We start from the raw sequence: 64,427 nt of genomic DNA on the forward strand, positions 1-64,427 counted from the left end.
GTCACATTAGGTGATGAGAATGAAAACGGAGGACCACAATTTTTAACATGCTCGGGGCGGAGAAGATTACACATCCAGAAAGGATCTGGCCGCTTCGCAGAGACCACGAGTCTCATTATCCCCCAAGAATCTCAGCTTGCTCACGAACAAATGACGGCCGATGATACTTGAAGATGGAGTCTGCAGTCCACAGGACCCCAACCCCGGACGCCTCAACATGCGGCCACCAGCGCCGCAGGGCCCCACGCCGTGCTCCTTGCTGCTCGGCCTTCTGGCAGGGCTAGGGGAGACGCTTGCGCATTCCTCTCTCCTCAGCTCCTCCCGCCCTCCCTTCGCTAGAGCTTCGCATTTCGAGTGCTGGATCTTTTTGTCCCCTACTGCGTGCCGTGGCAGTTTCCGAGCGGAAGTGGTGACTGTGAGAGAAGAAGATGGCGGCTACTGTGGTGGCGCCGCCTGGTGTGGTGGCCGGTCGGCCCAACAAGCGCAGCGGCAGCGGGCCGGCAGGCGGTGGCAGCGGCGGCGGCGGCGGTGGGGCAGCCAGAGGGGCGGAGGAGGAACCGCCGCCGCCCCTACAAGCAGTTCTGGTGGCCGACAGCTTCAACCGCCGCTTCTTCCCCATCTCCAAGGACCAGCCTCGGGTGAGCGCCGCGCGCGAAAGCTGCCAGAGGGCCCGGAGGTGGCGGCGCTAGAGCAAGTTATCTTTTCGGCTGCCTAGTGAGGCGCGCTCTGGAAGGACTTGTGTCCACTGTCTTTCCCAGAAATCGGGTTTATCTGGTTAGGAGGAAGGCGGAGAGACCGTCTAAAGCCCTGAAGACTGCCTGACCAAGTGAGTGGCTGGCAGATTTGGGCACTCTCCACCTCAGGTTTGGGAGGCCTGCAGGGGCTAATGAAGAAGCACTGCTTGTGAGAAGCCTTCACACGGGGATTCAGTGTATCAAGAGGAGGCTGCGCCGCTCTTATGTAGAGGAAAGAGAAGTTCTTAGGTGAAAGGGACTGTCACCTCCTTTTGCCTCCAAAAGGGAGGTCACGTGCCTAAAAAAAGAGCAGGCTGGTCTGATTGCATAGTAACAGCTGTTTTGTGCTTTTTTTCTTTTCAGGTTTTAGTGACAGCTAGTACTATCTGTCAAAAGGAGAACCGAACGGGTTCAGTGGCTGGTTGCCCGCATCCCCGGTATTGTCTAGACACTGGGGAACTGGACTGAGCTAGTCCTAGGCATTGCTGGGTCATTCAGCAGTCCCCAGTTCAAAGAAAAGGACTTGCATTCAGTTCAGGAAAAACCTCTTTGACTCCCCACTCCCTCTAAATAGTCTAATGGCTGTTTATTTTGTATAGTTGATTGGGATGGCTAGTCCCTGACTCTTAGAAAGGGGTCAAGGAAGGAAATTTTATGGGAAAAAAAGCATTAGCGGCACTTAAGCTTCTGGAGATGTAATTGATTTCTATATTATCCTTTGTCAGGGGTAGTCTGCTGTTCTATACCAGCTCTGTGTCTGATGCTAAGCAAGTAGATTCCATTCCTACTATATCCAAATTGCAACCCATTAGACTCTGATATTTAGAGTATGCCATGAACATCAAAGGCGGCAGCCTGAATAGTTTTAAATAGGAAAGATAAAGTAAAACTAGTGTTTGAAAATACTGATAGAGGAGTGAAAATTGTGGTTGAAATGGGGGAAAGAATGATACTCAGAGGACCCTCATGACTTTTTTTCATCTCCTACCCTCAGGTCCTCTTGCCCCTGGCCAATGTGGCGCTAATTGACTACACTCTGGAATTTCTGACTGCCACAGGTGTACAGGAAACCTTTGTCTTTTGTTGCTGGAAGGCTCCCCAAATCAAGGAACATTTATTGTAAGGTTCTGCAACTTTTCTTTCAATGTTTCACCATTTTTTCCCAGTGTCCTTAGGATGGGTATAACTAAATAAGAGGAGATTATGAGGGAGAAAAATGTGTCTGTTTGGATCCCATCATAAGGTCTAAGGGCATTCTCTTCACTTAAGAGGTGAGCAGCTGAAGCTGTGACAAAGATTAAAGAATAGCATTTGGATTTTTTCTGAGTCTCACTTACAAAGTTTGGACCCAACGGGTTTTGCTTTTTATTTAGTGGCTCCAATATGCAAGTTACAAGAGTAATATCTTTGTTTTTCCACTGAGCTTCTAAATATTGAGCTCTTCCTCATCTTTGTATTCCTGGTGCCTAGCTTAGTACCACGCACATAGTAAACACTTAACAAATGTTTAGCGAAGTGTTTTTGAAAAAGAGTGAATCTCAGGATTTATGGAAGCTTAGGAAATAAAGACTAGGATGTTAGCATGGTCTCCATCAAACAGCTCCTAAATTTGGTATGAGCTTTAGAAGGAGAAAAGTGGCATGAAATGTGTGTTCCCAGGATACTTTGTATAACCTAAGTCTCAGCGGGATTTTTAGTTCAAATCCATGTTTAGGGACAGGGGTCAGGGTATGGAGAGGAAATAGCCATGTTTCTCTAACCCGTAAAACAAGACTAGTGACAGACTATGCTGAAACCATTAATTATAGTTCATAAACCTCTTTGAAGTCAAGGACGCTGACAGGAACCCCAAAAAAGCCATAGCAAAGGAGTGTGAATGTTGAATGGGGAGAAAAAATAGGGAAGCTCTGCATGATCTTTATGCTTGGTTTACTCATCCCCCTCACCTCCCTTCCTTTAGGAAATCCAAGTGGTGCCGCCCTACATCCCTCAACGTGGTTCGAATAATTACATCAGAGCTATATAGATCACTGGGGGATATTCTCCGTGATGTTGATGCTAAGGCCTTGGTGCGCTCTGACTTCCTTCTGGTGTATGGGGATGTCATATCAAACATCAATATTACCAGAGCCCTGGAAGAACACAGGTCAGGATGGGAAAATGGTAGAGATGAGGTTTGGGACCAGCAGAGCCCTAAGACTGCTTTTTTGCAACTCGTCTCCCTCCTATCCTTTACAGGTTAAGGCGGAAGCTGGAAAAAAATGTATCTGTCATGACAATGATCTTCAAGGAGTCATCCCCCAGCCACCCAACTCGTTGCCATGAGGACAATGTAGTAGTGGCTGTGGATAGTGCCACAAACCGGGTGCTCCATTTCCAGAAGACCCAAGGCCTCCGACGTTTTTCTTTTCCTCTGGTGTGTGGGTATCTGGGGTCCTTGAGGTGGGAAAGTGACAGGCTTCAGCAGGAGAGATGAGTTAAAGTCCTTATAGGGGCTTCCCTGGTGGCGCAGTGGTTAAGAATCCACCTGCCAATACAGGGGACACGGGTTTGAGCCCTGGTCCAGGAAGATCCCACATGTCACGAAGCAACTAAGCCCGTGCACCTCAACTACTGAGCCTGCACTCTAGAGCCCATGAGCCACAACTACTGAGCCCACGTGCTGCAGCTACTGAAGCCCGCACGCCTAGACCCTGTGCTCCACAACAAGAGAAGCCACCACAATGAGAAGCCTGCGCACTGCAACAAAGAGTAGCCCCTGCTTGCCACAAGAGAAAGCCTGCACGCAGCAATGAAGACCCAACGCAGCCAAAAAGAAAATAAATTTATTAAAAATAATAATAACAAAGTCCTTGTAACTTCTCCCCACAGAGCTTGTTCCAGGGCAGTGGAGATGGAGTGGAGATTCGCTATGATTTACTTGATTGTCATATCAGCATCTGCTCTCCTCAGGTGAGCTCCTCAGGGCCAAGGCTGCACATCTGAAGAGTAGAACTCTGAGGGTGTATTATCACCCCCTTAAAAGGCCAGGGTATATTTCTTCTCCTTCTTTCTCTTATCTACAGCAAATAGGTGCTATCATCTTGACCCCAGTATCTCATTGGCAGACTTTTTTGGGATTCTGGCCCATATCCTGCTGTCATAGTGTCTGATAGGTCTCTGGGGGGCTTGTGTTTGCTTCCAGAGAATAGTGCTTAACTTTGGCCCCCTCTGACTTCCCCACACAGGTGGCTCAACTCTTTACAGACAACTTCGACTACCAAACTCGAGATGACTTTGTGCGAGGCCTGTTAGTAAATGAGGAGGTAAGAAAAGTCTCCCAATGCCTCTTTAGAAGAAGGCTGTGATTTTATCTCAATGCTGATAAATTTGGTCCCCCTTTTTTTTTCTCTCTCCATTTGCTTTTTTTTTTTTTTTTTTTTTTTTTTTTTTTCCGGTATGCGGGCCTCTCACTGTTGTGGCCTCTCCCGTTGCGGAGCACAGGCTCCGGATGCGCAGGCTCAGCGGCCATGGCTCACGGGCCCAGCCGCTCCGCGGCATATGGGATCCTCCCGGACCGGGGCACGAACCCGTATCCCCTGCATCGGCAGGCGGACTCTCAACCACTGCGCCACCAGGGAGGCCCGCTCCATTTGCTTTTTTATTCTGCCCATTTTTAGGGCACAATAGACCCTACTGACACACAAAAGCAAAAGATTCATTTGTGGTTTTTGGCAGATCCCCAGTACCATCTGACCACCAGTGACGTGCTAAAAACATCTCAAGATCAACAGATTAATTGCTAAAAACACGAACATCCACCATTACACATAATGTGAAAGTTTGTTTTCCCTTGGGCAGGGTTGGGGGAGTTTTGGTCCCCTTTTATGTTTTGTTAAACCTTAGGAGAAAGGAAAAGAGCTGGAGAGGAGAGGGAAGCAGTATACAGAGGAAAGTCTCAGGCCGCTTGGCTGTGCCAGTGAGAGGCAGTAGGAAACTTCAGAAAGTTAGAATAGAATTATACCTGGGATGTTCTTTCTCTCTCGCTTGCTTGGGTGACCTCTCTTTTTTTCTCCTCATTCAGATCTTAGGAAACCAGATCCACATGCATGTGACAACTAAGGAATATGGTGCCCGGGTCTCCAACCTACACATGTATGCTGCTATCTGCGCTGATGTCATCCGCCGATGGGTCTACCCTCTCACCCCAGAGGCGAACTTCACTGACAGCACAACCCAAAGCTGCACTCACTCCCGACACAACATCTACCGAGGGCCTGAGGTCAGCCTGGGTCATGGCAGCATACTGGAGGAAAATGTGCTCCTGGGCTCTGGCACTGTCATTGGCAGCAATTGCTCCATCACCAACAGTGTCATTGGCCCCGGCTGTCACATTGGTGAGTACAGGTGGGGAGGCCAAGCTGGCCATCCTAGGAGCAGGAACTTGGGGGAACCCTATGTTTCCAGAAAAGGATACAGAGGGATAGTCCCAGAGAATAAGGAGCTAGAGTGGCTGCCTTAATAAAGGAAGAAATAGGGATGTAAAAACAGTGATACTTTAATTTGTGGCCTGTGAGCCTGTTATTGGGTGACTCTTCACATTCCAGGGTACCCTATATTCACATTCAGGACCAACTGGATAATTAACATGCAATAATAACATCTGTTTAGTGCATTGCAGTTTACAAAGGGCTTCTGCATACATTATTAAAAACCTTGTGAGGTAGGTATTCTTTATAGATAAGTTTGTAGATAAACAAAAATGCTGTAAGGTTGTCTCACCCAAGGTCATAGCTAATAAGAGGTAGTGCTGGGACTTGAATCTGAGTGTTCTGATTTTAAGTCCAGTGTTCTTTCTACTCTTAGTAACTTGCTTTGGCTATAAGAAAGTGATGCTTCTAATGGAACCACCCCTTTTAAAGAAGAACAATAAGTTTCTAATTCTAAAATGTACAAGAAGAGGTGGAATAATTTGGTTCTACTTTTAGGCATGGATTTAATTCTAATAAGGTTCTTGAGCTCAAGGGGTCCTCAGAAATCTTAAGGGTTCTCAGGTTTTTAAGTCCAGTATATAGTCTGTAATTGTTGTAAACCTGGTGGAGGGTAGTCAGGCGTCTCTGGCCCAAGCTTAGAGAGGGAGAGGGTATTCCTGGTGAATGGGGATGGAGTAGTAGAGCTGGGTGGGAGCTGTGCTGATGTCAGTCAGCCCCATTCTCCACAAACGGCCCTGGTCTGGAACTGGGGCCCTGGGTGACCAGGAATCCTTCCTGTCCTGAGCCAGGTGATAATGTGGTGCTGGACGAGGCCTTCCTATGGCAGGGCGTCCGAGTGGCTGCTGGAGCACAGATCCGTCAGTCTGTGCTCTGTGACAATGCTGAGGTCAAGGAAAAAGTTATCCTGAAGCCACGCTGTGTCCTCACTTCCCAGGTAAGACCTGTTCCACACTGCACATAGGCCCCAAGTTGAGTGGTGGTTATGCTGAGCTAGAAAGGGGCCTTAATGTCCACCCAGTCCAGCCTGAATTGAGAGTCCCAATCCAGTGGTTTCATTTGCCTTCTACTTGGCTTGCTAAAAAAAAGTCACTCTGATTTATCAGAATGTACTTTTCCCCAACACACTAATCAGTCTGTGCCACCCACTCCTTTTTTCTCCTCCAGGTGGTGGTAGGCCCAGATATCACGCTGCCTGAGGGCTCGGTGATCTCTTTGCACCCTCCAGATGCAGAGGATGATGAGGATGATGGTCAGTTCAGTGATGATTCTGGGGCTGACCAAGAAAAGGAGAAAGTGAAGCTGAAAGGTGTGAGGCTCAGCAGGTGTGGGGCATCTATCTGTGTGTCTCTCTGCACCATAGAAAAACCAGTGTTTCCCCCTAAGGGGTTGGTGCTTCTACTGGGCCTTTGCTAAAGATCCGTGCCTTTTCCAGGTTACAATCCAGCAGAAGTCGGAGTTGCAGGCCAGGGCTACCTCTGGAAAACAGCAGACATGAACATGGAGGAAGAGGAGGAACTACGGCAGAATCTGTGGGGTGAGCTAAGCCTTATTCCTGCCACCCACCTTCTAAATCAGATTATTTTGAGGGAGATTGAACACTTCAGAATCAGACTACTTGTTCATTATTTTTGCAGACAGAGCAGATATATTGCTCTCTGTCAATGGCTCTTTCAGTATTTTTCTCTTTTCTCAACCTTCATGGATTCTCAGGGCTCAAAATCAACATGGAAGAAGAAAGCGAAACTGAAAGTGAGCGAAGTATGGATTCCGAAGAGCTAGATAGCCGGGCAGGCTCCCCACAGATGGATGACATCAAAGGTAAGTGGCCAGGGGAGCAGCGTCTGGGACAAAAGAGGAAAACCTCCAGTTTGGTTGGGCATAAAGTCAGAACTGGATGACGTAAAGCATCCTGGAGTGATATTGGCCCATGAACTTATTCTTGCTTTGATTTTAGTGTTCCAGAATGAAGTCCTGGGAACTCTACAGCGGGGCAAGGAGGAGAACGTTTCTTGTGACAATCTAGTCCTAGAGATCAACTCTCTCAAGTAAGAGCAGCTCCTCCTTATTCTCGTCTCCTCGGGGTAATCCCACGCAGGTGTAGGTTCTCTCCTACTTCTTCCCCATATAGGAACCTGTTCCCTCGACATCCCAACTGGACAAGGCCGGTAGCATTTGGAGCAAGGAGAACATTATGTTTTTGCCTCAGCATAGACTTCCTCCTTCCAAAACCCTCTCTTTCCATGTTGTTCCATCTGACTTTCTCTCCCCCAGTGTCCTGCCAAAGTCATAGTCCTACAGTATGCTGAAAAGGGTCAGTGAAGGCCCTGGTGTCACCCCAGTCTCCCCACAGGTACGCCTACAACATAAGCCTGAAGGAGGTGATGCAGGTGCTGAGCCATGTGGTCCTGGAGTTCCCCCTGCAACACACGGATTCCCCACTCGACCCAAACCGCTACTGTGCCCTGCTGATTCCCGTAAGCAAAGATTGGGGCTGGGTACAAGGGGTTGGGTGGAGACAGGTATACATCCTTACTGGGCTTGACTTTAAAGGAAATCAGGAGTAGAAGGTCTTGTGAGATATATGTTACTTGTGGTTCCTTTCTCCTTGCCTCTGGACACAGATTAGGTTCTAGAGCAGGTTTGGCTGGTCCAGGGGAGTCAAGTTAGGTTCAATACTGAGTGGCCTTTGAGACTCCAGTATTCAGACGGTACTAGACCCCAAAGCTATACCCAGAATAGACCTGGACTGTCATACTGTCTGACTGAAAATGATTTGACCCAGAATGAGGTGAACCTTTAGGCTGGAACCAGGTATTCTGTGGGAGCCTGCAGCATCTGACCCCCTTCACCTTCCCTAGGAAATTTCTTTTTCCCCAGTCCTGACTGCCAGCACTCCCAAGTCTCTCTGACATAATTCCACAGGACCTGTATCATCTCCCTCTTGTCTTTTTTTCTTTTTTTAAAAAAAATTTTTTAATTTTTGACCTTTCCATGTAACTTGCAGGATCTCAGTTCCCCAGCCAGGGATTGAACCTGGGCCATGGCAGCGAAAGTGCCGAAATCTAACCACTAGACTACCAGGGAACTCCCCGTCTTGTCTTGAAAGACCCATGTTATCAATATTGATTTTCTTTGCTGTCCAGGTGTAGGTGCATGCTCAGGAATATATTGCAACTTCTCCTTTCTTCCACAGTTGCTCAAGACCTGGAGCCCTGTTTTTAGGAACTACATAAAGCGTGCAGCTGATCATTTGGAAGCATTGGCAGCCATTGAGGACTTCTTCCTGGAGCACGAAGCTCTTAGTACTTCCATGGCCAAGGTGAATACCACGTCAAGCCCCACAGTCCTGCATTTACTTTGAAACGGGCCTTGGTGACCTCCATGGAGACACAAAATAGACTGACATGAATCCGTATGGAGTTTGGTTAACAGCTTCATCCACCCCTAGTGTTGTGCTTATTGCTGGGATAGCACACCTTGGAGCCAAACTAGTAAGGCATCCATTTGGAGGTTGCCCTGGGAATGTGCAAAGCACTACGCAGCAATAGTTCCAGAAGTCAGACCTGTCCCAGTATCAGAGTGAACAGCTCATTCTTACCTGTTTTGGAGGAGGCTGCTCCGTGTGTAGAAGGAGGCTGAGGGCCTGGTAGAGAGGCACTAGATTTTGCCTCCTCTTCCTCTGTTATCCATTATGTCTCACTGAACCCTGCAAGGTCCCTGAGATCTCATCTCCTCTGCTGGCCTTCTGCCCTTCTGCAGGTACTGATGGCTTTCTACCAGCTGGAGATCCTGGCTGAGGAAACAATCCTGAGCTGGTTCAGCCAAAGGGATACAACTGACAAGGGCCGGCAGTTGCGCAAGAACCAGCAGGTAAGTCGGGCTGCCTTCCTGTCACTGCAGTGGTTGCCTGGTTCCCTGGCTCCTGGCCTTAGACTCCAGGTGGTTGGTCCCTGGGACTCTGGTTGTTAGAGCTGTTTATCTGCTAAGGAGAAAAGGAGGGTTATGTGCCCCTCCCTCAGTAGCTCTCCACTCTGCTTCCTTACAGCTGCAGAGGTTCATCCAGTGGCTAAAAGAGGCAGAAGAGGAGTCATCTGAAGATGACTGAAGTCGCACTACCTGCTCCTGTGGGTGTGGTTGATTGCCCTCCTGGTTTCTGGGCCAGGGCGAGTGAGAGGCTAGTTGCAGAAGGATGAGTGACCACCATCTGAGCTGAGACTTAAAGGAGCAGAGGCTGGAACTACAGTATTCTTCCCACCGCCAGCAGCCATGTGCCTCCCATCCTGACTGGGGAGTTGAGATGAGGGAAGTTGGGCTGGATAACAGCTCTGCCTAAGGAGGAGCTAGGCAGGCCCTGCAGTTAGAGGAAGGCCAGAGGAACAGCTTTGTGCTCTGGTTTCCCCTCAGGGAACAGCAGAGAGCAGTTGGCCCTCTCTGTTGCTTGTATTTGTTAATATTAAAAAACAGAGAGGGGTATATGTGGTTTCTCTCCAACTCTGACTGATCAGCAGTTGAAGTAGGTCAACAAAGAGTTCTGAACCTCTGGTGTGGTAGCCTTTCTTAACACCTGGTGGAGAGGGAGAAGAGGGGTGTTATGGCCACTAGGTGGGACTGTGGTGCCTCGCTAGTTGACCATTGCCATGGCCATGGCGGTAGAGGGCCTAGATTCTTTTCCAGACTTTGTGGGCCAATTTGTGGTCCTGGAGTGGTGTGCCTGAACCTAGTTCTGTAGAGAGTCCTAATCCGAACACTTTTCTGTCAGAGGGTGATGATGCCAAGCATATGTAAAGTCCATTAACCACTGCCAGTCTGTCACATGCTTTGTCCATTTGATCCAGTACTACTGTCAGAGAAGCTGGGCTACTTTTCATCTTATAGATAAGGGAATTTGCTCAAGGTCTCATGACTCTTCAGGGGTAAAGCTAAGGACTTGAGCCTCATAATCCAGAATTCTTTTTCCTTCAGCATATTCAGTGTCTCAGTGAAGGGAAATTGCCCCCAGAGGCAAATACAACCCCAAGCCAGCAATGGATATCCTAAGAACAGAGGAAGAACCTGTGAAATGGGCTGTCCCCTAATATTGAGAGTATCTACTGCATGACAGACATTTGTTTTTTATATACATTTATTTATTTATTTATTTATTTATTTTTGGCTGCATCGGGTCTTAGTTGCGGCATGAAGGATTTTTCATTGCAGCGTGCGGGCTTCTCTCTAGTTGTGGCGTGCGGGTTTCTTCTCTCTCTAGTTGTGGTGCGGGCTCCAGAGCACGTGGGCTCTCTACTTGAGGAGCACGGGCTCAGTAGTTGTGGCACACAGGCTTAGTTGCCCCGAGGCATGTGGGATCTTAGTTCCCCGACCAGGGATCGAACCTGCGTCCCCTGCATCGGAAGGCAGATTCTTTACCACTGGACCACCAGGGAAAGTCCCCAGGCATTTTGCTAAATACTTTTCATGTGTTATTTTAGTTAACCTTCACATCAGCCCTGTGAAGTAGGTCTTATCCCCATTTTCAGATGAAGAGCCTGAAGTTCATAGAGGTCCCATAACTGGTAATTGATAGAGCAAGGATTTGTTATTGGACTCTAGAGCTGGAATTTGTCACCTACATTGTCTCCTTTAACCTCAAACGTGAGACAGGCCCTTCTATCTCACCTTTTTGAGCTCTTTGTTGCTTTCCTATAAACCTTACTCTGTTAACACTTAAACTGTGGCAGATGTCTTTGGTAACAAGTGGCCCTCCTGGACATCACAGGTAAAATGGTTGCCTTCATTTCAGTTGGGTGGAGAGGAGTAAGATGAGGAAGGGGATACTGAACTGTACTCGGGTATGAAGGGGCATTACTCAGTATTTCTAAAGAGGGAAAAACAGGCTGGCCAGGGTTTCACTTAATTTACTTTTCTTATTCAGTAAATTTCAGTTTCTCCTTTGTCAAATACAGGACCTAGTGACTAGAGAGCATATGAAGGTTATGGCATGGACCTAATAGGGGCAGTTAAATACAAGCAACTGTAGGGTACCTCTGATTTATACCTGATGGGTGGCAGAGACCAGAAGTGGCCTATAGAACTTTTTAGGAGGAACATATTCCTTCTAGTTGCAGTGATTAGGGAAGGCTTACAGGATTGTGACACTTGAGTGGCCTAAAAAATAGAAAGGGTAGAGGGAACATTATGAGCAAAGCAAAGGGTTTCCATTTAAATATGGCAGATTAAACACATGAGCTTTGGGGACTTCTCTGGTGGTCCAGTGGCTAAGACACCGTGCTTCCACTAAAGGGGGCACGAGTTCGATCCCTGGTCCTGGTAGGGGAACTAAGATCCCTTTTGCTGCGGAGCGGCCAAAAAAAAAAGAAAAAAGAAACTCATGAGCTTTTTACTCCAAAACCACTTTCAAATGCTAACAAAGGAATTCTTCAAAAAAGGCACGTGACTCAATGATAAGGAAAACAGAAGATGACAACATTGAATGAGAGACATCAACATTTTGGGGAAAAAAATAAATGGAAGGGTGAAAGTTGACCTAGCAGAGCAGAATGAGATGGGCTCTACCTGCTGTGGTGGTTATTAGGAAGAAGCAAACCAATGTGCCCTTCTGAACCCAGAAAAGGCTCAGCAGAGGCGGGTAAGGATTGGGGCTGAGAACTGGGGGTGGAATGGAGGAGAGTCAAAGATCTGTATGAAAAAAAGCTCCCCCAGGTCCCCACTTTATCTGATCCAACCAAGTGATTACCCCTACTTCTCCTCTGGAGATTTAGTCTGGAGAAATGGTGGGTAGGAATTTTCAGAGAAATATCTATGAAGGTTTCCTAAACCCAAAGGTCATGAGTTTCTGCACTGACAAGAGCCCATGAGTGCCCAGCATAATGAACAAAGTAACACCACGAAATTTCAGAACCTCAGGGAAAATAAATCTTTAGAACCTCTGGATTCGATAGGAGACATGGTGGGGATGGGATTGAGGGGCTAGATTGAAAAGAGGGAATAAATGAAAGTATATTAGTGGAAGGGCTCTGAATGTCGGCACACACTGGCTTATACCCCCAGGCCAAAACTAACTAAACAATTGCAGACAAAAGGCCTACAGATACTTACAATTTTGTTTCACACACACACAAAAAAGCCATCTTTCCTCTGCTCACCGTACACTGAAGCCTGTTAGTTAATAAGCCTGTGTACATGGACAGAACTTCCAAACAGATTTTTAGTATCTCACTCTTACATGTGAATAGACTGTTAAAGGCCACCAAACATTTGAAGACACTTCCAACATACGAAAGGCGGAGACCAAAACAAACAAAATTGAAACCGAGGAAACTGACAAAGTAGGGAGCTTTTTGAAAACTTCAGGAGGGGAAAAGGCTATAATTCTCTAAACTCAGGGAAAATATTGTGCTATGAATAAAGTGCTATGAAAAGAATTGGAGAACAAAAGAGCTCTTAGAAATTAAAAAACTGTATGAATTTTCTTCTTGTACTGAGAACTGGAGGACTACAGAACCAAATAGGAGGGAAATTATATGTCCATCCTTATTGAATTTTTAATTGTGAATTTTTGAACTCAATAATTTAATTCAATAATTGTGAATTTTTGAATTCAGTAATTCAAATTCAATAATATCAAATTCAATAATTCAACTTATTGAATTTTTAAGTGTGAATATTTTATACAATTGGATAGGGGAAAGTTTGGAAATAATGTTAAAATCTTACAAAAAGGTGAAATCATTTGAAAATGAAATGGATAAAGGAGAAAAAGATAAAAGGATCAATCCAGAAGGTACAACATCTAACAGGAGTTGCAGAAAAAAAGGGAAAATGGTAGTGATGTTATTAAATAATTCAAGAAAATATTGTTGAATTTCTACATGGGTAGGGCTCGCCCAATGCCTAGCACAGTGAATGAGCACCAAGGCACACCACCAAGAAATTTGAGAACCCCAGGGATAAAAACTTCCTGAAGACTTACAAAGAGAAACAAGTGCCTAGGAAAGAGATCAAACTGTTCACTAAATAGCAACACTGGAAGCTAGAAGACAATGGAGTGATGCTTTCAGAATTCTGAAGGAAAATTACTTTCAACTCAGAATCATACTTTCATCTTTTTCAAGTTTCTCCCCAAATTTAAAAATTTTTTTCAAAACAACTTTTTATTGAAGTATAGTTGATTTGCAATGCTGTGTTTCAGGTGTATAGCAAAGTGATTCAGTTTTATATCAATATATACTTTTTTCATATTCTTTTCCATTTTAGTTCCCCCCGCCACAAGTTTTTATTTCCCATGCTTTCAAGGGGAACTACCAAAGGATGTGCTTTACTAAGCAAAGGAGTAAAGTATCCAAGAAACGGATCCAACACAGGAGAGGTAAAGGGAGTTCTGAGAATGATGCAGAGAAGTCCCAGGATGACAGCTGTTCACAGGCTGAGACAGCCAGCAGTGCAGACCAGAGCAATGGAATGGAAGCCCCCAGGAAAGAAAACGGATTATCTAATACATTGGACTGAATGAGTAAAATATGAATTGAAAACCTATTAGAGTATGTGGAAAGATTTAATGATAGGTACACTATAGAAAAAATGAAAAAGCAAGGCAATAATTAATGCTGGGACTTCCTGGTGGCACAGTGGTTAAGAATCCACCTGCATGGGCTTCCCTGGTGGGGCAGTGGTTGAGAGTCTGCCTGCCGATGCAGGGGACGCGGGTTCGTGCCCCGGTCCGGGAAGATCCCACATGCCGCGGAGCGGCTGGGCCCGTGAGCCATGGCCGCTGAGCCTGCGCGTGCGGAGCCTGTGCTCCGCAACGGGAGAGGCCACAACAGTGAGAGGCCCACATACCGCAAAAAAAAAAAAAAAAAAGCACCTGCCAGTGCAGGGACATGGGCTTGAGCCGTGGTCCAGGAAGATCCCACATGCCGCAGAGCAACTAAGCGTGTGCGCCTCAACTACTGAGCCTGAGCTCTAGAGCCCACGAGCCACAGCTACTGAAGCCCACGCGCCTAGAGCCCGTGCTCTGCAACAAGAGAAGCCACTGCAATGAGAAGCCCACACACTGCAACGAAGAGTAGCCCTAGCTCGCAGCAACTAGAGAAAGCCCGCACGCAGCAATGAAGACCCAACAGAGCCAAAAATTAATTTTTTAAAAAAATGGTTATGCCAGGAGGAAAAGTAAAGGAAGCATTTATTCATAGTCTAAATGTCAATACTATATTAGTTTATAAGTAATATAAGTACTATATTATCTTAACCAAAAAATGTGATCTTATCATTTTAAGAGGTTAGGGTGAGGTGGAAGAAAGGTAAATCCATCAATCAAAATTGGAAATCAATAAGTAATGTCTAGAATGCATATATCAAGAAATAATATGAGCTAAAAAAAAGTACACTGGGGTGGGGGTGGGGAGGGAAATGAGACAGGACTGCTGTAAGTTTTCTTATTTGTCTATGCACACATATTACTTTGATGAAATTTTAAAGTAGAGGGAAAGGTATGAAATAAAAATATACAAGGTGTGTGCAGGGGCTGGCAAGTAGGTTGAATTGCTTAAGTCAAAACTTTAGTCAGGATATAATGAAAAAAAGGCTGTAAAGGTAGGTAGAGGTTAGATTATGGAGAGCTTTGAATATCATGCTAAGGATATTTGGAAGGCATTGCGGAATGTGGAGAGGTTTCTGAGTTGAAGAGGTGTCTGAAAGAGGTCCTTCATCTTGAAATGCTAATTTGGCAACAGTATACAAAATGGGGTGGGAGAAGCCCATATTTGTTACTGTGGCCTAAAAGGACCTGTGTGGTCTGGTCCCAGTCTACTTTACAGCCTCATCTTCCACTATCATTGTAGTCACAGTGGCCTTCTTTTTGTTCCTCCAATTTGGCAAGTTTATTCTTGCCTTGGGCCTTTATACTTCGCTGTGCCCTCTGCCTAGAATGCTCTTCCCCCAGACCAGACCTTCTTATAGCTGCTTCCTCATTAGTTCTAGGTCTTAACTCAAATGGAAGAGGCCTTCTCTGACCACCCATATTACTCTTTCCCCTGTTATAGTCCTGGCTTGAGACTTCATGCCCCAGTCTCACACGCATCTTCATTCCTGTACTCATTCTGCATTCAACTCATTTATTAAACCACTGCTTTACACCTAGGTACTGAAGTTATAAGAAGGAATCAACTCGATCTTGTTCTGACCTTAAGGAGTTGTTTGGTAGACTCAGTGATAGCAGCTATGCTTCTCAACAGACCCTAAAAGGCCATGTCGAGGTCCCTTTTCTCCAGCGATACATGGTCAAAACCGCGCCCCCCGTCCCTTCTCAGAAAGCAAAGCGACCCCTACATTACATCCCTCCCCAGCTGCAGAGAAGCAGCCGATCCCCCTTGGGTCCAGAGCCAGGGCCTTGAAGAGTCCGGGAACGCGGGCTGGAGAGAACTGCCCTTCCATCCTTGGGGGCGTAGGCGACCGCCGCCACGCTCCCCTCTGGGCCTGGGACCAGAGAGCAGGAGCTGAGCACCGCCCGGTGGCTGGGCGGGGTGTCTGCGGGGTACGGCCGAGGGCCAGGCCATCTGCCGCGAGGCCAGCGCGGCTCGGCGGCAGCCGGGGGTGGGGCCGCGCCGGGGCGGAGCCGCGCCTGGGTCGGGGGCGGGGAGTGGACCGGGCTGCAGCCAAGACCCGGGAGGGCCGCGGCCACCGGAAGAGTCGCCGTCGCCAGCAGAGCCGGGAGAGTGGGGAGCGGAAGCGGCGGCCGCGACGGCGGCAGGCGGCGCTGGGACCCGGGAGCGGCCGGAGAACAAGGGAGCTGGCGCCGCGGCCGGCCGCGGAGCTGGGCTGAGCCGCTGGGCCGCGCCGACCGCCGCCGCCGGAGAGGCCCGGCCCCGCCGCCCGAGCAGGCAGCGCGCGGGCCGCCGGGCCCGAGGCCGGAGCCATGGGCGAGACCAAGATCATCTACCACCTGGACGGGCAGGAGACGCCGTACCTGGTGAAGCTGCCCCTGCCCGCCGAGCGCGTCACCTTGGCGGACTTTAAGGGCGTTCTGCAGCGACCCAGCTATAAGTTCTTCTTCAAGTCTATGGACGACGATTTCGGGTGAGGATGGCCCCGCCTCGCCTCCGGGGGACCCCGGCCCCTCCGGCTTCTAGGGGCCCACTCGGCCAGTTCGGACTCCCCTTGCTACACTGGCTTCTACCCCTACTCTGGATTCTAGGGGCGACTCGGCCATTTGGTCCCCACTGGCTTTTTCAGAGGCTGGAGTTCCAGCCCCTCTAGGGACTCTCCTTTCCCCTCTTGTGGGGGACCTTGGTCCCCTCGTTTAAGGGGACGTCCAACTCCCTAAGAGCAGTCAGTTCCAGCGCAGTCAAGCCCCCTCACCTCCTCAGAGACCAGCGGCCCACACAGACACACCTTCCCCCCTCCACCCGTTCCAGAGCACAGTTCCCAACCCTCCTCCTGCCAACAGAGCCACCTTTCTAGCAGAGACTTGGGGTGTTTGGCAAGAAGCCTTCGCCTTCTCCATCTTTTCAGCTCCACAACTCAGAGCCATATTTGGAATATGGAGCATCTAAGGGCTATGCTGTGGGACTTTGCACTGGCTGGGGGGTGCTCAGGCTGTAAGCTAAGGCCTGCAGCTCTGATGTTTACTTAGCTGTCTCCCCTGTCCCTTGTGGGCCGTTCGGGATGTTGTCAGGGAGCAGAGCGCCTCACCCCCGCGGAGGACTCCCCACCAGCCCAGGTGCAGAGCCCCTCACAGAACTGGGGCCTCTTAATGGGAGGGCCAGGAAGGGTCTCTTGGTGTTCATCCTCCCCTCCCTGGAGGGGTCTTATCCACCCAGCTGCAGGGCTCTGGACGGGCGGAGTTTGGAAGCAGTGACTTCCCCTTTAAGAGGGGATGGAATGTTGGAGCCGGAAGGTTCTGTAGCAGCTGGCCTGGGAGGGGGAGCCTGGTGGATCCCCTCACCTCCGCCCCCCAACTCCCAGGGGACTGGGGGAGGGGGAGGCCCCCCACACTAGCCTGCCCCTCACTAACTGGGCACTGGGCCTGGAGGCCTGCGGGGAAGGCCTTCCCGGGCCCTTCCCGGCCTAAAGGCCGCCTCTCCAGCCTAGCCTGAGGCCTACGCTGCTCTTTAGAGCTGAGGCCCAGAGCTGAGTGAGGGGAGAAATTCTTCTCCCCCGTGTTCATCAGCCTGGCTTCTCTCCAAGGACCCCGGCCCTCCTGGCTCTGGGACACTAGCACCTTTTCTGTCTTCTGCATGTTTTGCTGTCACACTTCCCCTTGGAACTCAGGGTTTGTTGAGCCCAAGAGCTCATATGTGTGAAAAGTGCTTTGTACAGTGGGAAGTGCTATGTGGCTTCTATTCTTGTTTCTGTTGTTGTTCCTGCCTTGGGGTTGGGTACTCCTAGAGTAGTAATGATTGTCTGGCTTCAGTCCAGAGACAGAGACCCCTGATTGGAAGATGCTGAAGAGGGATCCATCTGCAAGGGGTGGGAGTGAGGTGGGCAGATGCCTTGGTCTGATAAAGGAAGAATGGAGTTAGAAGAGACCAAGATACTGCCTCAGCGGATGGGATAGGGGAAAATCAGCTGCATTTCAGTACTCTGGGGCCACCCTGGGGTCAGGTGCCTTGAGGGACTGGGTTAGACCTGTGTCTCCACCGCCCACTCATCCCAGAGTCCACTGGGCCTAGCCCCCACCTCCTAAACCTAGACCTCTGTGGGCTGCCTCCCACTCTCCCCAGGCTGCTGTCAAGCCAGGCCTAACCCCCATTACATCCGCTCACTGTTGACTTAATATTGTTCTTTAAATCCACTGTCAGCCCACTCATGCTTTCTTAGTTTGACCTAGTCAGTAATATGAAACCACAGGTCTGATATTCTATTTATATTTCTTTCTAAAATATGTTAAAAATAAATATTTAACTCTCGAATTAAACATTCATTCAGATACACCTGAAGCCATCTTGCATTCATCCGTGGTACTGGAACTTGAACCATCTTTTGCAAAATATTAGAGTAGGCCATTTTAGCAGGGTTGCGAACTATGGTAAAAATGAAGTGGAGGAGATTGATTTTGTTTTTATTCCTAGAAGGATTAATGATCAGGAGACCTGGTAGGGCTGTCTTGTCACAGAGGACTAACAGCTGAGGAATATATATTTATATATGTATTTCATTTATTTATCAAACTCTTTTTATGGTGCTTACAGTGTGCAGACACTGATCTAAATGACTTTCAAATCTTTACTCATTCAATGCTCTTTACAGTCCTGTGGAATAGGTAGTAATATCTCCAGTTTATAGATGAGGAAACTAGAGCACAGAAAAGTTAAGTAACTTACTTACCCAAGGTCACACAGCTAATAAGTGCTAGAGCTTATTAGGAACCTGGTTCCAAAGTCTAAGGCATTAATCACACAATTGTAGGTATTATCATCATCATTTAACAGGTACATCCTCTCTGAGGGAGATGCTGAGCCTTGGCGAACTGTATAGGTGATAGGGCTGCCCCTTATCCCAGCCCCATGAGAGGGAGGTCTGGCAGGGGCCAGCAACCTCTGCTGACAGATGGGAAAGTGGGTCAGAGGAGGAAGGCTGCCATCTCCTCCAGCTCTCCAGGCTCTCCCTCTGGGGTTCTGGTGTGTAAGACCTGAGGATTCCCAACTCCCACCTGGTCTCTAGAAGTATTTGTCAAGCTCAGGGTAGGTCCAGCCCTCTTAAATTATTTGGGATATGGAAGAAGAATTAAACATTTTCAGCACTGAGGAGATGGTGGATGGAAGAACAAGGTACCACCACTTGAGGGGCCTTGAGCCATGGCAGGAATAACATGGGAAGTCAGGCCACTAACTGTTTTGCTCCCCGCTCCATGTCACACACTAGCCTGTCGCTGGGCCTTCTACCTGGAGTATTTCTTCTCCAGGTCCAAATTCTCCTTTCCTCTGGGTTGCACTTTTAAAGTTATGGCACTTATTCCTATTTATCCTTATACCTACCCAGCTCCTAGCCAGGACCTAACACTAAATAATACTCAGCAGATGTCTGGCCAGTGAACACATCTGCTGCTCTTACAGCTCTGATCACTTCCTACTTGCAATATACTCGTGAACTATGCATTGGACAGTAACCTCCAAGGACAAGACAGGCTCCAGGTCTAATGCTTCTTGAGATCCATGCAATGGCAAGCACAAAACTTAAAGCCCACTGGGCTCTTGGCAAAGGCTTTTTAATTGAATGAACAATGAGTGATAAGCAGATTTATTTGGTCCCTGCCCTTCGAAACTTACACCTAGTTAGAAAGAGAGTATGGATCCCGCAAAAAATTGACAAAGTTAGTAACTAGTTTTTAGTGTATGCCTGGAGTATGCCAGGCACTTACAAATCTCACTTACCAGGATGAGACAAAGGCTTGGAAAAGTCAAGAAACCTCTCTAAGATAGGAGGGCTAATAAGTGGCAGAATTGGAATTTGAACCCAGATTTGTCCGACTCCACTTGGGGTGTGTGTGTGTATGTGAGTGCATAAATGCTGCAGAACCCTGAGCCATTCAGCTCCACAGCGGGAGGGGGAGGCCTGTCTGAGGTCCCCCAAGGCTCCCGAAGATCAGCTGATCATTGTGAGTCAGCAGAGCCTTGGTGACCTGTCGGTGACCCCCAGAAAGAGAGGAAACATCTGTAGTGCCGAGCTGTGTGGTGGGGCCTCAGCAGCAGTTTCCCACCACGGGGCTGCTGAGACCCTCTCCAAAGCAGATCACAGTCCCTGCCACGTGACCCACATACCTCCTTTTAATTTGAGCCCCCGTTCCCATGGGGGCTGCAAGCTTGGGGTGCCCTGTGGTCAGACTGGCTAGTGGGTCTGAACTATCTCTGTGTCCCTGTTTTCTAGCTTGTTCTGTCTCCAGGCTTTCTGCCATGGTGGGCCTGAGCAGGATGATTTGAGCTGCTTTCTTGGGGTTGCTGTGGGGTTGGAAACAGTGGAGGAGCCAAAGCTGAAGGGGAGGGAGGAGGGCAGGCTCAGCCTTCGAACTTGGCTGTGAGTCCAAGAATGTGAGCATCACAAGAAGCCAAGCACGTCCCGAGCTCTGGGCAGGAGCTGCTTTAAGAAAAAGGGAGGACTGGGCTTCCCAGCCTCCTTCCTTGCTGTCTTCCCTCTCTGCTCATAACTCCAGGCATGTGTCTTCCTCTTGCCCCTGGTCACAGCTTTCTAGCTCTGTGCTCCTGGGGTATTTGATCAGTCTGGGGGTGCAGGCCTCAAGCTTTTCTATTGCCTTTCCTGGCCCCATATTGCAGTTGTGGTCTGACTTCTTGCCTCACTGCATGCCCCAGGCCAAACTACATGCCTGAGACTACATCCTACCCTCCCCCCATCCGCCACCCCATGTCCCACATCACTGTCTCCCACACCGTCACCCTCCACACAGACCCACATCACCTCTCTCACTGTATGGAAAAGAATGTGAAATACCATGGAAAGAATATGGGGTTTGGAGTCAGACGAGCTTGGGGTGGAATTCCAGCTCTGACATCTAGCTCTGTGGCCTTGAACAAGTTACTGATTGTTTCTCAGTTTCCTTATTCATAAAGTCAGGATCATATGGTCTATACAATGAGGCTGATGTGAAGATTATACATTCTAACTATAGGGAGATAAGATGGTATTATAGGTAAGTATAAAGGCTTTGGAATCAGGCTGACCAGGATTCAAATTCCAGCTCTTCACTTATTAATCGTGTGACTGTAGGTAAATTTCTGAACCTACTGAGCCTTGGTTTCCCCATCTGTATCTATTTTATAACATTGCTATGAATGTTAAACGAAGTGATGCAAGTAAAGTACTTAGCTTTGTGCTTGGCCTGTAATATTGGGTTGGCCAAAAAGTTCCTTGGGGTTTTTCCATAAGATGTTACGGAAAAATCCGAATGCACTTTTTGGCCAACCCACTACATGCTCAATATATGAGAGCAGTTGTTACTAATGTCATAGTGGCAGTAGAGGATGTTTGGTAAATGCCTTCTCCCCTTCTCTTTCCTAATTTCCTTAAATTCCTCATCCACATCTCCCAGAAGAATATTAGGATTCCCAAATGAGAAGGGAAGAACAGTGATATGGGTGTGCTTTTTCCTAGTTTAGGGTCAGATGGAAAGATAAAGTCCAGACCAGGAGAGCCATTGTTGGGGATGGGTACAGCTCTCGAGATTCTAGGGGGTGACTGCACTCATTGGGGACAGTGATTTGTCAGGTGTAATTTGCAATCACCTGATGACCAAGAGGATGCCCCAGGAAGGCAGCTGGCCTGGGCATGGCTGGTATCTTCCTGGTGGTGACAAAGAGCTGTCCCTGGTCAGCCCATCCCTGCTCCCATTTGAACAGGCTTATGCTGGTGGTTTGATTCCCAGTTTAGGGTAGAGGAGCCCCTGAGAGTTGGGGTTGTGAGGATGCCTCCATTTCCACCTCAGAAAGCTCGCTCTGACACCCACCTTTCCCTGCAGAGTGGTGAAGGAGGAGATCTCGGACGACAATGCCAAGTTGCCCTGCTTCAATGGCCGGGTGGTGTCCTGGGTAAGGAGCCCCCCTCAGCCCTCTCCATCTGCATTCCTGCAGTGGGCTGGATGGAGGAAAGGCATTGCTGAGACTGTGGTTTTATGCTTCAGTATCTGAATATTCCTTGAGTTTTCTAACTGAACTGTCTCTCACCCCAGATTCTATAGCTTTGGTGAAAAGTGAGGGAGTGGTGAGAAGGGGGAAAAGAGAGAGACAGAAATACACGTTGGAGACAAAAACGTCTCCTATGTCCTCTGAGGTACTTTGCCTCAGGTTCCCTTCTGTCACTTGCTGACCTCTACCTTGGACCTCTGACTCTTGTTTTCTGCCCCCATCCCACTTCACCAACCCATGCCTCCCAGCCTCCTCATCAACCCAGCAATGGGTCCATTCCTCATCTCAGCTGGCCTAACACAGTCCTGTTTCTTCTCCCTGCATGTCCCCTGCTCCATTCTCCCCAAGTCTCATGCCCTGCCAGAAGCCAACTATCCCCTTTTCCCTGGGGCCCCTGCGCCCTACTATCCATGCATTTTCTCCCCATCAGCTGGTGTCGGCTGAGGGCTCACACCCAGAGCCAGCTCCCTTCTGTGCTGACAACCCTTCGGAACTGCCACCGCCCATGGAGCGCACAGGAGGCATTGGGGACTCCCGGCCCCCATCCTTCCAGTGAGTGTGACCTGAGGGTGGGGAGGGCCCATGGGGGAGGGCTGCGTCAGCTCAGCTCAGGGCTGGGGGAGGGAGCCCCCAGCCTGCCCCCTCCCCCACCAAGTCCTCTCTTCCCTGCAGCCCTCATGCTGGTGGGGGCAGCCAGGAGAACCTGGACAATGACACAGAGACTGACTCCTTGGTGTCTGCCCAGCGAGAGCGGCCACGACGGAGGGATGGCCCAGAGCACAGTGCGTCTTCCCTGAACAGACACCTTCCCCACCCCCACCCCCACCCCCACCCCCATCCACCCACCCCCGCAGCTTCCACTCAGCTCCCCACCTCTCTGCCCTACTTCCTGAGTTCTGGGTACGCCTGGCCCCAGTGCAGCCCCTGCTCCTTCCTCGCTCCTCCTTCTCTCCTGCATCTGTGAACCCAGCTGCCTCCATCCCCTGCAGCAACCCGGCTAAATGGAACTGCAAAGGGGGAGCGGCGGCGAGAGCCAGGGGGGTATGACAGCTCATCCACCCTTATGAGCAGCGAGTTGGAAACCACCAGCTTCTTTGATTCAGATGAGGATGACTCCACCAGCAGGTGGGGCTTTGGTTTCATGGGTACTGTGGGAGAGGTGACCCCGGAGGAGCCCTGACCCCTGAGGATGCTGGGCCCCTGGGCGGGACCTGGGCTTGGTGGGGGGAACCTGGGCCCTGCGGTGCCTCTTATGGGGCAGGGCTGGGCCAGCTCGGTGGGGAATGACTGTGGGCCCCACAGGTTCAGCAGCTCCACAGAGCAGAGCAGCGCCTCACGCCTGATGAGAAGACACAAGCGGCGGCGGCGGAAGCAGAAGGTTTCGCGGATTGAGAGGGTATGGAGCTGAGATGTTAGGGTGGGTGGGAGTAGACCGAGCCCTCCTGCCCAGGCAGGGCCAGAGCCTGTGCTTCCTTAGACCCCTCCCCATGGGTCAGGGTTTAGAACCTGAGAGGGGAGGTGGTGCTGAGGGCTCACCTTAAGGCGGAGCCAGGTGGGAGCAGTGAGTTCCTGCCAGCACTGCCTGCTGCTCAGGACCTCTGTCTGTTCCAGTCCTCGTCCTTCAGCAGCATCACGGACTCCACCATGTCACTCAACATCATCACGGTCACTCTCAACATGGGTGAGTCTGGTGAAACAACTCTCGTGAGCACCTGCTACGTGCCAGACGCTGGGCAGACTCGAGGAGTTCAGAGAGGCACAGGCTACGTTCCCTGCCCTCAAGAAGTTCTCTTTCATAAGCATAAATTGGTACATACACTGATCACTTCAGTATCTCATGATCAGGGCTATGACAGAGATAAGCACAGAGAACTATGGACGCAGAGAATGGCATCCGGGAAGACTTCCTAGAGGAAGTGATTTCTGATTCCTCCCCCCTTCCCATTTTTCAGGCACTGCATTCTTGCTCTCTGATTTCTACCCTAGGTGCTCTTCTTTAGGAGATAGCTGGATGTAGTGAAAAGAGCCCCAACTTTGGAATTTAAATCTGAGTTTGAATCCTGACTCTGCCACTTCATGGCTTAGAAAAGTCACTTAAAGTCTCTGAACCTCAGTTGTCTGCTCTGTAAAACAGGATTGAGTCCCTACCTCATAGCCAACAAGGATCAAGTGAAAGCATGTTTGAGCATGTGGAATACAGTGCCTGACTCAGGGCCAATAAGTGTTAGTTTTTGTCCCTTTCTACCCTTTTCTAATATGGGGCTTGGAATTTGGGTAGGAACTTTGTTCCTCTCTCAAGGTCTTGTTACTCCCTGTAGAAAAGTATAACTTCTTGGGTATCTCCATTGTGGGCCAAAGCAACGAACGTGGTGACGGAGGCATCTACATTGGCTCTATCATGAAGGGGGGGGCCGTGGCTGCTGATGGACGCATCGAGCCAGGAGATATGCTGTTACAGGTACCATTGCCCACCGTGGGTGGTGGTATGGATAGGGATGGGGAGATGTCCATGCCGTCTGTACCCTGCTTCTTGGTAAGGGGAAGACCCCCTAGCCCACCATCTCAGCTTCCCTACCCACCTCCCCAGCACAGCTGCTTATCCCACTCCTGGTCCTCTTTCCCAGGTAAACGAGATCAACTTTGAGAACATGAGTAATGACGACGCGGTCCGGGTACTGCGGGAGATTGTGCACAAACCGGGGTATGGATGGCATTGGGGAGGAGGGGGCAGGTATTTCTGGCTATCAGGCAAGGGGCTTGGTTTGGCCTCCACACATCCTGCCCTTACTAGGGACACCCTTGCTTTCAGGCCCATCACCTTGACTGTAGCCAAGTGCTGGGACCCAAGTCCACGTGGGTGCTTCACACTGCCCAGGAGTAAGTGGATGGGGCAGTTGGCCCTAACGCTGGTGCTTGACCTATGTGAGCCCTATCTCTCCTTCCTTCCGTGTTACCCCGACCCTCATACCTACCCTGTTGGGCCAGGCAGTAGGCAGGGCAGGCAGCCCCTGACTCCTCATCCTCCCCGCAGGCGAGCCCATCCGGCCCATTGACCCTGCGGCCTGGGTCTCCCACACTGCAGCCATGACCGGCACCTTCCCTGCCTACGGCATGAGCCCCTCCCTGAGCACCATCACCTCCACCAGCTCCTCCATCACCAGCTCCATCCCTGACACAGAGCGTGAGTGTCCAACCCTGACCCCTGGGCCCAGCAGACAGGGCCAGCTGGGAGGGACTGCTGAAGGCCCACCTGGAGCCCCTTGCTTGAGCGTCAGAGGGGGCTGGAGAGGAGGAGACTCAGTTCATTCCAGCTACCTAACTCTGCAGTTTTCCTCAGTGGATGCTGACCCTCACCAAACAGAGTTTGCTTCTGAACCTGTGCTGAGCACTCAGTAAGCCTCAGTTTCCTCTCGTAAAATGGGACTAATGATATGCACTTTACCAGGTTCCTGGGGGTTTAATGAGAGGATACAAGTAAAGCATCACTCACTCAATAAATGACTGCCTTTTTATTATCATAGCATGCATTATACACTGGGCTAAGCCCCTTCATTTACACTGTTTAATTCTCTCTTTAAATATCCTGTGAAATAGATGCTAAAGTCCCTATTTTTATGGAAGAGGAAACTGAGTGTCCAACAAGTCAGTAATTTGCTTGACATTGGTCCATGCTATTAGGTGGTAGGGCTGGAATGCAAACTTCTGTGTACCTCGCTCCATAGCCCCTTTCGGCCTCACCATTCTGCCTCCTACCCCCAGGCCTAGACGACTTCCACCTGTCCATCCACAGCGACATGGCCGCCATCGTAAAAGCCATGGCCTCCCCTGAATCGGGGCTGGAGGTCCGTGACAGGATGTGGCTCAAGATTACCATCCCCAATGCTTTCATCGGTGAGAGGGCCCCATGGTGGGATGAAGGACAGGGTGGAGAGCAGTGGGGCAGGGCAGGCCGGGGGGCGCCAAGAACTCCCTTGGGCCACTCCTTTGAGCTGGAATCGGCACCAGCCACATGGCTTCTGTGAGGCCAGAAGAGCCCAGGTCAGGTGGGCCTCCCAACCAAGTGGCAGCCTTGCCCTCAGGCTCGGACGTGGTGGACTGGCTGTACCACAACGTGGAAGGCTTCACTGACCGGCGAGAGGCCCGCAAATACGCCAGCAACCTGCTGAAGGCCGGCTTCATCCGCCACACTGTCAACAAGATCACCTTCTCTGAGCAGTGCTACTACATCTTCGGCGACCTCTGTGGCAGTACGTGCCTCCCCCACCTCCTTGCCCTGTCTCCTGCTTGGAAGTGGGGAGTTGCCCAGGGACGGGGCAGCAGACTCTAGGGAACCCAGATGAGAGCGTAGCAGAGCTGGGGCAACCTCGAGACCTGACAGCTCTGCGGTAGAGGCAGAGCCCGGCCCGGCCTCTTCACCTGCCCTACAGCCCCCTCTGGGGGCTGGCATTTTCTAAGTGCCTGCTCCGTGCCTGGCTCCGTGCTGATTGTTTCTAAAGCATCATCTCTCTCTCATTCAAGCCTCACAAGCCTTGGGGAGGTCGATTACTATCCCTGTTTTCAGATGAGGAAACTGAGACTTGCCGAAGTTAAGCAGTCCACCGCACGTTTCACAGCTAGAAGCAGAGGGGCTAGGCCTCGGATCTAGGTCTTTCTGGCTCCAGATCCTTTGTTCTTCCCACCATCAGGGTTGTCCTAGGTGTGTGGTGCTGCAGAAACATTGTCCCAGCAAGGCCAAGCAGAGTTCCTAGCCTTGGCCCCTGCTCACCCTCACAGCACCAAGCACTAAGGCAGGATGTCCTGGAGCTGGCCTGAGGCCTCAAGTCCACAGCCTCCTCAGACCCCTCAGGGTGGGGCTGTGCCTCTCAGTGAAGCTGGAAAAGCTGTCAGGCCCTGGCTGTAGAGGATTCTGTAAGCTTTACCAAGGAATTTGGACTTGATCCTGAGAGAGTACAAAGCTAATGAAGGTTATTAAGCAGGAGAAGTATGAAGGGGACCCCCATTCTCCGGAGCCTGTGGACAGCTCTCGGGAAGGGGAGTCCTCAGAACAGGACAGCAGTGCTCAGGATTGGGAGCTGAAGCACGGCCCCAGCAGCCACCCCTGCCCAAGGGAGCCTTCTCTCAGCCCAGTGGTGCTGGCTGGAGTCCAAAAGCTAGCCCTGAAAATGCTTCGGATTAGGTTCTAGGGGCTAGAAAGGTTGTTCTTGTGGAGCACAAGTCCCTGGTGGAGGCTGGGTGGGGTCCCTGTCCCTGAGCAGCTCTGGCATGGCCCCATGGAGTAGTAAATAGATGCATAAGGTTTTGGAGTTAGTTTTTTTGTGGGTTTTTTTTTTTTTTTTTTTGCGGTACGCGGGCCTCTCACTGTTGTGGCCTCTCCCGTTGCGGAGCACGGGCTCCGCACGCGCAGGCTCAGCGGCCATGGCTCACGGGCGCAGCTGCTCCGCAGCATGTGGGATCTTAGCCCAGACCGGGGCACGAACCGGTGTCCCCTGCATCGGCAGGCGGACTCTCAACCACTGCACCACCAGGGAAGCCCTGGAGTTAGTTTTGAGTTCAGATTTTAGCTCCACCCTTACTGTGTGAACATGAGTAAGTGACACAGCCTCTCAGTGCCTTGATTTCTTGATCTGTAAGATGGAGATAACAGTAAAACTTATAGGTCTGTTTTGAGAATGATATAAGATACTGTATGTAATGCTTTTAGCACCATGTTTGGCCCACAGTAATTGCTCTAAAAAAGTTGTCCATTTATCATATATTTAATTCTAAGATGAACATTTTTTTCACATTTCAGTATCTCTGAAATTGGGGTGCATCTTATAATCAATGGCTTCTTAGACTCAGTCAAATACGGCTATTATTATCATCATTAGTACAAGTGAGCCCTGGCCCCAAACCTTCATGGGTACATAAAGCTTCTCAGGATAGCTGTGGCTTTTGCTCAGAGAGACATTGTTCCATCCCAGGGGCATTCTGGGTCTCCTACCCATGGACCAAGTCCAGCAGAAGCCGAGCTCAGGGAGATGCTGACAGAACAGGTCTTTTCCTTCTCACTTGTGAGGTCTCCTCAGTTGGGACTACAGCAGGCTCAAAGGGAATAGCTGGAGACCTGGGTAACCCCCGGAGCACACAGTCACTCCCCATGGGATGACAGCCTGGCAGCTGAAGTGGTCACCGAGGCACGCCCCTGCTTCCCACCGCCACCACCTCTCATGCTAGCTGCCGGCCTTGACTGGTTGATGGTTTGGCTGGTAGACTCCGTAGGCTGCCTCAGCCCCTTCTCCTGACCTCTCCTCCCCTGTAAGGTTGGCTCAGCTCCCTTAAGGGCTTGCAACAAAGGGCTCAGTCTGTATCCAGCAGCTGGCTCCTGGGCAATTGCAGCTCTCTCAGAGCTCTGGGACCTGGTACAGGTGGTCCCAGAGAACCAGGGACCTGTTCACCCCAAGGACCTGTGAACAAGGGGCATCCCAGGCAGGCAGGTCTAGTGGCCCCTTATACTCCCTTCTAGATAGTTCCAACATTGGTGGGAGCAGCCTTGCCTGTGCACAGTTTACTGGGGAGTCAGAGTCATGAAAGAAGTAATGTTAGTGCAGTGACTCAAGTGCTGTGAAGGACCAGGCCTGGCTGGGAATAGGGTGGAGAGCACAGAGGAGGCATCTAAGTTGTTCTGTTTGTGGACCCTTCCACCCCACTCCCACCCTCCCCAGAAGCACCAGAAAATTGATCTGGGCCAAGGGCCTTCTGTGTGGGGAGGCTCTGAAAGGCCTTGTGTTCATTCTGGCTTTTAATGGGTGTTTTTTTAGTCCTAAGTGAGTGAGGAGGGCAAAATTTCACCTACATTTCCCCAAACTGCTCCCTCCTCCTTACTAATGCCCTCATCTGGAAAGGTAAAGAGAAAGTAAGCAACTCTTAGCTTCTGCTCTGGCTGCAGTTTGGGTTGACCTCAGGCTGGTCATTTAACCTCTCTGGACTTCACTTTCCTCATCTGGAAAAAGTGTGACTAATACCTTCCTCATGGGGTGGTAACGTTTGCGTGAGATTAAGTGCTTGCACTGTACCTGAGGAAGTGCAGGTATGCAGTAGCTGGCGGCTGTCTGGTATTTCGGCCTCCCATATTCCCCACCCTACGTTTCGCGCAAGGGAACAGAGTGGGGGGACGATTGCCAAACAAGAGTTGTGCCCCCTCCTCCAGCCCACGGAGGAAGGAAGAGAAACTGGAATTTGGCACTGAGCATCTGAAGTGGTGACTAGGCCTTCCTGGGGACGGTTTTCTCAGGGGCTGGCTCTGCAGGGTCTCCCTCCCCACCACCTCTGGAGGGTGAGAGAGGGGGTCTGAAGTAGTGAGAGATCTCTGGCCTGTCCCTCCTCCCGTTCTGGTGGGACACTGCCACTGCTGTCGCTGTCTTCCCAAACGCACCCACCGGGCCGAGGCTGGGCATCTCTCTGCTGACTGCGGGTGCGAAGGCATGGGATAGACCCAGCTCAGACGCCCTCCCCTCCCCTCCACAGACATGGCCAACCTCTCCCTCCACGATCACGATGGCTCCAGCGGCGCCTCCGACCAGGACACGCTGGCCCCTCTGCCGCACCCAGGGGCTGCCCCTTGGCCCATGGCTTTCCCTTACCAGTACCCGCCGCCCCCGCACCCCTACAACCCGCACCCAGGCTTCCCCGAGCTGGGGTACAGCTATGGCGGGGGCAGCGCCAGCAGTCAGCACAGTGAAGGTAAGGCGGCGGGGGTCGTGGAGGGAGCCCCAGGAGAGCCCCAGACTTCCTCTGCAAGCTCTGAGTGTCCCCCACCCCGTCCCTGCCTGTCCCCTGCAGGCAGCCGGAGCAGTGGCTCCAACCGTAGCGGCAGCGACCGGCGGAAGGAGAAGGACCCGAAGACCGGGGACTCGAAGTCGGGCGGCAGCGGCAGCGAGTCGGACCACACGACCCGCAGCAGCCTGCGGGGGGCGCGGGAGCGGGCGCCGAGCGAGCGCTCGGGTCCTGCCGCCAGTGAGCACAGCCACCGCAGCCACCACTCGCTGGCCAGCAGCCTGCGCAGCCATCACACGCACCCGAGCTACGGCCCCCCCGGGGTGCCCCCTCTCTACGGCCCCCCCATGCTGATGATGCCCCCACCGCCTGCGGCCATGGGGCCCCCGGGAGCCCCTCCGGGCCGCGACCTGGCCTCCGTGCCCCCTGAACTGACCGCCAGCAGACAGTCCTTCCGCATGGCCATGGGAAACCCCAGTGAGTTCTTTGTGGATGTGATGTGAGCAGGGCCCCTTCCCCACTTCCATCCCACCCCGCCCCGGGCAGGCCGCGTCCCTCTCTCCGTCCATCTTTTTTACTTTGGTACCTGAAAGGGAAATAAATGGAACTAAATCCAGGCCCGCTAACCGCTCGCTGGGTGCAGCGAGGGCAGGGTGCACCTGATCGCCACTGCAATCCCTAACCTGCCACCAGCCCCGGCTTGTTCCTCTGCCCACTAACCGCTGCACAGGACTTCCCGGGATCCTTCATGTCTCTGGGACCCAAACTGCTGGTGCTGCTCCTTACCACCCGCCATCATCACCATACACTTCAGGAGCTGACCCAGCGGTGCCCTTGAGGGCCTGCATACCCCTCATCCCCACTTTCCCTCCCTCAGTTCTTTTTCACCATTCATTCAGCTGCATCATCCCTCTATTAACCCATCCCCTCAAGCATGCGTGCCGATTTCTTGGTTTTTCTCCTTAATACTGATACCAAAAAAAAAAAAAAAGAAAAAAGACTTGCTTCCTCTGCCCCTCCTCCGAACGGCCCTTGCTACTGCCGCAGCCCCGCACCCTAGAGCTGTAGTCACCTCCAGTAACCGTCCACACTAACTCCACCTGCGCTCAACCTTAGCAGAAGCCCAGCGGGCCCCCTCAGTTGCCTGAGCTGCTAGTGGATTCCAGGGGGCATCTGTGCTCTATACCCAGCCCCACCGCTGCCCCATGCCTGCCCGGTGTGCTGGTTCCTTCAGACCCTAACCCTACTAACCAGCAGGCCCATCTCACCTCGGAGCCTGAAACATTTCTTTTCTTTCTTTTTTCCTCCCCCAATTTTTCCTGGGCCTGGAGCAGCCAAGAATTTCGGGCTGTTTGACTTTCTGTGAGCCCCCAGCGAGGGGAGGCCCAGCCTCCGAGGAGACCAGGAACCCTGCTTCAGCAGCCCCTCAGGGCTTCCCAAGGATATTTCAGCCCCCATACCCACACTTTAACCCGTTGAGTCACTAGGCTTCTGAGGAGCACCCAGCCTCTCGCCCATGAGTGAGAGACTCTCTCTTTCCCTCTCTCCCTCTTTCTCACACACACCTCCCCCACCCCCTGCCCCAACACACACGTGCCTATGCAAGTTCACTTAAGCCTCAGGGCTGGTCCCTGACCAGAGGGCTGGACCCTCTCTCCCAGTCCACTCCTAGGTCGTGGGGCTGGTCCCCTGATTTCTCTCTCCCTTTCTTCGTAGCCCTCAAACCTCCCACACATGTCCCCATAATATTTCTATCTGGTTAAAGCCCATAATCTGGGTCTCAGGTTGGGCTCAGCGCAGGACCACCCGGGGAAACTGACAGGCTGTTCTCACCCTGCCCCCGCGCCCCACACACCCTCCTGTGTTTTCACCATCACCATGATAATCCAGAGCAAGGTTGGGCAGGGGGACTTCTGGGACTTCCAGACAGAGTGCCAAGTTTTAGTTTTTACCTTATTCTCCCATTTAAGCAAATCACGACTTTCTCTGTGAGCCTCTTCTATAAATTCTGGCTCACCTAGGCTTCCATATTTTTAGATCTGGGATGTCAGGCGTAAGATGAAGTCCTAAGCTCCAGGTCTTGGAGCAATCCAGGGTAGGGGTATTTTGGCATTCATTCATTTAACAAATATTCCCTGGGATTTGGGGTGCATGAGGGCTGTGTTAGAAGTGTGACTCAGTCTTGCCTTTCTACTGGGAGCTCTAGGTTTGCTCCCAACCCAGACCATGGTTTCCTCTAGCCACCACTATAGGGCTGCCCCCTGTACCTCTCTTCCTCCTCTGATTCTTCCATCTCTGACTCTCTTGAGGATTCCTCCACTATTGCTCATGCCTTCAGGGTCCCTGTATTCTACCTCTGTTCCACTTCTCTTTCCTCTGTATTTACTCCCGAAATGGTATCAATCCATCCTGACATCCTCAACTGCCACTAATATGCTGGTGATTCCCAAATATGTATCTCCAGCCCTAACTTCCCTCTATCTTTAGATCTGTATTTTTATCACCCACTGGACCTCTCCATGGACATGTCCACATGGACTCAACTCATTTCCTTCCCCCCACCCCCCCGAAGTGTGTTCCTTCTGAATTCCAATCCTGGTTACCTTCATCACACTCTTCATAGGCTCTCCAGCTAGAAACATTTATGGGCTTAAATTCCTTCCCATATTTTACTAGTCAGTATATCATATCCATTCCACTCCAACAATCTTTCTTGAATTTGGCCCTTCCTCTCCCCTCTGCCTCTACTCTAGTTCACAGGAGCATGGGATTTGGAGTCAGGTTATTCTGGGTTTGAATCCCAGCTCTACTACTTTTTGGTTGTGTGATAAGAGAGTTATTCAGTCTCTCTGAGCCTCAGTTTCCTCATATGTAAAATGACGATAATAATACCTACCTCACAGGGTTGTTGTGAGGATTTAAGTTAGATATTGTACGAAAAGTGCCTAGCACAGTGCCTGGCACACAGTAGAATAGGTGCTCAATAAATGGTAGCTATTGTTATTATTACTATTATTGTTTATTCTAAATTGGTAGGGGTTTAGGATATGTACTGAGGACGAAGCTTTTGGAAAGGTAGAAGTAAACCTTGAGTGCTGGTGCAAGAATTAGAAGTGCCTGTATTCAGTCATTTAATGGCTTCAGGCTGTGACCCCGATTTGCAGGAAGTCAGATCATCCTGCCATATTCTGGCTTCTAGCAGGAGGATGCTAGGAACAGTAAGGTTTGCGACTAGGTTTACCGTTTGGTGCCCTTCGTTCCTCTCATGATGGGCTCAGCTCTGCCTAGGGAAGGCAGCAGGGTATCTTTTCCTACAGAAAGAGAAGAGCCAACAGATGTTCTTCAAGTCCTGCAAGAGCCAGGAAGGCCTTTCATGTGCCAGGATTGGCTCTGTCTCTTCTTCTCAGCTTGGATGTGAAGATTAACTGTCCATCAGAGAAGGGATTTCAAATCCCATGTCCAATTAAATTCAACTTGCCAACGGTTTTTTAAGCAACATATATGCCTGTCACTAGAAGGCGCACAGGTCCTCCTGGCCTTGAGGAGCTCACAGTCACATAGGTATAGCTGAGGTAGAACACAGACATATTTTTGAAAAGCTTTAGCTAGTTTCTTCCAAATATTTGCCGCCTCACTCCCTGCCCCCTACCTTGGGTCTTGATCCCTGGGAAAAGACTCATGTCTAGAACAAATATGCAAAAAAGCTTGGGAAAATCAGAGGTGGTGTTATAAAGCAGTAAACTCAGTACAAACGCTTCTACTGCCAAGTCGTGTGTGTGTGTGTGTGTGTGTGTGTGTGTAAAGTGAGGACAACTAGTCCTCGGACTCTGGAGACTGAAAAGGCCTACAGCAATTCAAGGCTTAACAGCCGGGCCTCAACAACCAGCACTAATCCTCTGAGGCTCTCGGAAACACTGAAATAGGAACAGGAGGGATTGCAGAGACTACAATCCCCAGAATGCTCAATGGGGAAAATGAAGTGAGGAGTGTAGCAGCGTATTCTGGATTGTGTATTTCGGGTAGGGCTGAATAAGGCCACTCCTACCCCTCCCCCAAGGCACGCCTACACCCTCCTTCGATGGTTCTCAAAGGCCGTCGGTAGTTGTAGTTTTGCCCAACTTAGGGGGCTTACAATTGTAAGCGAGAAGGCCGAGAGGCCTGACGGGATTTGTAGTCTGCGGCCTCAGCGGATGCGCACGCGCAGCAGAGGCCGGGGCGGGGCCGCGGCACTGCAGTGAAAGCCGAGGCAGCGGGCAGGCGAGCAGGGGGCGGGCGGACATCTTGGGATCCGGAGAGTGGCCAGGCTGGCTGAGCAGGGGCCTGCGGACACCAGGTGAGTTCGGGATCTAGCCGTACGGGGTGAAGGAGGGCGCCTGCCTGGCTGCCCAGCTTTGCTCTTCCCTGCACTGCGCTACGCGGAAAGCAGTCCACACCCGGGAGTGGCCTCCGCCTTCAGATCCGGGAGGGAGCTGACGGCGGGGCGGGGGCGCCCCGGGCGCGGTTGCAGGACGGGCGCTGAGCGGTGCCCTCCACCTGACCCGCCCGGAGCTTCCCGTGAGAAGGGGACCCTACTGGAATCCTCCCAGAGCAGGGATGCCCCGTGGCGGCCCCCTCCCTAGGATCGTGACAACCCCCTACCCCGCGGCGCCTCCTCTCGGCGCAAGGACAAGCTTCCCACCCTGCGGCACCCCCTCCTCGCAGTTGAGTGACAGCCCCCGCACTCCCTGGAACCATCTTTACCCGCGACGTCCTCCTCCCCAGGGCGAAAAGCCCACCACCCCCGCCTGCTTCTACACCTGCAAGCCACAGCAAGCTACGTTTCCCCAGCTTTCTCTTATTCACCACTACTAGTCTCTCCCTGCCGCTTTTTCCTCTTTCAAGCCTTGACTTTTGACATACTGGAAACTCTCTCCTCCAGGTGCCCCCACCATACCTGTTGCCGCTGTGGGCTCACCTGAGTATACTGCCTGGCTGTTGCTGCCAGTCTGTCCCTTAACTAAATATGCCATTCCTTTCCTGGGCCCCACCTCTGCTTCTCTGATGCCCTGAGCTCCCTACCATTTGATACCTGTGAACTTGGTTCTTTGCCCAGGGCTCTACCTCCATTTTGCGCTTCCTCTCCCAGTCTCTTTGGGACTGAGGAATGGGATGTGTCCACCACCTTGAGAGACTTCTTACGCAGTCTGGGAGACCTTGACTGCCACAGTAATAGGCTTTATTTACCAGTTTAGAAAAGTCTGCTAAACTGCCCCCTGTGAAATTAACACCAGGGCTAATCCAGGAAATCTAAAACTAAACCCTTTTTCTCGTTGCAAACAGTCTAAATTAGTTTGACCCAAATAATTTGGATAATTCAGGGATTCTGCCCCTCGTTTATAGGCACTCGGGTCAGAAGCGAATTATGCTGTGGGGCTGGAATCACAGAATTTCAGCTGGAAGGATCTCTTGATTTTTATGAACCTGCACCCACCCCATTCCCCCACACCCCTGTATTTTCATTGCACTTGGGAGCTGAGAGGGAGCCTCTCTTTTTAAAAGAGAGGTGGTCAAAAATAACTAATAAGGGCTTCCCTGGTGGCGCAGTGGTTGAGAGTCCGTCTGCCGATGCAGGGGACACGGGTTCGTGCCCCGGTCCGGGAAGATCCCACATGCTGCGGAGCGGCTGGGCCCGTGAGGCATGGCCACTGAGCCTGCGCGTCCGGAGCCTGTGCTCCGCAACGGGAGAGGCCGCAGCAGTGAGAGGCCCACGTACCGCAAAAAAATAAAAATTAAAAAATTAATAAGCAGCTTGGGTCACTGAAGTGTAGTCTGTCAGGGCTGGGCCCTTTCTACTCTGCTCTTTGGCCTGTTTATCTGACTGCCTGGGAGAGGTTGGAGCCACACTCCTGGGTCCATGTCAGGGCCTAGGGCCTCCCTTCTCTCTTCCTTCCCACACCCTGCACACCCTTTCCTGGAATGTTTAGACTTCTGTGAATTAGAGAGCTGGAGGTTTGGGCCCTGCTGCCTTCTCAGAAGGGTAGTGGAGCCTGAGGGACTGGGCGCTCCTAAAGCTTTGCCTGGGGGCCCCAGGCCTGAACCTACTGGAGTAATTCCTACCACCATTCCTGCAGCCACAGGCAGGCCTTCACAGTGAGTGACTCACCAGCTGGAGCCTGAGTGAGAGTCTGCACAGGAAGGGGCCTTGCTGAGTTCAGCACTGTGAAAGGGGGGAGGAGCTACTCTGGGCTCAGCCCCAGAAAAGGGGTGGGGGGTCAAAATGGCCTTAGAATCCTGGGCCTCAGTCCCTCTCCCTTTTCTCCCTTCCAGTATGGGATAAACAGGAACTGGAGCCTGGCTAAGGGGAGGGGCATGCCTGGGAGGGCTGCAGGGTCACTTGCTGGAGGATCAAGTCAGAAAAAAAGCCCAGCCAGTGACCTGCACAGCCCCACAGGGGACATTGGCAGGGGTTCTGAGACCTTCCCTTACCCTGCCCCCCCATCCTAGGTCTGTTCTCAGAGCGATGGGCCGCGGAGACTGAGCTGCCGCCATGATTGGAGGCTTATTCATCTATAATCACAAGGGGGAGGTGCTCATCTCCCGAGTCTACCGAGATGACATCGGGTGAGTCCCCTGGCTGAGCCAGCTGTGCCCCCACCCCCACCCACCTCCCCAGCATGCAGGACCAGGTCTCTTTCTCCCAGAGGCTTGATTGGGACTGCCCTCACCCCTTGCTCCATCCTGGAAGCTCAGCTAATACAGCCTGGTTCCCATTAGGTCTGGTGGTATTGGCCAGGCAGGCAGTTGCTGGCTGCTTGGTGGGACCTGTGAAAAGGCAGGCCCCCCACGGTCTTAGGAACTCCTGCCCTTCCTGCCTCCTGTTTGCTGCAGTGACAGACCTGGTTGCTGGAGCTGAGTGCCTTTGGCCGGGCAGATTGATCCCTCCTTTGAGGAGAAGGGAGATCTGTCTCCAGCGGGTGGAGTCAGTGGTCAGGCTGGTGGTACTAATCCACCTAAGTCTTGCTCTCACAAGCCCTTCTCATGGTGAGAGTCTTCACTGGACTCTTGAAAACCTCTCCCTTTCTCAGGAGTCAGGCTGCTGACTCAGCTGTTTTCAGTTCCTCTGGGCCACTCCTGGAGGAGAGGTGGTGAGCAAGCCTGAGGCACTCTCCGGGTCACTGAGGCATGAGCAGGGAGGCTGTGCTGCCTTTCTGGCCTATCAGAGTAGCCTGGGAACAGCTCCTTGTCCTGTGTGCCACAGACCTCGATAAGGAGGCACAGCCTCACTTCTCATTCTGCCCCACCCTGCATGCCACTGCTGTTCCCTGACAGAGGGGACTTATCCCAGCCTCAGCGGCTCTAACGAGATTAGACTCCTTTGGTTCATGCTGCCCTGTTTTTCTTCCTGGAGTTGCATAGAATAGACAGTCAGAGATGGGCCTGCTGCGGTGGCTCCCGGTGTCTTGGCTAATGGGCTAGCCTGGTCTTTGTGGCTGTTTGTCCGTTGGCTGGTCGTGGGGCATGGGCTAGAGTTGTGGCAGTGCCTGGCTTGCATATACCCACCCACACCCCACTCGCACCCTGGATGGGCCTGGTTAAGCCAAGGCCAGGGCATACACCATCTTGCATGCCTTGCTGTGCTCTCCACCCCTTGCCTGTTGCCCGTCTGCTTCCACCTCGTGGTGTGTGCTGCCCACCCCAGTGTGTTGTGTGTCTAATCCTCTCTCTCGTTGCTGTCACTCTCCTCTTCTTGCTGGCATCATTTCTCTCATCCCATCTCATTGGCTGCCATAGCAATAGGTAAGCGGCCTATTAAGCTGCTGCCCAGGCACAGGTGGGTGGGGGATCCTGCCCCCCCCACCCCAGTCCCCGTATCGTTGTCCTGTTCATCCTTTTTCATCCCTGAACTTGTCCCGGAATTGGATCCTGGACAAGAATGGGGTGGCCCAGCTCCATGGCCCCTCGGCTTTTCCCTCAGTAGATTAGAGCCTTCTCTGAAGTCATGCTGGCTTTGTCTAACTTCTGGAGGAGCCAGCCTTCCCCACTGGTGGGATCACTAGTGGAAAGACTGGAGAAGCAGCAGCGTCTCTTTCTCATCTGGGCCTGGAGCTTACTGAGAAGCTATAGAGGTGGCGGCAGGAAAACCGGGGCCAGGCCTGGGAGTCAGGAACATACTTCTCTAAACCTGACGGACCTCACTTTATTGTGGTTATATCTGCCGTCCTGTCATTGCCACTTGACTTCCCTGTCTCTCATGGCCTTCAGATATCAGCCTAGCTCTGGCCCGCCCCCCCGCCCCCCCGCCGTGCCCCCACTGGGAGGAGCCCTAGGGAACCACCCCAACGGTTTAGGCATTGGCTTTAGAGTGTGTGTCAGACTTCAGCAGAGAGGGGGGTGGCTGTTTGTTAGCTGTGGTTGATCCCTGCGGAGTGAGGTTTGCCCATGTACCGAGCAGCCTCTGTGCACCCTTTTCTCTCAGGAGGAACGCAGTGGACGCCTTTCGGGTCAATGTTATCCATGCCCGGCAGCAGGTGCGCAGCCCCGTCACCAACATTGCTCGCACCAGTTTCTTCCATGTTAAGCGGTCCAACATCTGGCTGGCAGCTGTCACCAAGCAGAATGTCAATGCTGCCATGGTCTTCGAATTCCTCTATAAGATGTGTGACGTAATGGCTGCCTACTTTGGCAAGATCAGCGAAGAGAACATCAAGAACAATTTTGTGCTTATATATGAGCTGCTGGATGGTGAGGCTGGCGGGGCAGTGGGTCTAGGGTGGGGACGCACCTGCTGGGGCCTGACCTGGAGGTGGGAGCAGGTCTGAGGCTCCAGGGCCCTCTGAACTTCCTTTCCTGACTGTCTGGTATTTTGAGCTCTGAGGAGGACAGTCCAAATCCAGAACTAAAGGCTGATCTGAAGTGAATACAAAAATAAGCTAGCGAGTGGAGGTAGGGGAAGACCAAAAGGTCTTTTGGTGGCTGGTCCTCCTGCAGTTCAGTTAAGCACATTTCATCCTCTTATCTTTGTGGTTTGGGCCTTACCACACTGACTCTCCTCCCAGCTTTCCATCTCAACAGCTGCCTCAGAGCCTGGACAAGGGTGAGATATTACAGGCCCCTCTGGGTGTGTTGTTACCTCTCTTCCCCTGTAGGGTATGATTTAAGTGAACAGAGTCCTTTCATCTTCCCAGCCTCTGTCTTTTAAGGGCTACGGTCTTCTTGACCTCTCACCCACTGGCCGTGCAACTCTTCTGCTGACTTTTTCTATTTGAAACAAACGTGATGTTTTCATTGTTTTCTTATAAAGCACAAATCCTACAGTAAACGCTAAAACTTTGCTGCAGATGATGCCTAAATGTCTTTTGGAGCTATGCTGGCCAGATATATCCAGGCCAGGGGAGGGATTGGAGCGAAGGAGCCTTCTGCTTTTTCTGACAGCTCCCTTCCTTTTGCAGAGATCCTAGACTTTGGCTACCCACAGAACTCAGAGACGGGCGCACTGAAAACCTTCATCACCCAGCAGGGCATCAAGAGCCAGGTACTCAAGTTGTACAGGCTGTAGTCAGGGTGGAGCCCAACCTCCCTTCATCCCCGCTGGCCCCCAAGCCTTGTCTGAGCTGACTCATGAGCCTGCCCCTGACAGGAAGTGCTGGCCTGAGCCTTCTGCCATGACTGCAGGCCTGTTTTGCTCTGTGTGGCCCTCTCCCACCCCTGGAGCTTGCCAACTCAGCATCTCTGTTACTGGGGATACAGCTCAAGCAGTCTCCTTCTACACTGGGGGAAGGGTGGGTGTGGACTGCTCTGGAGGCTTGGTATTCCTCAGGAGGAGAGAGCTTGGGCCCTCTTCTAGGATCCAGGCCTCATAGCCTTCTCCTTCTTTTCTGCCTGCCTCTTCCCATCTGCGCTCCCCTGCTGCTTCCTGTGGGCACCATGTTGGCCCTGTGTTCTCCAGCATCAGGTAAGCTGTTCCCTCAGCTTCCACCCTTGCAGCTTTGCTGTTTTCTCCAGGCCCTGCCCCATGGGGGAAGATGGGTCACAGGGTGGGGACTAGAAGGGAGAGGGGATGAGGGTGGAGTGGGGATGGAGACAAGTGGATTGAAAGGGGAGAGGAGTAAGGCCTTGCTGTTTGTCTCTACCCCCCATGTAGACAAAAGAAGAGCAGTCTCAGATCACCAGCCAGGTGACTGGGCAGATTGGCTGGCGGCGGGAGGGCATCAAGTATCGCCGGAACGAGCTCTTCCTGGATGTGCTGGAGAGTGTGAACCTCCTCATGTCCCCACAGGGTGAGGGCCCTCTCGTGATGAAGCAGGATGGGGGCCAGGGCAGGATATTGGTCCTGACTCAGCTGCCCCTGTTTATCTGTCCATCACCAGGGCAGGTGCTGAGCGCCCATGTGTCAGGCCGGGTGGTGATGAAGAGCTACCTGAGTGGCATGCCCGAGTGCAAGTTTGGGATGAATGACAAGATTGTCATTGAGAAGCAGGGCAAAGGCACAGCTGATGAAACAAGCAAGAGGTGCCTGAGGCAGGGGAGCTGGTGGGAGAGGGTGGACCTTGGAGGGCTGAGCAGAGCCTGGTGAATCACAAGTTCCTTCTGGATTTCATTTTTGCAGTAATGCAAACTCCCTTTTCCTAAGGGTATGCTTGGCTTGGTTGCTCTTGGTATCTGTGTTAAGAGAGATGAGGGGATTGTCCTCATCCTACTCAGAATAAGTCCCCTTTGTTTGATCCCAAGGACCAAGATTCTTCTGTACATACTGATGGCCCCTGCCCAGTGTACCTGAAACTTTTGGGTTCCAAGCAGCAGAGCTCTCAAAAGATGATGAGTTTGCAAAGCTCCCACTCATCCATAACTCTGGGACAGGGACCCGCAAGTCAGAAAGCTGCATTCTGACAGCTTTGCATAGATTATACTGCACGCCTGTCCAGGCTCTGGCAGCCTTTGGGGGTGGGCTAATCTCCCAGCCCGACTCTCTCGTGCTCGTCTCTCATACCAATGAGGAGACCTTCTGTCCCTGCTTGCAGCGGGAAGCAATCAATTGCCATTGACGACTGTACCTTCCACCAGTGTGTGCGACTCAGCAAGTTTGACTCGGAGCGCAGCATCAGCTTCATCCCACCAGACGGAGAATTCGAGCTCATGAGGTGCCATTGGGGTGTGAGGAGCAGGGGTTGCTGTTGGCAGAGATGGGGGGAGAGGGAGGAGAACAGGCTCTGCTGTGCCAACCTGAAGGTGTCACACCCCTAAAGGTATCGCACCACCAAGGACATCATCCTTCCTTTCCGAGTGATCCCGCTAGTTCGGGAAGTGGGACGCACCAAGCTGGAGGTCAAGGTGGTCATTAAGTCCAACTTCAAGCCCTCACTACTGGCTCAGAAGATTGAGGTGAGGATAAGGGACTTGGGGAGGAGGAAGCACTTGTCTCCAGGAATAAAGGGAGCTGATGTCAGGGTTTGACAGAGCTACCTGACAGGTGTGTCACTTCTAGGTGAGGATCCCAACCCCACTGAACACCAGTGGGGTGCAGGTGATCTGCATGAAGGGGAAGGCCAAGTACAAGGCCAGCGAGAACGCCATCGTGTGGAAGTGAGTCTTTCCTTCATGAGGGCACAGCAGGGCTCAAGGTGCCTTGGTGTACCCTCTTGTTAAGTTTCACCTTTTGTCCTGAGTGTGTGTGTGGAACGGGGGTGACTGCTTTTCCAGGAGCCTTTGCTTGTGTTCTCACCCCTTATACCTCTGTGTAAGTGTGCACATGCCTGCACTGGGGTGCATGCATGCATGCATTTATTTATCAAGATTCTTTAACATTTCCCTATTTGCCCTTGTAATATCTCTGTGAAGTAGAGAGCAAGGGATAGCGTGGCCATGTATCTAAGCAGAAACTGCGTGCAGCCCACAGTGCTAAAGGAATAACAGACCCGAGGTTTCAGAGCAAGAGGTTATCAGAGTCCTCACCACATTTCCTTGCGCTGGCACCCCCCACAAGCTCCTGGGTTCTCTTCCCTGCCACCCCCCAACCTCCCCAAAGGGGAAACCCCCCTTGAAGCTCCTCCAGGCTACCAGGGCCCCTGTGTTCCCAGGATCAAGCGCATGGCAGGCATGAAGGAATCGCAGATCAGCGCTGAGATTGAGCTTCTGCCCACCAACGACAAGAAGAAATGGGCTCGACCCCCCATTTCAATGAACTTTGAGGTATGGCAGAGAAGGGGCCTAGAGCCGCGGCAGGGTGTGCTAGGAAAGACTTTAGAGATCATTCAGATCAACCTCTGCACCTACCACCTTGCAGATGAGGAAACTGAGGCCCAGAGAGAAGTGATTTCAATTCACAGACTCATTCCTTCCCGCCTTAGGCCTCCTACTAGAAATTGCTATTCACACCGACAAAAATCCTTGACTTCCTTTGGCTTGTCATAAAACAATTCTTAGGGAAAACTGAAATAGCTTGCATGTCAGGTAAGACACAAAGTTTACAGATAGGAAAGTGGGCTGACTTTGCTTTGTGCACGTTAGACATGTAATTTTTTCCACCTTATTGTTTAGGTCCATAATATTGAGCAGGTTAAGTATGTTGTAAGGCAGGTCTTTGGTTGCTGCCACCTGCTGATTAAAGAAATTGATTCAAGTCATCACAGGCAGGGCCTGACTTCAAACCCAAATGATTGCTAGTTATTCCTGGATATGCTTTCTTCCTTAGTAACCTCTTAGAGGACCCCTCACCATCCCAGCTTCCTTCAGCTTCTTTCAGGGTCCCAGTCATTCAGACACCTGTAGTAGAGAGATGAGGTAGGGCAAGGCTATGGAACTTCCCGGAGGAGAGCGGCAGTGAAAGGAAGGCCACATTCCTAATTGGAGCTGTCCCTTGCCCAGGTGCCATTCGCGCCTTCTGGTCTCAAGGTGCGCTACTTGAAGGTGTTTGAACCGAAGCTGAACTACAGCGACCACGACGTCATCAAATGGGTGCGCTACATTGGCCGCAGCGGCATTTATGAGACCCGCTGCTAGCTGCCTACGGGCAGCTAGCCCGCCTCCCCACCCACCCTCTTCCACGGGTCTGGGTGCCCTTGGCCACCACACGTCAGTGTCTCCTCCCTCCTGCTTTGCTGCCTTCCCTTTGCACCAGCCCCTGCGTCTAGGTCTGGACCAACCACGTTGTGAGCGGGACTGTTGGAGCAGTCCCTGGGCTCCCTGGGCAGGGTGGTTTCTGAGGTTCCTGCTCCTCCGTCCATCTGCCTGCCCCAGCCCTGTGCCAGGCTCGATGAGTTCTGCGACCAAAGCCAGGTGGGCCCCATCTCCTCCCCTCTCCTGTGGCCACATCTCTGGAGTGGGAGGGTCGGCTGCCCCTCACCTCGGAGCTCCCCCAAAGGCCAGTAACGGATCCCCAGCCCTCAATTCCTACTCTGCTTTGGGATAGTGTGAGCTTCATTTTGTACACGTGTGACTTTGTCCAGTTATAAACCTAATAAACTGTGTAGAATGGAGTTGCTGGCTAAATGTTGAAGTGGAAGGTACATGGGGAGGGGGGCTGGTGGGACTGCTCCTCCCGTCTTACTTGGCCTGCCAGGAGTAGAATTTTCTATTCCAAACTCTCTTTTGTCTCAATTGTTATGTCCCTCAGGGCCATCTAAGCCCCTGACAGGTGTTAGCCCCAGGTCTCCCATCTCCTCTGAGAAAATAGCCTCAAGGACAAGCAGCCCCACCTGGCCCCGGTTCCCTGAGGGTAGAGATTCTTTCCTTAAAATCATTCTCAGCTTTAGGCAGGTATTTTTCTAATTAGCAGAGATTAAGCAAGGTTTACATTTGGTCTTTCCAGCCATCCTTAGAAACTGACCTAATTCCATCCTCCTCGCAGTTACTCAGGCTTCACAGACCTCAGTGGGTGGGTTGTAAAAAGGAAAAATGACTCTTCCCAGGCCTCTTAGAAAATTCCTCCCTCAGTGCCTCCCCCTCTCTATGGAATTGTGTGGTGAGCGAGTCCCTGAGGGGAGTGCTTCATATTCTGCTGATGTGTTGGAGCAGATAAAGATTTGCCATCACTGGTTTTCCCTTGCTTGGTCTCAACCTTTTTAAACCTAAAACATCTATTCAGAGAAAATATATAATGAACCCCCATGTCGCATCATGGTGGTTCAACTTGTCATCTCCTTAATATCACATCCAATCTGTGTTCGTGCTTAATCCAAGTGTCCTACAAAAAGTTTCGCAATTTACATCTGGATCCAAACAAGGTCCGTTGTGATTGGTGAGTGCTTCTTAAATCTTAAAAATCACAGGTTCTCCCTTAGCTCTTGCAGTGTTGAAGAAACCAAATAGTTCTGTAGTTTCCCCGTCACAATTACTTTCCCTGTGTTTCACATAAAATGGAAATAACAGGATTGATTCCTCACAGTGCCAAAAGGATGGATAACGTTGTGACTTTAGGTGACAATTTTAGAGCCCAGTTGGAAGAATATTCACATTAAATGTGAAGCAGTAGCATCATCAGGGTACGAAGAAGTCTGCTTTGGCTGTAGGTAGGGAATAAACAGTAGTGAGTTTACACAGACCTTGTCGATCTGGTTTTCTTGACCCGTGGCGGTCAGTAAGGCAGTGCCCGGGGGTGCTGGGAGGACGTAATTCGCTGAAGTCATCTGAGCTGTCAAGTGTGAGAGGACTGAGTGCAGGTCGCGGGCGGGCTGGCTACCTGACCAAGACAAGCAACCCGTAGGGCCAGAGAACCGGAACAAAACCCGCGGCTGCACAGAACGGCGCCAGGGGCTTCTAAGAGCTCAGGGACCAGCGTGAGTCAGCAAAGCTCTCGGCGAGCTCCAAAATGGACCCGGACAGGCGCGCAGCGGCTGACGCGCCTCAAGCGAGCGTACAGAATCTACCAAGGCCGAAGTGCTTTATCAACCGCCCTTCTCGGGAGGTTCCCAGATAAACCGCTAGCTTTCCTGCACCCCGCCCCCGCCGCCGAGAGGATCTCCACCTCCCAGAAGGCAGCGAGAACCGCACGTGTGGCTAATTTTTTAGTGCAAAGGGTTACGCAAGCGCAGAGAGTGTGGCTCAGCGTAGACTCTAAGCGGCGTTTGCGCACCGTTCCTCCAGCTCCGTTCACCCCGCCCACGGGGTTCTGCGCACTCCGCGCCTTTCTTACGCCACCGTTTCGCATGCGCTTTGGAAGGAAGGGCGAGATTTCGGGGACGGGCAGGGGGCGGGCCTTGGCCGAGGTCTCACGGCGACTGCGCGGACGGGATCCGACTGGAACATGGCGACTTGCGCTGAAATCCTGCGGAGCGAGTTCCCCGAAATTGACGGACAGGTCTTCGACTACGTGACGGGTGAGCCGAACCGAATCAACGCGCTGGGGATGCCGAAGTGGTAGTCAGAGGGGGAGTATTAAGGGAGGGCAGTGTCGGGGACCGCTGCTAGGCCTCTCTGCGTGACCTCTTGTCCCGCGGGCCAGTTGGTTCTGGAGCCCGGACTGGGGCCGCGGTACGGGGATTAAAACTGCTTGTATGTCCACCCTACCTGGTATTTTCCTCGTCTTGCCACGCCCGCCCTAGGCGTCTTGCACAGCGGCAGTGCGGACTTCGAGTCTGTGGATGACCTGGTGGAAGCTGTAGGGGAACTGTTGCAAGAGGTGTCCGGGGACAGCAAGGATGACGCGGGCATCAGGGCCGTGTGCCAGCGCATGTACAACACTCTGCGCCTGTACGTGCCAGGGCAGGGGTATTCGTGGGGGAGATGGGAGGGCGGACGGTCAGGAGAGGAGACGTGAGGGAGGAAGGTCTGACGGCCACAGAGCTTTCTCCTCCACTTCTAACTCTTTGCTTTCTATCCCTACCCTCAAGGACTGAGCCACAGACCCAGGGAAACAGCCAGGTGCTACTAGACGCCCCCATCCAGTTGTCAAAGATAACAGAGAACTACGGTGAGAGTGAGGGAAGATTGAACTAGCTGCCCTGTGTCCTTTTCTTGGCCTCCACCCCCTAGCCACCTGCCCCCTGGAGCTCAGGACTCTTGGTACCTCTGTTCCACAGAACAAGTTTGTAGGAGCTAGTTGATGTCTTTACTGAGGGCAGATGAGCCCATTAATAAAGGGATTAGAATTGGAGAGTTCTCTAAGCTCTTGGGTGTGGTAGGAAGCATATGGGCCTTGCAGCTGGACAGTCTTGGGTTCACTCCCCAATTTTGCGACTTACTAACCAACTGCATGATCTTGTAAGAGTTGCCTGTCTGCTCCTAGTCTCTGTATCCTTAATCTGTGAATTGAGTTTTTGTTTTGTTTTTAAGTGTCGGGCGGATGATACCTATCTCCAGAATTTGTAAGGCTTTCCTTTAAATGTATGTGTCTGTGTTTAGTTTGTGTTAGTTACTCAAAATGTTAGTTTCCCTTCCCTTAGGGAGAAGGTGACAGCTTTTCTTATCGCTTACAGACTGTGGCACCAAACTTCCAGGCCTGCTAAAGAGGGAACAGTCCTCGGTGAGGAGAGGGAGGAGGAAGAAAAGGAGAGGGCTGTATCTATGGGGGGAGTGGGAGTTGATTGTCTCTAAATATTGGAGGATCTTTCTGGGGGATTTCTGTTTGTCTTTTCCTGAATCTCCGAGCCTACACCCTAGGATGAAATGGTTGTGTTTGGACCCTTAGACAGTGAATGCAAAGAAGCTAGAGAAAGCTGAGGCTCGACTGAAGGCAAAGCAGGAGAAGCGCTCAGAGAAGGACACACTCAAGACCAGCAGCCCTCTGTGAGTTTAGTGAGAAGGGCTGAGAAGAGAGGAGAGCAGTCCCTATTGGGATGGAAGGGTGCTTGGGAGTGCTAAAAGCCATCCATTTCTCCCTTTAAAAGAGTTTTGGAAGAGGCATCAGCCAGCCAGGCAGGCAGCAGAAAGGAGAGTCGGTTGGAATCATCTGGCAAGAACAAATCCTACGATGTGCGAATTGAGAACTTTGATGTGTCTTTTGGCGATAGGTGAGGGAGTGGCAGTGGGGGAGTGGGGGTGACATTTTTCTTTTTCCAGTTAAAGGAGAATTAGGAGAGGTGAAATGGGGCTGAAAATAGTTAGGTTTCTGTTGTTAAACTTGCTGTGCAGCTACCTCTAGAGCACCCTTTGTCTCCTTCCTACCACCTCTGCAGGGTACTGCTGGCTGGAGCAGATGTGAACCTGGCATGGGGCCGCCGCTACGGGCTGGTGGGTCGGAATGGACTAGGGAAGACAACGCTGCTGAAGATGCTGGCCACCCGGAGCCTGCGGGTTCCAGCCCACATTTCCCTGCTGCACGTGGAGCAGGAGGTTGCTGGAGACGACACCCCTGCCCTGCAGAGTGTGCTGGAGAGTGATACTGTGCGAGAAGATCTCCTGCGTCGGGAGCGGGAGCTCAGCGCCCAGATTGCTGCTGGCAGGTGAGGGCTCCTGGCGAGGGATTGACCAGCAGCAGCTGTGCTTCACAGAGCGCCTGCCGTGCTGGCACAATCCACAATTCGCGTGCCCATCCTAGTAGGCAGCAGAGCTTAGAACTTGGCGCTGTGGGGCTGTAAATCCCTTGTTCCTGGCACAGTGCCCATCGCCCTCACCGCCGTAAGCAAGTCCTTCCTGTGCTCTGTTCCTGTCCCGGCAACAAGGCAGCCAGTGGCCTGCTTTGCAACTGTCCTGGGGTGCAGGATATACTAGTAGACTGCACCCACTCAGGCTGATTGCTCTTCCCACATTCCTAGGGCCGAGGGCTCAGAAGCTGCACAGCTGGCAGAAATCTATGCCAAGTTGGAGGAGATTGAGGCTGACAAAGCACCTGCCAGGTATTGAAAATTCCCTTCCTTTCTTCAGATTTCATCTTTCCCTTCTGTTACCTGTTCCAACCAGGTTCTTTAACTTCTTCACTCCTAGAGCATCAGTCATTCTTGCTGGGCTCGGCTTTACCCCCAAAATGCAGCAGCAGCCCACCCGGTGAGTGGCCCTGACCCTTCTTGGCTCTGAACACTGTTGGCCCTGCCTCTGCCTGTTCTCGCGAACCCTCGCCCTCGTGATGCAGCTCTGTCTCTCTTTAGGGAGTTCTCAGGTGGCTGGAGGATGAGACTGGCCCTCGCCCGGGCTCTGTTTGCTAGGTGAGTCTCCTCGGCCTGTGTATGGATACTGTGGAGAATGGGCTTGGCTCTTGGGGGGTGGCAACAAGTTGCTGGCCTAAAACCTCAAGCCTTGCATTCTTCTTTTCCACAGGCCAGATCTGCTGCTGTTAGATGGTGAGTTTGAAATGGGGCACCCTGACTTAGGGGTGCAAAAGCATGCCATCATCCAAGTTCCCAGTTCTCTAGCCTTTCCATCCCAAACGTGTCCTCCTCCACTTTTCCAGAACCCACAAACATGCTGGATGTAAGGGCCATCCTGTGGCTGGAGAATTACCTGCAGGTGAGTGCCTACAGGTGCTGGAGTAAGTCTGGGAAAGGTCTGCCTCCAAGACCGTTGGGGTCTGGGAGCTGACTGCCCTCCCAAACTGGGTCTGCCATCCTGTAACCCCCCCTCAGACGTGGCCCTCCACAATCCTGGTCGTCTCCCACGACCGCAACTTCCTGAATGCCATAGCCACAGACATCATCCACCTGCACAGCCAGCGGCTGGATGGTTACCGGGGAGACTTTGAGACCTTCATCAAGAGCAAACAGGAGCGGCTGCTCAATCAGCAGCGTGAATATGAGGCCCAGCAGCAATATCGCCAGCATATCCAGGTGTGGGAGCAGGCAGGGCTGGGGACCTGCCCCATCCCATGGGTATTAGAGTTGTGGGGAGTGAGGGAGCTGAACAGTACCTGAACTCATCCACCTGCAGGTTTTCATTGACCGGTTTCGCTACAATGCCAACAGAGCCTCTCAAGTGCAGAGTAAACTCAAGATGCTGGAGAAGCTGTGAGTATAGGGTCTCTGACCAGGCTTTGACTCATGTCTCTTATTTTCTTCCCTCATTTTGTAGGCCACCCCTTGCCCTCCCATTTTAGGTCTCCCCTTTTCTACAAACCAACTTTAATTTCCTCCCCTGCAGGAAGGCAGAGTATTCTGTTACTGCTCTTGGAGAGTTAATCTTGCCCCCAGGCCTAGGCAACTATCAGTCTACTTTTTGTCTGTATATATTTGCTAATTCTGGACATTTCGTATAGATGGAATTGTACATGTGACCTTTTGTGTCTGGCTTTTTTCGCTTAACATAATGTTTTCGAGGTTCATTGTGTTGGAGCATGGATTAGTGCTTCACTCCTCTTTATGACCAGATAATATTCTGTTGTATGGATAGTCCACATTTTGTTTGTTGACTCATCAGGTGGTAGACATTTGGATTATTTCCCCTTTTTGGCTCTTGTGAATAATGCTGCTATGAACATTTGTGTACAAATTTTTGTGTAGACATGTGTTTTCTATTCTCTTGGGTACATTCCTAGGAATGGAATTGCTGGGTTACATGGTAATTCTATGTTTAAATTTTTGAGGAACTGCCAAACTGTTTTTATTTTATTTTAATTAATTTATTTATTTATTTTTATTTATTTTTGGCTCCGTTGGGTCTTCGTTGCTGCATGTGGGCTTTCTCTAGTTGCGGCGAGCAGGGGCTACTCTTCGTTGCGGTGCGCAGGCTTCTCATTGGGGTGGCTTCTCTTGTTGCAGAGCACAGGCTCTAGGTGCGCAGGCTTCAGTAGTTGTGGCACATGGGCTCAGTAGTTGTGGCTCGTGGGCTCTAGAGCGCATGCTCAGTAGTTGGCGCATGGGCTTAGTTGCTCCACAGCATATGGGATCTACCTGGACCAGGGCTCGAACCTGTGTCCCCTGCATTGGCAGGCGGATTCTTAACCACTGTGCCACCAAGGAAGCCCTCCAAACTGTTTTTAAAAGCAGCTGCACCGGGCCTCCCTGGTGGCGCAGTGGTTGGGAGTCCGCCTGCCGATGCGGGGGATACGGGTTCGTGCCCCGGTCCGGGAGGATCCCATATGCCGCGGAGCGGCTGGGCCCGTGAGCCATGGCCGCTGAGCCTGCGCGTCCGGAGCCTGTGCTCCGCAGCGGGAGAGGCCACAGCAGTGAGAGGCCCGCATACCGCAAAAAAAAAAAAAAAAAAAAAAAAAAAAAAAGCAGCTGCACCATTTTACATTCCTACCAGCAGTGTATGAGGGTTCCAGTTTCTCTGCCTTCTTGCCAACACTTACTATCTGTCTTTCGAATTTTAGCCATCCTAGTGGGTGTGAAGTGATATCTCATTGTGATCTTGATTTATTTTCTTAATGACTAATGGTGTTGAGCATTGGAGGGTTTTTTGTTTGTTTGTTTTTGTTTTTAATTTATTTTTGGCTGTGTTGGGTCTTCGTTTCTGTGCGAGGGCTTTCCCTAGTTGGGGCGAGCGGGGGCCACTCTTCATCGCTGTGCATGGGCCTCTCACTATCGCGGCCTCTCTTGTTGCGGAGCACAGGCTCCGGACGCACAGGCTCAGTAGTTGCGGCGCACGGGCTCACTTGCTCTGCGGCATGTGGGATCCTCCCAGACCAGGTCTCGAACCCGTGTCCCCTGCATTGGCAGGCAGACTCTCAACCACTGTGCCACCAGGGAAGCCGCGGAGGTTTTTTTAATTGAGGTACAGTTGATATGCAGTATTATATAAGTTTCACTTGTACAGCATAGTGATTCACAATATTTAAAGGTTACATTTCATTTATAGTTATTGTAAAATATCGGCGGTATTCTCTGTGTTGTGTAATATATCCTTGTAGCTGATTTATTTTATACATAGTAGTTTGTATCTCTTAATCCCCTACCCCAATCTTGCTCCTCCACCCCTTTCCTCTCCCCACTGGTAACCACTAGTTTGTTCTCTATCTGTGAGTCTTGTTTCTTTTTTGTTATATTCACTAGCTTTATTTTTTAGATTCCACCTATAAGTGATAGCATACAGTATTTTTTTTCTCTGCCTTATTTAATTTAGTATAATATTCTTCAAGTCCATCCATGTTGTTACAGATGGCAAAATTTTATTCTTTTTTTGTGGCTGAGTCGTTTTCCATTATATGTGTGTGTGTGTGTGTGTGTATCCATTCATCTGTGGATGTACAGGCACTAAGGTTGCTTCTGTATCTTGACTGTTGTAAACAATACTGCTGTGAACATTGGGGTGCATGTATCTTTTTGAATTAGTGTTTTCATTTTTTTCGGATACGTACCCAGGAGAGCATTGGAGATTTAATCTTGAAGCAACATTTCTGGATGTGCTGGTGGTAGGGGAGCTTAAAATCATAAGGCTTAGGATTTTGTGACCTTGAAACATACGTCACAGTATATTAACAGGGAAGACAAAAGAACTACCAAAAAAAGAATCCTATTTTTCCGGCATATATATTACTTGTGTGATAAAAACAAATTTATTTTTTAAAGTCGTAAATTTAGTCTGTCTCCTCTCTCCTCAGACCGGAGCTGAAACCCGTGGACAAGGAGTTGGAGGTAGTGATGAAGTGAGTGCTGGGCCAGAGGGGCAGGTGGGGAAGCTCTTGTTTCTGGCTGCCCTCGCGCTCCTCACCCCCACCTCTTGCAGGTTCCCCGATGGGTTTGAGAAATTCTCACCACCAATTCTGCAGCTAGATGAGGTGGATTTCTACTACGACCCAAAGCATGTCATCTTCAGCTGTCTCTCCGTCTCTGCTGATCTTGAATCCCGCATCTGTGTGGTATGGTTGCTGTTTCTCTGTTTTGTGAGCTGGGACTGGACTCTCCCACCCCTGTATGTGGTGTGGATTGGCCACATGGGGGAGAAGGTCCCCAGGAGTAGGAGTCAGCGCCTGGGCTGAGGACTTTGCTATACTTGTACTGGCCCCTCCTCCAGCCTCACAGGGCCGCTCTGTGGCATAGATGGAGAGCCTGGCATGTGGTATTTTATAAATACTTAGAGCAGTACTTTGTCTTACTGGTCTCAGCTCTGAGTTTCCTCAAACTGTGGAACATAGAGGAGAGAGCATGGGCTTCAGGGTCAGACTTCAGATCCTAACTCTGCCATTTCCTAGCTTGGTTACTAAGCAGTCTCCTCATCCTTAAAATGGAGATAATGTCTAACTCACTTGGTTATTGGGAGAATTAATTCCCTTGCACTTAGTAGGTACTTAGGTATTGGTCCCTTTTATATCTTCCTTCATTTTTTTCTATAGTTCCTTAAAAATATTTCTTTAGTTCTTGGAGTCCCTGGGACTAGCTGAGACCCATTCTCATCTCCTCCACTTCTGTATCCCACACAAGGATGCTCTTTACATTCTCTTGTTACTTCTTACAGGTTGGGGAGAATGGGGCTGGGAAGTCTACCATGTTGAAGCTCCTTATGGGGGATCTGGCACCTGTTCAGGGCATCAGACATGCTCACAGGTAGGGCCCACATCACCGCTCTCCAAACCCTCCTGTGCTGTAGCTACACTCTTTTATGGCCATTGCCCTCCATCCCCTCTCTCCACCTTTCCGTCTGCCTGCAGGAATCTGAAGATTGGCTATTTCAGCCAGCACCACGTGGAGCAGCTGGACCTGAATGTCAGTGCTGTGGAACTGCTGGCACACAAGTTCCCTGGTGTGTCAGGGATTTAAGTTGGGGAAGGAGGGCTGGGCCTGACGCCTACAGCTAGGCCTACCTGGGGTTGCTGAGCAGCTCCCCGACTCTGGGTGTGAGGACATGTACTTTGGGGGTGGGGCTGGGGGGAATGTGAAGGGAGGGAGTTGGGCCGAGAACTCACACGATGGGGTGGGGCCTGTTCCAGGACGGCCTGAGGAGGAATACCGTCACCAGCTGGGCCGGTATGGCATCTCTGGAGAACTGGCCGTGCGCCCTGTTGCCAGCTTGTCTGGGGGCCAGAAGAGCCGGGTGGCCTTTGCTCAGATGACCATGCCCTGGTGAGGCCTCCTTTTCAAGAGCTTTGCCCTCCCCTTTCCCACTCTTTCCTAATGGAAAATGATTGTCTTGCCTTCGTATCAGAGTTCCTTTTCTCCCAGCCCCCGTAACTTCCCACCTTCCTGGATTCTGCCTTCCAGCCCCAACTTCTACATCCTGGATGAACCCACAAACCACCTGGATATGGAGACCATTGAGGCTCTGGGCCGCGCTCTCAACAACTTCAGGGTGAGTGTGCCTTCACACTGCCCACTCCTTCCCAGGCCTCAGCACTCCTTAGGGGCCCCCTGAGTGCTCCTTGGTCTCCTGTCTTTCAGGGTGGTGTGATTCTGGTGTCCCACGATGAACGCTTCATCCGGCTGGTGTGCCGAGAGCTGTGGGTGTGTGAAGGAGGCGGCGTCACCCGGGTCGAGGGGGGATTTGACCAGTACCGAGCTCTTCTCCAGGAACAGTTCCGCCGTGAGGGCTTCCTCTAGGGCCACCAAGCTGAGGACTGTGCCCAGGACATGGACTGGTCTCTCAGACCCCTGGGCCACCACATAGGCAACCATCTCCGGCCATGGACTTCCCCCGACTTTGGGGACAGCCTTATTCCTAAATCTCTCCTTTTGATTGGAGCGTCCTCTTGCGCAACCCAGGGAGCCCCACCTAAGGGTCTTTGAGGACTGGTCTTCCAAGAGGAAGGGAGTGGGGGTGCCCTCTGGGATTTTAGGTTCTCCCCCACTGCCCCAGCTGCGACTGGGCTCTGAGTGGCCACATGTAAATTAAATCTCCCTGCATCTTCCTCGCCTCGCCTCTGCTGCTCCCTGGCACGGGGCTACAGTGTTCGCCCACGGTTAAGGAGTGTAGGCTCTCTGATTTGGCATTTTCCTGTGGCATTTGTATCGGTCATGTGGAGGAGGCCATGGCAGTATCAGTGTTGCCCCTGGGCAGAGATGTCAGTGAAGCCGCTGGGGGTCGGCCTTGCAGTGGACCGCGCTAGTGATGAAGGGTGGCGTATTACATCACTGCGGTGCTGTTCCCTTTGGTCCGGGCTCAGCCTCAGCGGAAGGGGTCTGGGTTCTGCTGTCTCAGCCCCACTGCTCGAGAGAGTAAACTGAGTCTGTAACCTGGCCTCAAACATGATTTGCCAACTGCTTTCTCCAGTGGTCTCTGGCCCAGGCTCACCCTTCTTTGATCTGGACCCTTCAGGGCCAAAGAGAAACTGAGAAACTGTCTTTGTCCCCATTTTGCTTGGGTGGTTTCATGTTCTTTATTTTTCCCCTAACCACGTAGGAGGGGCCTGGGAAGTAGGGAATTGAGAATGGGGTCTGAGATGAAGAAAGAGAACACTTTGGTTTCAAATTAACCAGTATTTAAATGGGGAGGGGAGTTGTTTAACAGTAGTGTGATTTATAAATACTGTTTCCTGGGTACGCAGCTGCTATATGTAATTGTGCAGAAGACACTAAAATAGAGACATTGCTTTGCTCCTAAAGACAGTGGAGAAACCAGCGTCAACAGAAGGAACTTGTTGGCTTCATGGAGAATTGTCACAAAGCTCAACCAAGGAATCTTAGCCCAGCTGCTGAGGGTATGGTGGTATAGGTAACCAGGGAGGAGACACCTGTTCAGGGGGAAAGGAGAATAAAGCCAGGAAGGCTCTGCACTGATGGACTGTGAAGCCAGCAGAAGGGTCACTAATCTTCCTGCCTCCTCAGCTTTCCTCTCAGGAGTCCTCAGGAGGTGTTCTTCCAGGCGCATCTGTGGCCATGTGCACCCTCACAGTTCTGAGAGCCTTCTCACAGGCCCCATCACTCTCTTCCAACCTCAGATTTGCAGATGGGCCAGTTGGGGCTAGCTGGTGTAGGGTCTGTGCCTGCCTGTTTGCCAGACTCTCAGCCCTTTCACCCCTTACCAGCTTGTGGTCCCTGTCTGAATTCTTCCAATTCTTTTAGAGTCCCTGGAAGTGCTGCTGAAGGTTTGTGGCAGAATCTGCTTCTTTGGAGGTGGCTTTGTGTATGAAGAGCACTGGAGTTGAATCTATAATCAAATCCCAGCTCTATTACTGGTAGTAGAAGGGGTCACCTATATTAGCTGGGTAGCCACAACAAGTTGGCCTTTTTGAACACCTTCTCCTCGGCACCTACAGAAGCACTCAAATGGATTCCTCTGTGACCAGTCTATGATTTGGAGGACCATCATATGAAAAAGTAGTAAATTTTTTCTGAATGACTCCAGAGGTAGGCAAGTTTGGGCTCAAAAGAAGGAAAAACTTTCTTAATAGTTCAGGCTGCCTTCTGATAGTTCCTGGCCTCTAGGACTGTTCAGCCCCACCGCTCTCTAGAGAAGGGCTCTTAATGGCCTCTAAGCTGGCTCCCAATTTTGTGATTCCATTATGTAAGAGCCTGTCTATATGACAACACAGGCCTACTGCAGGCCTTAGAAAGTTGGGATGAATGAATTAGCAGCAGTTGAGAAAGACCCTACAGTAAGTGTGTAAGGTGAAGTTTGGGGGGTTAGAGGTGGGGAGTTGGGAGAAGTTGGTTGTCCTGATGGGTAGAAAATGAAGACAGTGTCAGCCATGTCCACTCCAGAAAACACAGGGCAGAGAGAAGGGAGGAATCTGACACACACTGGGGGAAGCTACCCTTTCCACACTATGGAGAGCCTGTCCAACCCCAGCCACTGGGAAGCTGTTTCTTCTACTGGAGCCTTAAAGCCAGTCAGGAGCTGGCCCGGTTAAAAGGCCTGTCTGCAGGGTCTTCATTGAAATCCTGCCGTCCCTGCTTCTGCTGGCCTTACCACACTCACCAGCACCTTCTCAGGCAACCTGGCTGGTCCCCTGTGGGAAGCAGAGTGCAGGGGTGCAGAAGGGTCATGGGTTCCTCCGTACAAGTCTACAAGGCACTTGAAGGTGCCAGTCAGAGAACTGTTTATGTCGATGTGGAATTGCCATCTTGAGGTTCGTCAGATGTAGACAACATTTAGGTAAGTTCTCACTGGTTTCCAGGCAAATTTTAGCCGAGTAGAGAAAGGGCTATTTACCCTCACTGGCCATGCCCCAGTCTAGTTCGTCGTTTAGAACATAACATCCTACTAAGAGCCACTCCCCAGGCCTGGGCCTGGCTCACCCACGGATGCAAACCACAAACAACGTTAACATCAGTGCACCACTGCTCGGCAGCAGCCTGGGTGTGCAGCCTGGATGTCGGAGTCTGGGAAATCCCACAGGGTCCACCTGGAGTGATGGACTCCCCTCAACCCCGCCCCCCTCCAGGTGGGCTTCAGTGCACTTTGTGTGTCCCTCACTGTAAGCTGCTTGCCCTTATTAGGGTTGTAGTTCCCACTTTGCCTTGATATCCTTGAAGGCCAGGCCATGGCTTGCTCATCTTTTCATCTTCTGTCCCTGTCGCAGGTTGGGTTTCCTGGGAAGCAGCTTGAAGAGGAGATTGGTATGTTTACTGGGAGGAGGTGCTCCAGACTGAGCAGAGGGAGAAGTTGAGTATTGATGCAGGCCCAATGAAGGCCTCAGTCAACCCCACATTCTGGAGCTGGCAGGGATCTTCTGAGTTGAGGCAATGGGTCCGGCCTTATTCCACTGAGTTGAACAGTCTGGATGCTGGCTGCCACCAGAAGGAGCTGTGAGGACATTGGGAGAGGACGTTTCCTTCAGCTGAGGCAGTTACCCCTAAGTGGTGACAGCTGAGGACTTGCGGCCGTTAGTCAGCGCTCAGCAGCTAGTGCGGCAAGTCCTTCATTCCCGAAAGCTCATCACAGCAACCACTACTGTGCCTAGCACATGAAGAGGTGCTCAATAAAAATGCTTGAGAAGTGAATATTTGGGGGAAATTATTTGAGAAAAAGTAGGGAATGACATTGGAGAAGGAAAGCACAGAGGCCAGGAGACAAGCAGGCCATGACCGAAACCCAGCCCTAAGGATATGGGGTCAGAGCAGCGGAGGTGGAGGTGCAAAGCTTTGGGACCTGAGACAGATTAAAGGGGCCAGGTTTTTTTTTTTTTTTCAAACGTCTCCTTGTTTTCTTTTGTGACAGTGTTAAGGAAATAATGACAGTTAATAGTTTGGGGGCTCTTGTTATGTAGTAGGCACTGTAGTAAGTGCTTTACCTGCACTAAGTCAACCCTCACAACCCTACGAACTGGCACAATTATTATCCCCATTTTATAGATGAGGAAACGGAGTTGACATAGTTGGAGGGGTTCAGGACAGTCTGGCTCTAGAGCACAGCTGTGAGTAGCCACACTGCCCTATCACTCAGCTCCTAGCACCACGTGCTGAATAGTGAGAGTGTTAATTCAGTCACTTAAAACTCATCATTAATTGCATGGGGTTGGGGGTGGGAGGTGGGGGACTTGAAGAAGCTTCTCTCTGGAGAACAAGCTGATGAGTAGGTCCTAGCACAGTGGCTGACACACGCTAGGTGCTCAGTGAATAGTTCATTAAATGATTCGATACCTGTGGTATAGTGGAAAAGTCATGCACTGGGATTAGCCAGCTCTACCACTGATGGCATCTTAGGCAAATCAACCTCTCCTGAGTAAATTATCATTATCCATAAAATGGGCATAACACAGTTTGTCTTGCCCGCTTCTTGGGTAAGAGGAAGGATTAAATAAGACAAGGTCCTGTGTAAACTGAATAAAATTTTTTGTACACTGTAAAGTGCCGTGGATCCAAAGGGTGTCATTTCATGGGAGAAGTGATAGGAGAGCAGCCTGGAGTCTCCTGTGGAGACGTGCAGACTCGCACATACACACACAAGCACTCCAGGCCATCATCAAGCTGATGGCCCCAGGAGGGCCACCCCATAGTCCTGCTCATCTGCTGACCCAAGCATCAGAAAGCAGGAATGAAGCGTGAGACTATGCCTGGCACCCGCTGAGTTAGAAATCACTGTGCAGTTAAAGCCCATTCTAATAACATGTATAGGCCATGCCCTGTTGGTAATTCTAGGTTCTCTTTATGTTAAATAAATGCATGGTTTGGAAGGGATTTCTGCTGTACTGTATATAGAGAGACCTTTGAAATCCTGAATTAGAGTAAATATTTATCAACCCATGCTATAGCATTTTTAACATTGAGAAATGCTTTCACAAATGTTCTCTTTCAGTCTTGTCTCCTCAATAATCTCGTGTTACGTGGCTCCTGCTGAGTTATCCTCACTTTATAGAACAGGAGCTTGAAGCAGAAAGATGTTAAGTGTCTTCTGTAAAACTCTTAGAGGAAAACATAGGAAGAACACTCCAACATAAGTCACAGCAAGATATTTTTTGACCCACCTCCTAGAGTAATGGAAATAAAAACAAAAACAAATGGGACCTAATGAAACTTAAAAGCTTTTGCACGGCAAAGGAAACTATAAACAAGACGAAAAGACGACCCACAGAATGGGAGAAAATATTTGCAAATGAATCAACGGACAAGGGATTAACCTCCAAAATATATAAACAGCTCAGGCAGCTCAATATTAAAAAAACAAACAACCCAATCAAAACATGGACAGAAGGCCTAAATAGACATTTCTCCAAAGAAGACATACAGATGGCCAAGAGGCACATGAAAACCTCAATATCACTAATTATTAGAGAAATGCAAATCAAAACTACAATGAGGTATCACCTCACACTGGTTAGAATGGACATCGTTAGAAAATCTACGAACAACAAATGCTGGAGAGGGTGTGGAGAAAAGGGAACCTTCTTGCCCTGTTGGTGGGAATGTAAATTGATACAGCCACTATGGAGAACAGTATGGAGGTCCCTTAAAAAACTAAAAATAGAATTACCATATGACCCAGCAATCCCACTACTGGGCATATACCCAGAGAAAACCATAATTCAAAAAGACACATGCACGCCAAAGTTCATTGCAGCACTATTTAGAATAACCAGGTCACGAAAGCAACCTAAATGCCCATCAACAGACGAATGGATAAAGAAGATGTGGTACATATACACAATGGAATATTAGCCATAAAAAGGAACAAAATTGGGTCATTTGTAGAGACGTGGACGGACCTAGAGACTGTTGTACGGAGTGAAGCAAGTCAGAAGGAGAAAAATATCGTATATTAACGCATATATGTGGAATCTAGAAAAATGGTACAGATGAACTGGTTTGCAAGGCCGAAATAGAGACACAGGACTTCCCTGGTGGTGCAGTGGTTAAGAATCTGCCTGCTAATGCAGGGGACACAGGTTTGAGCCCTGGTCTGGGAAGATCCCACATGCGGAGCAACTAAGCCCGTGCGCCACATCTACTGAGCCCATGTGCCACAAGTACTGAAGCCCGCACGCCTAGAGCCCATGCTCCGCAACAAGAGAAGCCACTGCAGTGAGAAGACTGTGCACTGCAATGAAGAGTAGCCCCCCACTCCTCACAGCTAGAGAAAGCCCGTGTGCAGCAACGGAGACCCAATGCTACCAAAAATAAATAAATAAATAAATAAATAAATAAATAAAAAGAGAGACACAGATGTAGAGAACAAACGTATGGACACCAAGGGGGAAGGGGTGGTGGTGGTGGGATGAATTGGGAGATTGGGATTGATATATATACACTAATATGTATAAAATAGGTAAGTAATAAGAACCTGCTGTATAGGGCTTCCCTGGTGGCGCAGTGGTTAAGAATCCGCCTGCCAATGCAGGGGACGCGGGTTTGAGCCCTGGCCCGGGAAGATCCCACATGCTGCGGAGCAACTAAGCCTGTGCGCCACAACTACTGAGCCTGAGCTCTAGAGCCCACAAACCACAACTACTGAGCCCGTGTACCACAACTACAGAAGCATGCGCTCCTAGAGCCCGTGCTCTGCAATAAGAGAAGCCACAACAATGAGAAGCCCGCACACTGCAACAAACAGTAGCCCCCACTCTCTGCAACTAGAGAAAGCCTGCGCACAGCAATGAAAACCCAACACAGCCAAAAATAAATAAATAGATTTATGGGAAAAAAATAACCTGCTGTATAAAAAATAAATTTAAAAAAGAATGGACTTTTTTTAAAAAGATGTTAAGTGTCTTGCTTAGGTTCAGATACCTCCGTGCGTGCAGAGATGGGGCAATAACCAAAGTATCTGGGTCCCCAGCCTTCTCACGTCTTTCCAGATCGGCTATTCTGAACTTTGTTCCACAGCTATTCATACAATGGGTGACATTCTCATATCACACATGCCAGTGAGTATGCCCAGGGTCATGTGCCCTTCTGTCCTTGTAGGGAAATATTTTGAACCCAGAATGAGGGGGACTATGAACCTATTTTAATTTGTTTTAAACTTGTAAATTAGGGAGCCATCTCTGGAATCAGAATTGCATTTGATTCCGGATTCTGTTATCTAATAACTGTGTGACCTTGGCAAATTAGCTTCTCAGTGCCTCAGTTTCCTTATCTATAAAATGAGAATAATAATGGTCCTTACACTGTAGGGTTATGGTGAATATTAAATCAGATGATATAAGCAAAACTCTCATGTGGTTCCTAGTAGCTCCATAATTGTTAACCATTATAATGATGATTAGTATTCGTTGCAACCTTCACTGCTTTATTGATTTTTAGTGAGATATTGCTTACAATGCCCTGTGGCTGAAATCCACTGTGTTTAGTCATGGTGCCTCAATCAACAAGACAGGTACCCACACCTCCTATTGTGTGTCCTTGGGCCTAGAAGGGACCCTTTCTTGGATTCTTCTCCCACTGCAGAGACTTTTTCTTTCGATTTTTCTACACACACACACACACACACGCCCCTCTAGTTCTTTCTGAACGTTCTATACTCAGTTTGTTCCATCACTCAATACTTTGTTCTAGGTTGGTGACTCTCCATCATTGTAGAAGTCTAGGTTTTTCTTTACTGCTAGAGACCTTTGAGCATAGTCATTCTGAACCTTCTCACCACCAAAGGTTTCTTACTGTACCTCCTGCATGAACTCTACAGTCAGAACACACCCAGGTATGGCACACCCAGAATTTGGGAGCAGAGTTATCTTAGAGTAAAACTAGTAAGAATCAACAAACAATGGTTGAAATGTAGAAGTCATTCAAGAGTTTGTAAATTGTAGTTTGCTGGTGTATGTGTGTTTCAGGGTCAGGAGGGGACATTTAACAACCATCAGGTTGATGAGTCTATATTATTTAGCCAAAGAAGAACACAAGTGATGTGAAGAGCACATGAAATGTGACTCAAATCAAGAATGCCAGAATCCTGCAATGGATGGACAAAGAATTGGTCAGTGGGTCCCCAGACCTGCCTGAGAGGAAGCAGACTCTATTTTGTGGCTTGTCCCTTTATCACGTCTTGCTCTTCAGAGGCACTGGATGCCTTAGTCCATCAGAGCTTGACACCACAGGCCCCTGAGCTCCATCCACTAACTCCCCAATTCCAGTCCACCCTCATCTGATTTCTTTGGCTTGTGACTTGGTTTGTGTGACCGTTCTCATCTAGAATGGATGTCCTAACCTGTAAAAATGGATTTTCAGGCCCCCTGTTGGTTGTGTTTCTAATGATAATAAACTGACATCTGGTTTATACATCAGTCTCTTCTAAGTTTCAACAGTTGGAGACAAAAACACTTGGCTTGATCCAACAATGATAATGATTTACTGGGCACTATGTTCCAAGCATTATTTTAATCATTTTATATGAGTTAACTTGTTTTATCCTCACAACAAAATAATGTGGTATGGATTATATACATATATACAATGGAATATTACTCAGCCATAAAAAGGAATGAAATTGGGTCATTTGTAGAGGTGTGGATGGATCTAGAGACTGTCATACAGAGTGAAGTAAGTCAGAGAAAAATGAATATCGTATGTTAACGCATATATGTGGAACCCAGAAAAATGGTACAGATGAACTGGTTTGCAGGGCAGAAATAGAGACACAGATGTAGAGAACAAATGTATAGACACCAAGGGGGGAAAGCGGCGGGAGTGGTGGTGGTGGTGGTATGAATTGGGAGATTGGGATTGACATATACACTAATATGTATAGAATAGATAACTAATAAAAACCTGCTGTATAGGGCTTCCCTGGTGGCGCAGTGGTTGAGAGTCCGCCTGCCGATGCAGGGGACACGGGTTCGTGCCCCGGTCCGGGAAGATCCCACATGCCGTGGAGCGGCTGGGCCCGTGAGCCATGGCCGCTGAGCCTGCGCGTCCGGAGCCTGTGCTCCGCAACGGGAGAGGCCACAGCAGTGAGAGGCCCGCGTACCGCAAAAAAAAAAAAAAAAAAAACAAACCCTGCTGTATAAAAAAATAAATAAAAATTCAAAAGAAAAAAAAAAGCAGATGGACGGTAGCAACCATGATGACCACACATTCATCTAATATCCCTTGTGTGGGGGCAGGTAGGGATATACTGGAAGATTGGGATTGACATATACACACTACTATATATAAAGTAACTAATAAGGACCTACTGTATAGCACAGGGACCTCTACTCAATATTCTGTAGTGGCTTATGTGGGAAAAGAATCTAAAAAAGAGTGGATATATGTGTATGTATAACTGAATCACTTTGCTGTACACCTGAAACTAACACAACATTGTAAATCAACTATACTCCAATAAAATTTTTTAAAAATCGGCACTTTATGAGTAAATGGAAACGCAGAAATGTTTTTGAACAACTAAACTAAACTAGTCTTGCCTAGGTCTACCCAACTCATGAGTCTCTGCGCCGGGGTTTGCCCTGAGGTCGGGATAGGCCCAAAGCTTCAGCTTGCCCGGTCTAGCACAGCAAGACACCCGACCACGCTGAAGTTTGGGATCTAAGCTGATGAGGAGCACCTCTGTGCTGGGGTGACCTCAGCGGGTACTGTGGCCCAGGGGGGCTGTGTCTGAGCAACCTACCAGCCCACCTAGAGCATACCATTGTGTTTTGAAAGATTTTATCTATGAAACAAACCTAATTTATTAAATAATTATTTTCCCAGTAAAATATAATCAAAGACGTAATATGGGGGCTTCCCTGGTGGCGCAGTGGTTAAGAATCGCCTGCCAATGCAAGGGACATGGGTTCGAGCCCTGGTCCGGGAAGATCCCACATGCCATGGAGCAACTAAGCCCATGTGCCACAACTACTGAGCCCGAGTGCCACAACTACTGAAGCCTGCGTGCCTACAGCCCGTGCTCCGCAACAGGAGAAGCCACCACAATGAGAAGCCTGTGCACCACAATGAAGAGTAGCTCCTGCTCGCCGCAACTAGAGAAAGCCTGCGTGCAGCAACGAACACCCAACACAGCCTAAATAAATAAATAAAAATTTTTTTTTTAAAAAGACGTAATATGGTACTAATCACAGTTTCTGATCAACCTTAAATAATCACACTTGCCAACCCAAGTTATTTCATTCCAGCCCCAAGAAAAAACACACTGTTTCACCTAGCTTGGACACCCTTCAGTGACAAATCAAGGTAGACAGTGTCAGGAAAGTGAACAGAAATTAGGGCAATTCCTGATAAAGGAAGAAAGGAAGCAGCATGGTTTGTCTCGACGTAACTTCCTTCCTTCCTTCCCCCTCCCTCCCTTCCTCCCTCCTTTCTTTCTCTTTCTCTCTCTCTCTTTCTCTTTCTCCCTCCCTTCCTTCCTTTTTTCCTTCCTTCCTTCCTTTCTCCCTTCCTTCCTCCCTCCCTCCCTCCTTCTCTCCCTCCCTCCTTCCCCTCTTTCTTTCTTTCTTTCTTTCTTGCTCAAAACCCTTTCCTTCTGAAATAATCTCCCCTTTCTCCTTCTGGGTTCCCACGGCACTTTGCTTCCAACCCCTTGGAGTGCTGGCCTCATTCCACCTTGCATCTGTTGTATCCAAGTTGCAGGAAAGGGGATTTATCTTGGAATCCTTCAAGGCGCCAGCAATGAGCCAGGTAAACAATAGTGAAACTCAAGTTTTTTGCAAAGGAACATTCTTTTCTCCATAACTACACTCCATTGGCCTATGGGCCTGTATCCCAGTAAGTCCACAGGAATATTTGTACAATTTGATGATATGTGTTGGTCTTTTGGTTGGAACAGCTGGTGCAGCTCCTTTAGGAGAAAGAATATGGTGGAGCACTTGTTTGGACATCCCTGTCACCAGGTTGCTGGTGAAGATATTAATTGTACATTTCTGCTGCTACTGTAAAGCTTTGATCTCGAATTTTTTAAATGATGATATATATTATTTTTATATTGCATATATATTTTAAATTATTTATTATGGAAATTTGCAAACGTACAAGAGTAGAGAAACAGAATAATGAACCCCTATGAATGTGTTACCCAGCTTCAGCAATTATCCTTCATATCATGTTGGTTTACCTTATTTCCTCTACACCCCCATATTCTGCCTGCACTGTGAATCCTGCTTCCTCACCCTGAACCCGCCACCTCCCATCCCCACCCCAGGATAATACTTATAAGTGTTACATACTAATATAATGGAATTATATGGAATATAATGTTTGGTTGCTTTTTGTGATCGTTTTAATATTTATGACAGGATAAGGTTTAGCTTTTGGTTTCCCTTCATTTTGTTTGCAGTTTATAAAAGGTTTTCTTACAGAATTAGTAGTGTAAAATGTCAAGTTACTCATACAGTCATTTTTCAGTAATCATTATTATACTACATAAATCAACATAACATAGAGATGCAATTTTCTTGCAAGAAGTAAAAATCTTATCTCATTTTAAAAGAGACTGTATTTTTTAGAGCAGTTTTAGGTGCACAGCAAAACTGAGGGGAAGGTACCCAGATTTCCCACATTCCCCTGCCCCACACTTGCATAGCCTCCCCTATTGTCAGTATCCCCCGCTAGAGTGGGAGCTTACAACTGATGAACCTATACTGACACATCATTATCAACCAAAGTCCACAGTTTACATTAGGTGTTGTACATTCTGTACAATGTATAATGACATGTATTCATCATTATAGTATCATTCAGAGTAGTTTCATCACCCTAGAAGTGCTCTTAAACTTCTAAAACTTAAAAAAGTCTTCTTCTTTCCTTCCCTTCCCTCCCTGA

At 50.3% G+C, this 64,427-nt stretch overlaps 4 protein-coding genes across 4 annotated transcripts; all 4 read left to right on the forward strand.

Annotated features, from left to right (window-relative positions):
* Nucleotides 1-389: 389 nt before the first annotated feature.
* EIF2B5 (eukaryotic translation initiation factor 2B subunit epsilon) lies at nt 390-9,746 on the forward strand. The gene is made up of 16 exons (XM_081235918.1): nt 390-638; nt 1,729-1,853; nt 2,695-2,880; nt 2,973-3,150; nt 3,606-3,686; nt 3,962-4,039; nt 4,798-5,110; nt 5,995-6,140; nt 6,371-6,512; nt 6,639-6,740; nt 6,917-7,024; nt 7,161-7,251; nt 7,557-7,680; nt 8,400-8,525; nt 8,966-9,076; nt 9,252-9,746. The coding sequence occupies exons 1-16, from the start codon at nt 429-431 to the stop codon at nt 9,309-9,311; spliced, it is 2,181 nt and encodes a 726-aa protein (XP_081092044.1). The 5' UTR covers nt 390-428; the 3' UTR covers nt 9,312-9,746.
* A 6,112-nt stretch (nt 9,747-15,858) lies between these two features.
* On the forward strand, nt 15,859-32,598 carry DVL3 (dishevelled segment polarity protein 3). Its single transcript, XM_081234396.1, has 16 exons — nt 15,859-16,273; nt 21,666-21,735; nt 22,262-22,383; nt 22,504-22,613; nt 22,821-22,956; nt 23,134-23,227; nt 23,443-23,512; nt 24,150-24,289; nt 24,456-24,532; nt 24,641-24,708; nt 24,863-25,012; nt 25,591-25,722; nt 25,911-26,078; nt 29,338-29,553; nt 29,653-30,063; nt 30,921-32,598. The coding sequence occupies exons 1-16, from the start codon at nt 16,113-16,115 to the stop codon at nt 30,950-30,952; spliced, it is 2,157 nt and encodes a 718-aa protein (XP_081090522.1). The 5' UTR covers nt 15,859-16,112; the 3' UTR covers nt 30,953-32,598.
* A 1,182-nt stretch (nt 32,599-33,780) lies between these two features.
* Nucleotides 33,781-43,037, forward strand: AP2M1 (adaptor related protein complex 2 subunit mu 1). Its single transcript, XM_081236054.1, has 11 exons — nt 33,781-33,919; nt 36,070-36,186; nt 38,042-38,307; nt 39,015-39,097; nt 39,707-39,842; nt 39,933-40,074; nt 40,584-40,703; nt 40,809-40,944; nt 41,048-41,145; nt 41,640-41,751; nt 42,427-43,037. The coding sequence occupies exons 2-11, from the start codon at nt 36,113-36,115 to the stop codon at nt 42,559-42,561; spliced, it is 1,302 nt and encodes a 433-aa protein (XP_081092180.1). The 5' UTR covers nt 33,781-33,919; nt 36,070-36,112; the 3' UTR covers nt 42,562-43,037.
* Nucleotides 43,038-44,788: 1,751 nt separating this feature from the next.
* On the forward strand, nt 44,789-53,206 carry ABCF3 (ATP binding cassette subfamily F member 3). Its single transcript, XM_081236053.1, has 21 exons — nt 44,789-44,876; nt 45,102-45,249; nt 45,390-45,469; nt 45,975-46,021; nt 46,187-46,284; nt 46,386-46,508; nt 46,674-46,940; nt 47,253-47,333; nt 47,422-47,481; nt 47,583-47,639; nt 47,752-47,774; nt 47,885-47,940; nt 48,057-48,257; nt 48,358-48,434; nt 50,966-51,010; nt 51,091-51,223; nt 51,820-51,908; nt 52,013-52,104; nt 52,292-52,424; nt 52,563-52,650; nt 52,740-53,206. The coding sequence occupies exons 1-21, from the start codon at nt 44,804-44,806 to the stop codon at nt 52,896-52,898; spliced, it is 2,130 nt and encodes a 709-aa protein (XP_081092179.1). The 5' UTR covers nt 44,789-44,803; the 3' UTR covers nt 52,899-53,206.
* The last annotated feature ends 11,221 nt before the right edge of the window (nt 53,207-64,427 follow it).

This window comes from Mesoplodon bidens (genome assembly GCF_964165515.1).
Source record: "Mesoplodon bidens genome assembly, chromosome: 5".
NCBI lineage: Eukaryota > Metazoa > Chordata > Mammalia > Artiodactyla > Ziphiidae > Mesoplodon > Mesoplodon bidens.

Coding starts and splice junctions, on each gene's coding strand:
- EIF2B5 (XM_081235918.1), top strand. CDS start 429: ATGGCGGCTACTGTGGTGGCGCCGCCTGGTGTGGTGGCCGGTCGGCCC. Junction 6,141..6,370: donor GCTGTGTCCTCACTTCCCAG/GTAAGACCTGTT, acceptor TTTCTCCTCCAG/GTGGTGGTAGGCCCAGATAT. Junction 7,252..7,556: donor CTAGAGATCAACTCTCTCAA/GTAAGAGCAGCT, acceptor GTCTCCCCACAG/GTACGCCTACAACATAAGCC.
- DVL3 (XM_081234396.1), top strand. CDS start 16,113: ATGGGCGAGACCAAGATCATCTACCACCTGGACGGGCAGGAGACGCCG. Junction 24,709..24,862: donor GTGCTTCACACTGCCCAGGA/GTAAGTGGATGG, acceptor TCCTCCCCGCAG/GCGAGCCCATCCGGCCCATT. Junction 29,554..29,652: donor CAGCAGTCAGCACAGTGAAG/GTAAGGCGGCGG, acceptor TGTCCCCTGCAG/GCAGCCGGAGCAGTGGCTCC.
- AP2M1 (XM_081236054.1), top strand. CDS start 36,113: ATGATTGGAGGCTTATTCATCTATAATCACAAGGGGGAGGTGCTCATC. Junction 36,187..38,041: donor GTCTACCGAGATGACATCGG/GTGAGTCCCCTG, acceptor CTTTTCTCTCAG/GAGGAACGCAGTGGACGCCT. Junction 40,075..40,583: donor GCTGATGAAACAAGCAAGAG/GTGCCTGAGGCA, acceptor CCCTGCTTGCAG/CGGGAAGCAATCAATTGCCA.
- ABCF3 (XM_081236053.1), top strand. CDS start 44,804: ATGGCGACTTGCGCTGAAATCCTGCGGAGCGAGTTCCCCGAAATTGAC. Junction 47,640..47,751: donor GCCCGGGCTCTGTTTGCTAG/GTGAGTCTCCTC, acceptor TCTTTTCCACAG/GCCAGATCTGCTGCTGTTAG. Junction 51,909..52,012: donor GGCATCAGACATGCTCACAG/GTAGGGCCCACA, acceptor GTCTGCCTGCAG/GAATCTGAAGATTGGCTATT.